At 45.8% G+C, this 72,089-nt stretch overlaps 1 protein-coding gene across 1 annotated transcript; it reads right to left on the bottom strand.

The window, feature by feature from the left end:
• Window positions 1-22,300: 22,300 nt before the first annotated feature.
• On the bottom strand, window positions 22,301-50,510 carry Rnf144a (ring finger protein 144A). The gene is made up of 7 exons (XM_035447183.1): window positions 50,376-50,510; window positions 40,510-40,614; window positions 40,291-40,351; window positions 34,573-34,780; window positions 31,014-31,161; window positions 29,012-29,101; window positions 22,301-22,432 (listed from the first exon to the last, which is right to left on the bottom strand). Exons 1-7 carry the CDS (start codon window positions 50,508-50,510, stop codon window positions 22,301-22,303), a joined length of 879 nt encoding a protein of 292 aa, XP_035303074.1.
• Window positions 50,511-72,089: the final 21,579 nt, after the last annotated feature.

Below are 72,089 nucleotides of genomic sequence, written 5' to 3' on the forward strand. Positions count from 1 at the left end.
CAGCTAAACGGGATGGTGTGATGATGTTTATAAGCAGAACTTTAGACAACAACTGATATGTTGCTCTATAGTGTAAAAGTACCCTTTTTCTTTGTTTCCATCTGTGTGTGTGTGTGTGTGTGTGTGTGTGTGTGTGTGAGCATGCACATGTGAGCATGTATGCATGGATGGACAAATGTACCAGTGTGTGCCTGTATCTACATGTGTGTGCACACACACAGGACCAGAGAAGGACAGGACATAGGGCCTCCCACTCTATAACTCTCCTTCATATCCCCTTGTGACAAGACACCTTACTGAACACAATGGACTCTGGCTGGCCCTACTGGCCAACAAGCCTGAAATATCCACCTGTCTCCACTCCCTATGCCCCACTCCTGGGGTTACAGGCATTTTGTGGATGCCTGTAAAATCTGGACTCGGGTCCTCATGCCTGAACAACAAGCACTCTTATCCCCAACTCATCTCTCCATGTGCCCCAAATACCACTTTTGAAGTAGGCAAACCCAGAGACTTCAAAAACAAATAAGAATTGTGTCCTCATCTGTGGCCACCCCTGACCCATTTCCCATTGTGTGAGACCTTGACTCCCTGGGGTCCCTTCTTGGGTTGTCATCCACTTCATGACCATTACCCAGATGGATTCTTCCCCATGTTCAGGTGTTCTTGCTCTAGGAAAAGCAGCAGAGCCTCTGAGCCATGCAATAGCCTTCTCCTCCTCATTGAGCAGCTTGGGTGGCACAGCTGCCTCCAGCTGAACCAGGCTTCAAGCAGATAATGTTCAGACTCAAAGGTAAGGCAGTCCTTCTGGGGGTTTCAGCCCTTTCCCTACCCTATCCATTTGGCCTCTGGCCTTGGTCCAGACTGATACCATGACCAGCAGCAACTAGCTGGAACTCCTTATAGACCAGGATTTAGTAACACACACATGGGCACTGGCAGAGCCTGTGCCTCCCTCCTGCTCTTTCACTCTGTCAACTTGCTTGTGACTGCAAAGACTCGGAGCAAGCCACCTGGATAGCTATGGTGCTGCACACGTTCCTTGACCAGATATAGTCATAAGATGCAATTTAAGGGATGGAGGTTTTATTTGGGTCCCTGATTTCAGGGTATACAGTTCATTGGCAGAGAAGGTGTGATAGTTTGAATGTATTTGACCCCCATAAGCTCGAAGGGAGTTACACGATTAGGAGGTGTGGCCTCGTTGGAGGAAGTATGATCTTTTTGGAGGAGACTGGATGACACATGTCTTTAATGCAGACCTTGAGGCTGGAGGGCACACCTTTAATCTGGGCCATACTTTCTGTTGGAAGTGTGTCACTGTGGGGGTGGGGCTTTGAGGTCTTTCTCAAACTTCACTCAGCATAACAATTAGTTGACTTCCTGCTGCCTGCAAGATGTAGGACACTCAGCTATTTCTCTAGCACCATGCCTGCCATATGCCACCATGCCACACTCCCTGCTGTGAAAGACTGAACCTCTAAACTGTAAGTGAGCCACCACAATTAAATGTTTCCTTTGTAAGAGTTGCCATGGCCATGGTGTCTCTTCACAGCAATAAAAACCCAAACTGAGACAGAAGGCATGATGGCATATGACTCCAGGAAGGCTGGTGTCTCTGGCACCAGTTAAATTGGGAGAGGAGAGGTCTTATTTGGAAGATGGGCTAGGCTATCAACCTCAAAGCCTGTCCCCCAGTAAACTATTTCCTCTAGCTAGATTCCCACCTCTCTAAGGTTCCACCGTCGCCTAAACAATACAGCTGGGGCCCAAGGGTTCAATCACAGGAACCTGTGTGGGATACCTCATACTCCAACTACAAATATTTCTGTAAAATAAAGCCACTTGTGTCCTTTGACTAGACCCACCATGGCATCTGAGCACATGGCACATGGCCCCAGTCACCCAGGGTAGGACCTTCTGTCTGTCGTAAGACAGCTCTAAACTTGGCCTGAGGATCACATTCAGTATTGTGGGGCATGGCATTCTAGAGCTACATGTGTGTGTTTGCCCATAAATATAAACAGCCCAAACTTCACTTCTAATTACTCCTTCAAGCTCCCACTGAGCTGTTTGATTCACTTCCTACACACATGTGCAATTCTGGACTCCATCCATCATGATGAAGCCCAGACAGGAATGGGCAATATTTCTTAAGCATCCTGATTATGTCAGGGACATGACCTGAACTAATAATAGCATACAACATGGGTGTGGGGAGCAGGTACTGTGCACATTCAATTTTAAACATTTTTGCATGGATGATCATATTTAAAATACACATCAGCAATGAAAATGCATCGAGGGCACAGTTGGACCAAAACTTGTTAGCCAACTGTGGTCACACTTTGGCTCCCACTTGACCTCAGATGGCACAGACTTAGAAGCACCTTGGTCCTGTGACTTGAAAAGTTAAGAAGATTCTCCAAATGTATAATTCCTTGGGAAATAACATCCTGTCAGCTCCTCCCAAAGCCCTAGAGTTAACAGAGACCCTCAAAATTCCTCCCACAGAGAAAGCCTTGTATTGGCCCACAGTCCCATCCCGCTGTGAGCTGATACTGTGCCCTGCCTTAGGTTAGATACAGTGGGTCTTGGAGCCTGAGCTAGATGATGGTCTGTGGATGCAGATCATTAGCTCAGACATAATACTGCAAATGTCACAAGTAGACCATATATATGCAGGTGGCCCCCACTTTCCTCTCTAGGATGTAGGAACTCAGGTGCTAACATCATCTCTCTATGTCCTGCTCCCATCCTGGGACAAAAAGAAACCAGCATTTTATGATGTGAAGATCTGACTTACTTTAAAGGATATACTAACCCTGAAGATAGAAAAAGAATAGTTTCTAGTGCCTTGAGGTATCTGTGGAGGCTCACTACCTTCATGCTACTCAACTCTCCTGGCAACTGGAAGGCAGCTTCAGAACAGCGATGCCCTCACCAGCAGGTCAGGAACCGACTGAAGCCAGGACTGAGGCCTAGCCTGGCAGTCCTGAACATACTGTGCTCACAGGTGATGGAGGTACTGAGGGTGGTCACAATACCAGCATCAACACAGCAACTAAGCAGGAAGTCCACTGGGTGTGTCAGTGGCCAGGAATGATGAGGATTCCCAGGCTGCAGTGGTACCATAGAAAGGGTGATGGAGATTTGGAAACACTGACATTGTGGCAGAAGCTTTCATACACATAACTTCCATAGAGATCAGAAAGCTGTCTTTTTAGATGTGACGTGGTCACTGGTGATGCTGACCATGATGTTTGGGAGCTCAGGAGACTTATAAAAATGGATTCATCATCAACTCAGAAGTTGTACACCATCTTGGTTTCTAATCTGTATCAAGACTCTAAAATTCAGGGACCATCAATTCACTTTCCATGGTAAAACACAGAACAACAGTTCAAATGCACTGGGGGGTGAACTTGGGACAGAGCCAAGCTTGCAGCACAAGCCAACTCATACCTCAGCTTTGGGCCCCTCAATCCCCTACATGTATAAACAAGAAGTAAAAGTCCTATATGGATGAACAGAAACACTCCCGTAGCAGAATATTAATTCACTTCCCATTTTATAGGAAACAAAATACTACTAACACAATATAGGAAACTTCAGGAGCTTAATTAAAAATAGGACCACAGCTAGATGATACAGGCCTGATTCAGTAACACAAAAATGGACACCATATCAAAACACAGCCCTGAAACCTGACTCTCAGTTAAACCACAGGAAAAAACTCTATGAACTACACAGAGTATAATCATGGCACAGAACTGACACCAAACTATAAAGCAGAAGCAACCTTCAAAACCTCTCACTAGAAAATTTAAAAGTTCCACTTAACAATTCTTTGGCCAGAGAGTGAATATCAAAATCTCCATTCTGATGCTGCACAGTATATAGACAAAACTCACAATGAAATTATGAGATGCCATGATGTATAGAATCTAAGTGTAAGAACTGTTGCGGGGGGCGGGGGGGAGGAATCTCCCCTTCCATTTACATCCGAGAGAGTGTAAATGGAAACACCTGGTGTCTTTTCTGTTACTGTGACTGACTTGCCACAGCAGAAGCAACATAAAGAAAATAAGTTTATATATTGACTTACAGTGCCAGCAGGCCTGTGGCTGGAGCAGGAAACTGGTTAATCATACCTTGAAGGCACTCCAAGGAACTGAGGAAGTAGACTGGAAGTGGATGGAGCTCTAAACTCTCCAAACCCACCACTAGTGTCTTACTTCCTCCTGCAAGGCTTCAGGTCCTAAAGTTCCATGGCATTCCCAAACTGTGCCACCAACTAGAGACAGCATGTTCAAACATGAGTCCATGAGTGGATTATTCACGGAAACACTGGCATCCTATTAAACATTTGTATTAGTCAGGGCTCTCCAGAGTAACAGCAGCTACAGAATGAATCTTTTACATATAGAAAGGGTACTCATTAGAAGGACTTACAAGCTGTGATCCATCCGACTAGCCCAGCAATGGCTGCCTTGAATGGGAAGTCCTTTAAGAATGCAGAAGCTGTTCAGGCTGGATGTCACAGCTGGTATTCAGTATATGCCAGAATCCCAAAGAAGTTGGCTCTAATGCCAGAGAAGGAATGGGCTTTCTAATAAGACTGAGAGCAAGCAAGCAAAGAGAGAGCAATTTTCCTTCTTCTACGTTCTTTATATAGGTTTCGAGCAGAAGGCGTGGCCCAGGTTAGTGGTGGTTTTTCTCAGCCCAAAAGATCTGGATTAAAGGTGTGCCTTCCCCGGGCTGGAGAGTTGGCTCAGAGGTTAAGAGCACTGACTGCTCTTCCTCAGGTCCTGAGTTCAATTCCCAACAACCACATGGTGGCTCATAACCATCTATAATGAAATCTGGTGCCCTCTTCTGCTGTGCAGGCACACATGCAGGCAGAACACTGTATACTAAATAAATGAAATCTTAAAAAAAAAAAAAAAAAGTGTGTCTTCCCACCACAAAGATTTGGATCAGAAGTGGATTTTCCCCATTTCAAATGTTCTAACTAAATAAAAATCCCTCACAGTTTTGCCAAAAAAAATGGTGAACTGATCTAGTAGCAGTGCCTGTAGACCTACAGGGATATTGAAGGGTTAAAGATGGGCTGGACTTAAGATCATAAGTGAACTCTAGGATGTGGAAGAAAAGAGCTCACGGACTATCCATGCTGACCCCAGCAATTTGAAAGTATTCAAAATAGATCGGGTAGAAATAAACTCAAGAATTAACCTCAGTTGTTAGTTTCCTCAATGGCAACAACCTGCCTCGTCCTCTGCTCGTCCTCTGAGGCAGTTGCGCCATCACCTGTCTTTCCAGGTGTCTTTCTACCATCAGCTATGTGGCAGGTGAAACCCTTGAAAGAGTCTGCCTGATATAGTTCTCTCTCTTGCCTTTCTTGTCTCTTGTCTCTCTTCTTGCCTGTTCTGTCTGTCTGTCTGCCTCTCTCATGCCCTCACTCCAAGATGGCTCTTTCATTCCCCTCCCCCATAAGCCTCTTGCACTAGCTGTTGCACCTGTTCTCTTAGTGGCATACCTTGGCAGGGCCTTTTTAAAATCATTATACCAACATACCAACATACCAACACTCCTAACTTCTAACATGTGAGTGTGTGTGTGGTGGGGGGGAGGTGGAGTGGACATACCAGTTGAGTAGAGCAAAAGAATTCTAAAAAAGTAGAAATCAGAGGAGAGTGGAGAACTCTCCTACCCACTTGGCAATAGTGCAAGACATCAGAACCAAGTCCGCAAAGAAGAAATGCAGAGGAAGCTGTGTGTTACCTTCACTGAAAAATAATTACATTTCTCAGAGAAAACAAAGGTGATGGCAGCAGCCAGCCTGCCTTAGAGTTTAGAGGAGTCTGAGACACCCCTGGGGCTGCTGGCATGGGTGACCAGGAGATGTGCCGCTCACCGGAGCTCCCACAGAAATAGGTCTTTGCTGGCTGCAATGGAGCTGCCACACCTGCAGCCTGCACTGCTTGCCCTGAGGGAGATGGAGGGGAAGGCGCAGTGAAGGCATGGCCATCTTGCCTCCTACAGGCCGGCACAGAGGACAGGGTGATGTGTGGCAGCCTGGAGCTCCTGCAGAGACATGTTGTTGCTGAGTAGAACATGCCCTGCTCAGCAGCTGGCTGACCACCAACATAGAACTACCATGGCTCCTGTTCTCTTTGCGTTTCACAAGGCAGAGACCCGGGGTGATGGTTCAGCTGCAGTCTATGGGCTTGGCAGTTGTCCTGGTGAGCCCAGATGAGGTGCAGCTGGAACCTACCAAGGACAAAGTGTAAGCATTGGAGTTCGGATGGAAAGGTATCCTGATAGTCTGGAGCCAATGAATAACACAAAATCACTATGTAGGCTTTGTAGCTCTGTTTGCCTGCAAATGTTATAGCTCTGCTGGAGGGCAAGGGTGGGGTTTCCCCAATGCAAGCATAACTACTCTGTTCAGGCAGGGGAGGATCCAGCTGGGCTCCACTCCAGAGAAGCTGTTACAGTTCCACTCTGTTTCAGAGAAGTCGTTATAGCTGAACCCCTCTCTTGCGAAAATCCAGGAGGATGGCTGCCTTTGGGATGAGAAGCAAGATCAAATGGAACAAAATACAGAGCTTATATAGGGTTTCTGGAAGGGGGCGATTTCACCAAGGTAGCTTGGGATTAGTGGGGGTTTGTGGCAAGCTAAGGGATTGGTGTGATTTTAAGCACTGGTCTTAGGATCAAGTTAGGGGCAGGGTGTTCTTTCCTTGGTCCTTTTTACCCTACACATGACAGAGTGCAGTGGCCTGGAGCTCCCTCAGAAACATGTCAAGACCAAATAGGACTGGTCCTAGGCCTGCCAGCGGGCGCCCGCTTATGGAGCTGCTGAAACTGTAGTCCTTGCTGCTTGCTCTGCTGGGAGACAGCGCAAGGAGCAGCAGTGCTGCCCACAGGCTACAAGCACAAAGATTGAGTCTGATGAGCCTTGAAGTGGTAAGACTCTGAGGGCAGGAAGGTGTGCAGCAGACAGGACCTCACACAGAACCTGCCCCCAGATGTCCTCCAATGCTGCAACCTCACCCTGACTCTGAGCAACAGAAGGATATCTGATCCGAGTCTTAGCATTGTCCAGTTTATGTTGCTCCACAAACCAGAAACCTGGAACCAGGACAATGACTCATTGCAACGAATATTGGCATGTAAAGTTGGTGGATGGTGAAACATGTCATTGCCCAGCAGGGCCAAAATGGTGGTGGGCAGCATCCTGGAGCTTGCGTTCCCACTCAACCCTTAAACACACTGCCCTGTTCTGAGCAATGACAGGTGTCCAAGATGAATGGTGCATCTTCAGGATTGGACCTCCTCGAAAGACCTCTATGGGGCTTGCTGTCCCTGGAGGACACTTTGGTAACTGTGGTCTGCTGTCTCAGGTCATGTTGAAATCCGAGGTACATGTAGACGTCTGTGGTCTTATAGCATCCTGGAGCCATGCTGATGTTCCTGGACAGTTACCACTGAAGTTGTTGGGCTGAGGCAGCACTGATGTACATGGGCCATGCTGCCAATGGGGGCTATGGTGATGTCAGTGACCTTTGCTGCCACCTGAAGCAATTGTGATGTAGGGGATGGATACATCACTATAGCTCCTGTGAAAGTCCATTCTGAATCTAAATATCCATGGTGTAATGTGGCTTACAAGAGCACACCCTCTTCTTCCAGTAACATTTAATTCTAGCCTTTCTTACATTGGACCCTGGTTGTCCAACAGAGTAAACACCCATGTTTCACTGGACCATTCAGGGGTCAATGGTTTCCAACCATCTTGCAAGCTCAGGTCCACCTCCCGCATCTTGCTGAGGTTTGCACATGGCCTGGCACTCATTCAAAGTGTCTTACAGATATATCAACCTCACCTGTCTCACGAAGGCATGGGGCCTACAAGGAACAGACACGCTATTGAGAAATTGACTTTCAGAGTAATGAGAGAAGAACATGCAACTTGGATCTGTGAGGAAATTGATGGCATTCTACATGTGGACAGGATAAATCTGTCAAAACTGGGCTTGGTTCCAAAGGACAAAGAGTGGAGAATCCTTAACTGAAAATGCCCAGGTAATGGAGAATGACCCAGGGTCTAACAGGGCAATGGTGGTGGCAACATCCTCATAAAACACAGGGAAAACTGTGTCACTGGGTGCTGGCTGTAAGACCTGCAGAGAGATACTCTGCAAGAAGGTTGACTGGGTAAATTTACTTGATTTGTTTAGAAAGATGAAGCCAGGCTGAGTATATTCTCTCCCCACAGTGTGTGTGTGTGAGTGTGTGTGTGTGTGTGTGTGTGTGTTTATAGTTTGTATGTTCATCCACACTAGGCAAGCACTCAAAGTGGGCTCTAGCCTCGGCCCTCTTAACTTTTGGTTTTGATTCAGGGTCTTGTTCAGCTGCCCAGACTGGCTTCGAACTTTCATTTCCCCTGCCTAGGCCTCAGGAGTGCAAAGGATTCCAAGTCCCATCACCAGCCCCACCCGATACATTCTTTATTTCAGGTGACACCATCTGCCTGGGTAATGAGCTACATCTAGGAAATACAGCCCCCCCCACCATAATATGAGCTTAAGCTTCATCCAGTCACGGTATCTCCAATTGGTGAGTTGAGAAAAAAAAGAGCCTACCCTGCCCATGCCCACCCCGGCTTCTAGCAGGGCCTCTACTTGGATCAGGATAGAGAAAATATCCTGCAAAAAAGTTGGAAATGAACTTGTGAGTGTAAGATGGAATAGATGAGGACAAAGCCAATGTCCATGACTCAAACCATAAAGAAGAAAACAAAAGCAAATGAATAAAAAAAGCAAACACAAGCTAATAAAACAGTCACAAAGCAAACCAGGGCCAGGAAACTGTTGAAACACAGGGCTTGTGCCCCACCTGCTGGCCATCATGAATCATTGCATATTGGCTGTCCTCACTTAATTATTTATTTAATTATTTTAAATAATCTTGCACACCACATATCTTCTTCTTTCCTCTGCTTCCACGAAGTAGATGTCAGGGACTGGAACTCTTTCGCTTTCCTTTAGTACTGTTTCCTACTCCATCAGCCATTGGGTTATCTGCTCTTCAGGTCATGGTGGGAGATGCCCCTCTTCCTAAAACTCCTGCCCCTGGTTATTTAGCACATACACTTAGAGTGTGTTTAGGGCTATTTCATTTTACTGTTCTTGTTGCTGCAAAAAAGCTGATCCTTCTCTGGCATCATCACTTTATTCATTCTTCATTCAACCATTTGAATACATAATGTGTGTCCTTAGACACATAATGTGTCTCCCACCGTTTCTCATAGACCAGTCTCTGACTTCTAGCTTCTTCCATAAAGATGAGTTTGGGAAGATCATCAACAAATTCCTTAACATGAGAGATAAAGGGTGCTTTCCACATGCCCCACAGAGGTATTGTCTGTGACATTAGACGGAGTCCAGAACTTCCTTCTTAGTGTTTACTTTTCCACTCATGATGTCATCTTCCAGAGCTCTGGAATTCTGGGCCCCTCTTCTGCTTGCCCATCAGTGAGTGTTGTTCTGTCTTGAGCCTATTCCTTCTTCATAAAGCCCCCCCCCCACCCCCGCCCATGCACACCTCCTGCTGCTGCCTTCTTAGCTTCTTTAGAATCCCTGTAATAGGAGCTTAAGTTTTGTCCAGTCCCGGGGTATCCAATCGTCGAGTAGAGAAAAGGCCTACCCTGCCCATGCCTACCCTGGCTTCCAGCTGGGTACTTGACTTGGATCAGGATAGAGAAAATATCCCGCAAAAAAGTTGGAAATGAACTCATGGGTGTAAGATGGAATAGATGAGGACAGACCCAACATCCACGACTCAAACCATAAAGAAGAAAACAAAAGCAAATAAGTAAAAAAGCAAACGCAAGCTAATAAAACAGTCACAAAGCAAACCAGGGCCAGGAAACTGTTGAAACACAGGGCTTGTGCCCCACCTGCTGGCCATCATGAATCATTGCATATTGGCTGTCCTCACTTAATTATTTATTTAATTATTTTAAATAATTTTGCACACCACATATCTTCCTCTTTCCTCTGCTTCCACGAAGTAGATGTCAGGGGCTGGAACTCTTTGGCTTTCCTTTAGTACTGTTTCCTGCTCCATCACCATTGGGTTATCTGCTCCTCTGGTCATGGTGGGAGATGCCCCTCTTCCTAAAACTCCTGCCCCTGGTTATTTAGCACATACACTTATAGTGTATTTAGGGCTATTTCATTTTACTATTCTTGTTGCTGCAAAAAAGCTGATCCCTCTCTGGCATCATCTACTTTATTCATTCTTCATTCAACCATTTGAATACATAATGTGTGTCCTTAGCCATCGTCTCCCACCATTTCTCAGTCTCTGACTTCTAGCCTCTTCCATGAAGATGAGTTTAACAAAATCATCAACAAATTCCTTAACATGAGAGATAAAGGGTGCTTTCCACATGCCCCACAGAGGCAGCCTCTGTGACATTAGACGAGAGTCCAGAACTTCCTTCCCAGTGTTTAATTTTCCACTCATGATGTCATCTTCCAGCACTCTGGAATTCTGGGAATTCTGGGCCCCTCTTCTGCTTGCCCATCAGTGAGTGTTGTTCTGTCTTGAGCCTATTCCTTGTTCATAAAAGCCCCCCCCCCGCCCATGCACACCTCCTCCTGCTCTCTCCCATACACACCTCTTTCTGCTTGCCCATGCACACCTCCCGTTCCCTCTCATGCACACCTCCTCCTGCTGCTGCCTTCTTAGCTCTTCTATCTCTGCCTGACACTCAGCTCACTCCTCCTGCACTCTTCCTTCAGAGTGCAATGCTAGGAACATGATCCATGGCGCTCACTGATGGGGCGCATAGGCAACTGGTAGGTCTCTAACAGCCCTCAGTCTGTGGCAGGATGAGAAGAGCTGGGGAGGTGACTGAACATAGCACAGTTTCTTGTTCCCATGGAACAGAGATGCTGAGGCACAGATGCCTGGCCCTTCCTCTTCTGTCTGAGTCCTTCCCATCCCATGCTGCATCCTCTTAAAGACAGCATGTGAACAAGCCTAACACAACTCAGTCTTCTGTCTGTATTCTTGGGCTACTACAGACTTCTATGCCCTTCCTCTCACAGACACAGTGGCTTTGTTGAGACTGAAAACAGCCTTTCTGTTTCTTTTTTTTTTTTTCTCAGGTATCCCGAAGACATCGGTGTGACTGATTTCTGATACATCTGGAATTGATTTATGGCCCTCTTCTTTCCCTTCCCAGTCTTTGCAGCAGGACTTCATAGCAGCTTCTATGAGGATACAAAGTATAGACACCCTACGACTACTACCATGCTGCTCCTTAACTCTTGACTAGTACTGAGATTTATTTTGACAAAAAGACAAAAATAAGACACAATAAGAACAACAGAAAGCAGAAGAATTGAAGTATGAAGTACAAGCCCAAGACTAGAATTACTTGCCAATCTCTGCCCTTTTTAGAACCTCTGCCCTGGTTGCCCTGTGGTAGGAGACATAAACAGCTCAGGTCACAAAGAGGCTCAGGTCCAGGTTCCCCACTCGCTCAATCCGATCACCTGCATGTCAGTCATCTATTTCACGGGGAGAACTCCCCCGGTTACTGTCAGGTTAAAGTGGGGCCCACAAATGGCAAAGCCACTGACAATGTTGTAAGTGACAGCCTGAGCTGAGTCGAGGCTGGACTCTAACTTGGTCAACAGGACTGCTAGCTGATAAACAAAAGCCGAAATCAGCTTTCCTCAGAAACCTGTGACATGGGTTTTTGTTTGTCAGGAGGAGTCATTTCCCTTATCTGTCCCATAGACAACTACAACTACCTATGGCAAAGGGGTATCTAATTCTCCGTTAACATTTATTTAAGTCCCCATGCTGTTCTGGCTTGCATGGCTTCCCCCCTCCTCCCAACACACACACAACCTGCTTCCTTAAAACTGGCAAGCCCTTCCCTGCCATTTGCTATTCTTGCTGTTCCCTGAGTTAGCCATGGCAGCATTGAATTTCCACAAATGACCTCTTTTGTTTTTCTCCTATACATGGAATGGTCCAGTTCAGAGGCTCACTTCCCCTTCTCTTACAGGCACCACTAGACCAGCAGTTACAATAGTCGGGAAACATGTATCTCCAATGGTCTTAGGAACTGAGGCACCACTCAGAAGCAAAACTACAGTTATGAGGTGGCAAGACAAATAAATTTACAGTTGGGGGTTCCTAAGACTACGGGGAGGATGTGTTTTCTAATCATCGCCACCCGCAGGGTGAGAATCGATGCACTCACTAAACGGAGGGTAACAAAAGATGCTTATCAACTGAAGCCACTGAATTTTGGAGTGATGCCTTACTTCTTAGTAGCTACCTGGCACATTTCTTCTACCTCTTTATATACCTCAGAGTAAGATGGGAAACAATGACTGTCATATGCTCTATTAAATATGGGGGACATTTGATGGGCTTGGAGAGATGGCTCACTGGTTAATAGCACTTGTTGCTCTTGTAGAAGACCCAGGTTCAGTTCCCAGTACCTACATGGTAGCTTACAACCATCTGTAACCCCAGTTCCGGGGGATCTAATGCCTATTTCTTGCTTCCGGGGTTAGCAGGCATGCACATGGTGCATATACATTCGGGAAAATACTCACATGTGTAAAACACATACATTTTTAAGATACAAGTGATACTAAGCACTTCCTTGCAGGTAGGTCAGACACACGCAGTAGACACTGCATTAAGAGTCAAGCACTCCTTCTTACCAACCACCCAAATTCTAGCACTGTTCCTTATTCTTGGGGGAACAATGATACCTTTAGCAAAGGAAATGCAGGAGGAAGCTGTAGACCGCAGTATTGGACCCAATGAGATCCACGGAGCAGATGTGCCTAGCTGTGCCAAGCATCCACGGATCCTGGCAGCAGGGGTGCCGACCTTCAGCTGCGTTCGTAAGCTTGCTGTTTGGTAATGGAATTCTACCTTGGCAGGGAAATGTTGCCCATCAATGCGGGAGATAAGCCCGTCTTCAGGAAAACCTTGGCTGGGGTTTTTATTTTGTTCATCTTGGAAGAAAAAAAGCCATCATCAACCACACCGTGTGCTAGGCTCCCTCAGGCTTCCTCAGAAAATGATTAATTGCTCTCTCCACAATACAAGCCTTCCAGGAACAATAGAAGCAGTTACTATGGGCTATTCATACACATTCAACTGAAGCCTGGTGGGAAGCTAAGCTCCCATCAGGGTTTCGTGCTGACACTGGCAACCATAAACCAACTTAGAGGCATAAACTAGGCAAAATAATATTGACATGAACAAGCTCGAGGAGCGTGGTGGAAGCACCATGCACCACATTTGCTTGGATGGTGAGGTCTGAAAAGATGGCAATCTCTTTCAACCTGTGACCATGGGTGGGAGTAGGGGTGGTCAAAGGTAACTAGAGTAGAATTACTGATGTCATCGAAACAGATTTGTGTTCCAGTTGATCCCACAAGTTTCATCTAACTTTTCAGAAACCATCTGTGTCTCAATCGCTGAGATGCTATGGAAACCAAAGGGGACCCGTCTGCTCACAAGGGAACCAAGTTCTAGAAGGAAAATGGACACACCTGGAAGTCACTGCAGTTCCATGCAAGTTCCAACACAGTGCTGCAGTGGCAAGAGGAAAGAAGGAAGGAGGAGGAGGAGGAGGAGGAGGAGGAGGAGGAGGAGGAGGAGGAGGAGGAGATAGAGGAAGAGGAGGAGGGATCAGCAGATGCTGGTGAGGGGTGAGCAGGTGTGATGGACAAGCAGATAGGGGAAATATTATATAGCAGAGAGCATCTCCTCTATATGATTAATTGCTCTCTCCACAATACAAGCCTTCCAGGAACAATAGAAGCAGTTACTATGGGCTATTCATACACATTCAACTGAAGTGTATGAATTTTCTCTAAGTCTCTTAGAGAAAGCCAAAGGTTCCTCCAGGTAAAAAGAGAATGTGAGAAAGTCTTCATCTCTCTGTGTGTCTGGACAACAGTGGAGGATGCTGCTGTGGGCAGGGAAGGAAAGAGGGAAACTCTGGAGCCAAATGGGAAACAGTAATTTAGGCTCCAGAAAAATTCACTAGCCCTCCTCCTCATTATGGGTTTATTCTGGATGAAGAGTGAGGAATGCAGAGGACACTGGGAAATTAGTCTGTCTCAGTCTAGCTTTGGGTGACAAAGCAAACATCCAGCCTGTGGGCCAGCCGTGGTAACAGCTTTGGAGGTTTTTATCCACTAGAGACAGCTGTCTCTGGAGTACTTAATACTAGACATCTTTCTGGGAAAACAGAGCCAATGTCATCCAACTACAGTCCTTAAGGTTAGGTCATGTTTTATCTAGACTTTCAAAAGCTACGGGGAAAGAGAGGTAGAAAACAGAAGAGAAACAAAAGATGAATCAGGAAAGAGAGGGGATATATTTCAGGGGTCAGGTCATGATATTCTAATTGGCTGAAATTTCCAGGTGATGGATAATTCTTCAAAAACTTGTGTCAGCAAGTTTTTGACAGCAACTGAAGGCCTTAAACATAGCCATAGCAGTATTTCTTGCATGGGATGTTCAGAGCACTAAACAATGACTTTAAAAAACTTCAAAAGCAGGAAGTAGGGGTCAGAGAGATAGCTTGATGGTTAAGAGCACTGGATGCTCTTCCAGGGGACCGGGGTTCTATTCTTAGAACCCATGTGGCAGCTCACGCCTGTCTGTAATTCTACTTCCAGAGGATTAGATACCCACACAGGCATACACACAGGCCAAATACCAATGTATATAAAATAAAAATATAAATCATTTAAAAATGTAAAGCAGGAAATGGGCTTTAAGCACTTTCAGTTACACAATCAATCCAAAGTTTCTTTTCTTCCTCACTTCCATCTTTCCAGTTCTTTTCTCTTTGGGGAGAAGGTTTTACTCTGGAGCTCCCGCCAGCTCAGAGCTCACTGCATAGCCCAGGTTGTCCTCAAACTCATGGCAAACCTCCTGCTTCAGCCTCTCCTGTTCTCTCATTTCCCCTCCATCATTTAACTCCTCCCAATGTCCACTCTCTGCTCTGGGTCTGTTCTCTGAAGGCATCATGTCTACCCATAGATCCCTGCTTAATCCTTGGCCTGGGCAGATGTCTATGAGAAAATATTGTGATTATCTTCAGATTTCATCCTTCCATCCAACCCAAGTGACTGTTGAAGTGCTGGCAGAGAGGTCTCAGGGTCAGTCAATGGATGGTCAGCAGACAGAATTTGAGTTCTCCACAAGTATGAGGAATCAAGGTTTCACTCAAGTCCCCATGGTGCAGATGTGACTTCATCTTCACACATCCACAGCTGGAGCCCTCAGCCTTTACCCTAATGGCTGAACGTTCATTATCCCTTGTGGTTTGAATGTAAAATGAACCCCACTGGTGTGCTTGAACACTTGGTCCCAGGTACTGGTGTTGTTCTGGGAGGGCCTAGAACCTTTAGGGGATGGAAGGTGGGTCACTGTGAGAGTGGGTGATAGCTGGTTCTGGTTTTTGGTGTACCCAAGATAAACTTTTAGATGCAAGCTCCCACTACTGTAAGTGTGGCCACTCCAGTCACCCCTCCTTGTCATAACCAAACCTAAAGCAGGAACCCTATTTTTTTTATGCATTTCATGAGCTTTTCTTTCTTATACCTGTGAGGATAGACATGAGGCAAGAGGACTTGGGGGGGGGAGATGGGGGAGCTCTGCAAGGCTTTGCCAGACCCCAAGTTGAATTCCTATGAAGAGAAAATAGAAAGCTATTGTATATTTGGGGGACAATAGCACAGAGGCCAGACAAAGTATTAGGGTGAGCCAAAGATGTAGCCCCCACCCTGCCCTCCTGTTCCTCCTATGGGTCAGACACTGCTTCCCACTTCATTTGTCCTTCCCCCATGGGCTGCAGGTCACACTGAACAGTAAGTGGGTGAGTGGGCCTATTTGGAAGGGAAGAACGGGATTCAATTACACAAGTTCATAAGGGGTCTTCAAGGGCTTTCAGCAGCAGCAGAAGAGCATTTGGGAAGATCCAAGACACAGAGGCGGGGAGATGCAAGGCAATCCAGGAAGCCTATGGTGCACCCACAAGAAACAGGAGAGGACCTGAACAGTAAGAAAGTTGGGCATAGCTTCCAAAGTGCGCCCCAATGAGGTGGCTTCAGTGTATTGATTCTTCAAATGAGGAACACGGGGGTGACACCCCGCTTTTGACTTTATCAGTCACACTGTTGACTAGTGCCTATCTTAGAAATGCTGTGTCTGGGACTGTCTGGGCTTTCCCCACAGAATGCATCCTCTGCAGGTGCATTTGTGGTTATTTTGCAAAACGGAAACTTGCTTTGTTGTAACTTTCTCTCTGGGGCGGGGGTGGGGGGTGGGGATCGGGTCTCTTTTCATTGTCTCTGTCTCCTAATTGGTATTTGTTACAACTCCCAGTTTAGTCTCATCTGCAAGTTTCACTACGGCTCTGATTGCTCCTTTGTCGTTAATAAAAACATTCGGTGATTATTTACCATCCATTGTGCACTGACAATGGCTTAGGAGTTCTGCAGAGGAGTGCATTCTGCTCTGGGCAACAGCGTTCTCTCAGCCCTGAAAGGTTCTCCTCAAATAGCAAAGCACAATTGGGCTTTTGTCCTTTTGTGGATCTCAGATGGGTTACGACTGAGGATCTGTATGCTGGGTGGACTCTGCAAGCCAAATCCCCAGAGTCTCTCTCTGGAGGGAGTCCACCAGCCTAACCTGGAGTTCCCCATCTGCTGTAAACAGAAGGGGGGCTGGAGATATGGTTCAGTATGTTAAGTGCCCATTGTACAATTGTGAAGACTGGAGTTCAGATCCTCTGCACCTAAGTTAAGGCTAGACACAGGGGCTAGAGACATGTGTCTCTAGCCTAGTGTTATGGGACAAAGATAAGTGGTCCCAGAAGCTCATTAGTCCACCAGCCTTGTTCAATGAACTCCTGATGCAACTTGCTGGTGCAGTATTCTGTGTGCCATGCTGCCAGTTACAGGAAGAATTACATTCCCCTAAGACACGTCAAAAGATGGACTCCAGGAACCCCATGAGTGTGTGACCTTATCAGCAAACAGGGTCTCTCTGATGATAAAGTTGAGATTTTCAGTGTGGCCATAAATGTTGGTCACAGGCTGGGGTGGGGGGCGGGAGACAGCACATGAAAGATGGAGGCAGAATATGGTGATATATGTCCACGCTGGAGATGACCAAGGGCTGCCAGATACTAGCACCAAGAGGAAGCAAAGAGATTACGCATGATTCTTCAGTACCACCCTCGGAAGGTTCCAAGACACTTGCATCTGGACTTCCCATCCACTACAGAGTCTGTAATTGTTTATCTCTGTTGTCAACTTGTGAATCAAGAAACACCGCCGTCATTAGGATCAAAAGCACACCTTTGAGTGAGTCTATGAAGACATTTCCACAGACTAAGGGAAAAGGCTCTATGTGGGAGACGTGATCTCCTAGGCTGGTGTTGATGGTCAATATTCATTGAATTACCATGGAAACAGACCTCTGGGTGTATCTATGAGGGTGTTTCTATCAGGATTTAACTGAAAAGGGAGGATTCACCTGGAACGTGGGCAATGCCATCTCACAGATGGGGCATGAGCCAAAATTTTGGACAAAACAAGATGAGCATCAGCATTTGCCCCCCCCCTCTTTTCCCACCCCAACCCCACTTGCTGACTGTGGGTGGATGTCATGTGACCAGCTGCCCCATGTCCTGTTGCCATGCCCCCAAATGAGTTAAAAGAAATCCTTCCCCACCCCATTTCTTTTGTTGGGAATTTTGTTACAGCACTGAGAAATCCTGACACAGCTGAGACCCAAGAATGAAGGCAAGGGGGCAGAAAATCAAGAATGCCGGCAGCTCCCTCTGGTGCCTCCTACTTGGTTGAGATGTAAAGAGTCTCAGCCACATACTCACATTGTCACAGACTGTGCCCTCCATTCTCCACTGTAATGGACTGGATTGGCATCCTCTCCAACCATGAGCCAAAATAAGTCCTTAAGTGGTTTCTGTCAGGGTATGTTGTCATGGTGATGAACACAGTCCCAGAATACAGATGCTGTGTTCCAAGTGGCAAGAACCCCTCTCTCCCGTTCTTGCCTCTCCCTCTACCCCTCCCACCTCCAGCCATACTCATCATCCAGTCTTCCAGCCAGTCAATGAAGCAGCTACAAAAGATGGAGCCAGGCAGGATTTACAAAAATTCACCTGTATTCCAGCCAAAATATCTTTAAAAAGGAATCCCTTTGAAAGGGGAGACAGACTACATAAGACACAGTACATTTAAAATATGTATTGAAATTATAAACCGAGTGTTTCCATAGGACACTAAAGTACAAATCACAACATGAAAAGGCATTCACACAGCTCTTAAACATCACAGTGTTAGTGGTACAAAGTGTACTCACATTTCAAAACCACAAATGCAATTCTCTCTCTCTCTCTCTCTCTCTCTCTCTCTCTCTCTCTCTCTCTCTCTCTCTCTCTCTCTCTTTTTGTTTGGTCTTACCACCAGTCGTCAAATACAGAATGTATACATGTGCACGTGCACATCACTGACACATGCATGTTGTTTTTTTTTAAAATACAAGATTAAAATACACCAGAGGCAAAGTCAGCAAAGTATTAAAAAAAAAAAAAAAGTCAGGCACATGGCACACAGCTACACCTAATTGGAGGGCCCTGGGATCTTGGAAGACAGGATTATACAAGTCAGGAGGACTGGAGACCATGGAGTTTTCCTAGTCACAGGGCATCAGCAAATATCTGAACATAAGCCCTTCCCTCCTAATTGAGTTTTTGGCAACAGCCAGTCACAATCTCTTTACCTCATTGAACTTCATAAGGGTTTTGGGTTCATTGTGAGGGAGCAACAAGCTTTGGTATTTTTTTTTTTTTTTAAGGAAACCTTCTCGAAATTGTACACATGCAAAATGGTTTCCCTTGGTGATTTCATTGTGATCTACATATACATATTCACAGGCATGTTTATTAATCTGTGGGAATCTGGGAAGTATATAAAATAAGCCCTCCCTTGTTCTCTCCAATCCTCTAATTTTTAAAGGTGACCAAGGGAAACACTTATAATTCATAAGATAATCTTTCCCTTTTCTAACTCCAGTGGAAAAGATAAGTTCATCTGGAAGTCAGATGTTCAAGGTTGAGATCCTTCCTCCCCGGGGGTTGTGTTTAATGGGGAACCTGGCCAGGATCTCACACCTAACGTTTAAAGGAACAATACGCTGTAGAGAAAGAAGATTCATTCTCCTCAAGATAGGTACCAATGTGAGAAAGGCGTTGGTTCTGCAGTCTGAGCTAATCACAGGTGGTGAGGCGGGCCACAACTCATGGGATCCAAATCTCTGACCCCACAAGGAGATGACTCCCTGTCCTCCATGTACACCTATGGTGACTTCACCTCTGAAGGTATTACCCTGGTGAGTATATGAAGCCATAGGCTGCAGCACTGAGCTTGTCAAGGATAAGCACACCCAGTAAGAGTGTGGCATGGTCAGCCACACAATAGCCTCAGATAACCTACAGGATATCAGGCCTTCAGTGGACCCTACTAGACAGCCCCACAGCCTGTCACCAAGAGTCTCTTCCACAAGCCAAGGACTGAACAATCACAAGTCAGGAACACGGCCTGTCTCGGGGAACTTCATTTTCAGTTCTGACAAACCACACTGAGCAACAGAAATAGTGCTACTATTGACCACAGAGCACTTTAGTCTACTCGGGACTGGTGACAGCAAGACCAGTTGCATTCTGGGGACCATCTACACTGTTCTATGTGCATTTCACACCATACACAGTTCAAGCTGGATGCCCATAATAAAGGGGTGTGGTGGTCTCTACTAAAAGGGCTCCCACAGGGAACAATGCAAGTTTATATATTTTGGTGTGATCTTGCTGGTGTTTCTAGAGGGAAGGGATAAGTTAGTTTTTTATTACCAAATCCAACTGAGTAAAGTGTGCTTGACACAAAGGCTCTGGGTGGACATGGATACTCTGTTCACACCTGGTTGGCTCCAGCATCTCTGTGGTTCCTGCCTGTGTCCAGTCGTGTGCGTGCTTGGGAAGATTGCTGTAGGTTGAGGTGTGAATAGGTAAGGCTTACAGAGGGGTGTGGACCTTCAAAAGTCTCCATCTTCAATAAGGGAGCCTGAGCTGCAGTCTGGGAACACAGCCTCCCAGAAGGCTGTCACTCCCACTGTAAAGACAAGGACGAATGCCACTGAGCAGTGAAATAGACAGCAGCAATCAAGGCAAAGTGGGAAAGATGGTGGTGGCATAAAGTCTGCCTGTTATGCATCCCTGGAACCAGGGCTCAGGCTGGCTGTCACCTCTGATGGGCATTTTAAAGGGTAGTGGTCAAATGGTTTCACATACAAATTGTGGGCTTGGAGTTCCTTTCCAGAAAAGCTGTGTTTTCCCCATGTTTCCAACCACAGAGGCTCAAGGCCAGGCTTCACCCCAAATGAAGGTCTCAGAGGTCACACTGACAAGTGAACTTTTAAATTTCAATCCCTGCCCCCGCCCCCTGAGGACTTTGTGAGTATGGTTTTGATATGGACTGAGCTTCTAAATGGCTTTAGCTTAATAAAGAAAATCAATACCAGACAGTGAGAAGTCAGTGGTTGTCTTACCTCCTTCACTGTCAATTGAAAATGAAGAAAATGGAGTCATTTCTGGGCAGGCAGTGTCTGCTAGGATTTGACATTGACCCATAAATGCAGAGTCACACAAAGACAATGGCTGAGATGACAGAACTCTGGGTTTGCTTTACTCCTTCCTTTGTAGGATGCTTAAGTAAGCCTTCAGACCACCTCCCTCCTGCAAACCTGTACACCTCCACCCTGCTCCTGGGAAGATTGGGCTCTGAAAGTCAATTCTAAAGGAAATCACTCTCTCCCATTTTCAGAGTCGATTGATGGAGTACGCGTGTCTTATTATCTTGAGCTTTGTTGACATGGAAACACACAGCCCCCAGAAAAGACCAATTCACAAACTCCCCCACGGCAGCATAGTTAAGTGACACAGAGGGTCCTTCCCTCCCTCCTTCCTTCCTTTCATCCTTTCTCTCCTACTCCCCCCACCCCCAGCAAGAACAAACCGGTTAACTACAGAGTTAGGGCTGTGTCCCGTGAGTCACATGATTTTTCAAATTACCCAAAGCATTTGAACAATGCAAAGACTTCAGAGAGTTCCCACCCAACTTCCAAGAGTTCCCCAGGGATGATGACTGAACTCTCCTCTCCGCCTACCTGAAAGGTAGGGCAAGGAGTCAAAGCAGAGTCTTTGGGAGTAAAACTAGCTCAGAGTATAAAGCATGTGGTTTGAAGATATTCAAAGTCATTTGCTGCCACCTGGGAGAAGGGGGACAGAAGGAATGGGCTCTGTAAGCTGAACTGGAGAAGGGGGAAGAGGGACAGAGGGGAGTGATGTAAAGCCAGAGATAACCCCTTAAATATGTCAGAATTTTCAAAGAAATGCAACAACAGGGGCCCATGTGAGTAACAGTACACAGCTCACGGCATTCAAAAAGTAATTACAGCAGGTTCCAAGAAGAACACAAAGTGTACATAAGGCTTTCTGTAGCTTCTGGAAAAACAAAACGATCAGGCCAGAAAAGTCATTTGTCTATAACTTCATAAAATACACATTTCGAAAAAGGCATAGGATGGTTTATACGCACCTTGTTGATTTTCACTATTTTCAGTTGACAGAAAGAAAAAAAAAAGCCTTCTAAAAAGGATTTTACTAAATGCCTTTAGGAGTAAAAACAGTTGTCACAGAGAGATTTTCTCAAGTCAGATAATCAGGTGCTGGCTGAAGAAGAGTCCTAATTCTCGAAGACTTCTCCTGACAACGCAGTGCCATCTTGAAGCCAAGGTATCCCTTTGTCTGAGTGGGTCTCGTAAGCTCCCATGGCACATTTCCAGTCTATGGCCAGGGGGATAAAACTGCCTCAGGTGCAGCTGATGCCACCTCAGGCCAGCTCTGCAGACACAGAAGGACTCTGTGGGATGTGCCCCGCCCACTTGTGCCACTCCTCCCCCACACCCCAGAGGCCACACCCCGAGGCCTCTGCCCACGCGCCGGGGTCGTCCCTGAAATCTCTGCAGCTCAATGGGGCACATAAGGCAAGAAACATGCTTAGAGAGAGAAAGAGGTTGGTGAGGGGTAGGGGAGCCACACGTCCCGAGGCAGGGGTCTGTTCCAGCATCACGCCGTCCTCTAGGTGGGTAGTGGGTCATCGTCCCCTTTACTGCACTTACATTTGCAGCAAAGGACAAAGGGTGTGGCCAGGAGCAAGAAAGGGGACGCCACTAAGAGCAGGAGCCCAAATCCAGCAAAAATTCCCACCACCTTGAAGGGAAACAGAGAGCAAAGGTGAGGAGGACTGTTTTGTAGGTTCCACAGCCGAAGTTTAAACCACACCACCACCCACCATCCCATCCATACTTCCAATCATGCATCTATCTATCCACCCATAGGCCCACCATACAGTTCACCCACCCACATAACTATCCATCGTATGCATTCATCTATTCAGCTTCCCATGATCTATGCCTTCATTCACCCACTTACCCATCCAACCATCCACGGAGCCATGCATGTATCCATCCACCACCAACGCTCATTCGACTATCTAATTCTTTAACAATCACCCATGTACCCCCTCTCTATCCAACCAACCATTGGTTCATCTACTTATATTCCTTTTTCATTGCTCTCCCTCCCTTCCTTTCTCTTCTCCCTTCACGAACCCACCCCAGTCCATTTTTCTATGCATTCAGCCAATTACTGATTTCTCCTGAGCAACCATTATTAGTTAGACCATGGCTAGCTAATACAAATACAAACACACCTGAGATCTGGACACCCCAGGAGAACACTGTCTAATGGAAAGACTAAGATTTCATCAAAGGCTAATACACCTCACAGGAAGTGGGTTAAATTCCAGGTAAAGGTCACCGAAGAAACAGAGGCCTGCCTTTGCTAGAGGACAGAAAATGGCTGAGATGACAAAGATGCCCAGATGTTTTAGTGTGTAAGAGGGCTAGGACAAGATCCCTCAAATGAAGGAACAAGAATGACAGAGACATTAGACATTCATTCTACTGAGCTACCCTTGCCTTTCTGGAGTTTAAAGACTAACATGGACTGTTATATGTTATTATTATTATTATTTTGCTTTTTGAGACAGGGTTTTTGTGTAGCCCTAGCTGTCCTGGAACTCTCTCTGTAGACCAGGCTGTCCTTGAACTCACAGAGATCTACCTGCTTCTGCCTCCCCAACTCTGGGATTAAAAGTGTGTGCCACCCCCTCTCTAGGTATAACTGGCAACTGAAGACCTGCTGATATTTATACCAGGCAGTGGGGCTGTTTCAAATGAACACAGTTCTTTTTCCCTAGCCTTACTTAGATCAACCCCAGGCTTCCTTCTGAAAGCTGAATGTGGAGTTAGACTGCCACCTAGTGCTAAAGATGATAAATATAAGATTTCCCCAAGTCTGTTTTCTCAACTTTGCAATTAATAAATGATCTCTAAGGTCCACTATAGAGTGGACCTTAGAGAACATTCGTAAAGGAAAGATTTCCTTCACTGGGACTTTTCCTGGAAATAAACCATACACATATAGTACACCACAGTGCATGCAAGCATGTACACACCCACATTTATAAATAAGATCACATTTGATAGAAGACATCACACTGCAGTGATAAATGAGGTGGTGAGGACGCTGAGCCTCAGCCAGGATGGATGCTCATTTGATAAGCATAATATTGGTGATAGGATGGCACCGAGCAGGTCAGGTGATTTGTTAAAATCATGTGAAGACTGTAGGGCTGGGGAGAAGGTTCAGCACTTAGGACTGCACACTGCCTTTATAGAAGCCCTGAGTTGGGTTCCCAGCAAGGGTGTTGAGCGGGCCACAAACAAATGCCTGTAATTCCAGCTCTAGGGGATCTGACGCTTTCTTTTTATCTCTGCACTCAGCTGCATACACACACATACGGACACACACATGCAAATGTTTAAAAATATATTTTTAAAAAGTCGCATGCATATTGATATTTGAGGCCACGAAAGCATAGTGAGGTCACCTGGAGTCATCTGGAACTCCTGGTAATCCCAGTGGAGCAGCAGTAGGTGACTGCCAGCCTTAAAGGAGCCCCATCCTCCACAATCAAACCCATGAGTGCATGCTCACATTCTTGCCAATAAGGCTCCATCTCATCTCTGCTCCTTGCCTGCCTTGTCTGTATTTGCATGCTGTTTAGTAAGCTGACCTACCAAGCCACTGCCCATTGGGTATGGAGGGGATGCTGACATCACCAGAAGGAGAAAAGAAACACAAAAGTGAGTGACACAAAAACAAAAACATTTCACTCAGTGATCATTGATCTGCGATATTTTGATTGCATTCTGTTGCACCTGAGACTGACAATAAAGTTTGTTTTGAATCAGAGGGTGGGGCTAGAACTAGCTGACCAAAATTAACCATAGAGGTCTTGGAGGACTGAGGGACTGAGGACAGATAGACACAGGAAGTAGCATGGTGGGGCTTAGAGAGGTCTTCATCCTTTTGGATGGAGGAACAACAGAGATAGGAGGTCACCAGGCACTTCTCTGCCACTCCTCTGATCGTTCAGGTTCTGATCCCAATATCATCATCAATGGGGACTCAACTTATAGCTCATAAGATGTCTTTCTGTGCAGTTAGCACCAGAACCAACACAGATACCACCACCTTCTACTCCTGTTTATCTCTGCAGAAGACCTTGTCAACCAGAATAGATGTGTGCATTATGTGTGAGTGTGAGTGTGTGTGTGTGTGTGTGTGTGTGTATGTGTGTGTGTGTGTGTGCACGAGTATAATCTTAAGACAAGGTAAATTGTGTAAAGCCTTGACAAAATAAGGGATTTTTATTTTCATTCATAGCATGCAGTTGTGTTAGAATGGAGCATTTGATAAGGGGGGGTGCTAAGTAAAATATAGTACTTTATGCTATACTTTATGCTTAGAAAACTGATAAAAAAGCTAGCTGTAATGTTTCCAAGGAGCAGAGTCCCCCAAATCTGCAAGAACAATGCTACCAAACTTTATAACAAAGAAGTGTAAGGAAGCAGGAACCCACAATATCAACATATTTTACACCAAGGACAACACCCTCAAACACTGTGGTCACATTATGCTAGACTGGAGGTCAATCATGGCTGCCATGGAGGTCTGAGTTGAACAAGACCCTGAGCCACAGACAGACACATTCCTGGAATCCCAACTCTCACGAAGTTATCAGCAGTGGCCCCATCTGTGGCAATGGTAAGGTCCACCTGGCCTGTTTGCAGGGTTGGTGGGCCACTGTCAGGACTTCAGTTGATATAGAAACAGACAGTGTGTGTCCAGATGCCTGTCAGCATAGCAGGGTGTCTGTCACATGTGTCTACCTATGGGTGCTGTCAAATCAAAGTCAAAAGCCTGGCTTAAGATGTGTTATGGGCTGGGTGCTTTGGAGATACTGAGTGCAAGAGACAGGACTCGGGCAGACAGATGGAAGGGATGTGAGTGGGAGAGGGGCAGGAGAGGGCATCAGGCTGTTGCCAGGCTTCCAGCCTGGTGCTTCCTGCTTTGTAGAGGTGGGGGTTGATGCTAAATGAGATATGGAGGATCTTTAAGTTAGACTCCCCTGCAGCATTTTATTCTGGGGCTCTAAAACTTGTGGGTTCCCAGTGTCAGCCTTAGCCCATCCCATAGCACCCACTGTCTCCTTTCCCAGTTCATATCTGATCCAATTACTGTTAGATCCACCCAAATGCATAGTGGTGTTGATCCATCACATTGAGTCTCTGCCCATGCTTTCTCCTTCTTTAAAGTGGGTTTTGTTGTTGTTGTTGTTACAAGTTGAAGCCTTCAGGATACATGGTCTTATATAGCAACCCCCACCCTGTCTCATTATGCTTCATTGTGGCCTTCTAGTCTAGATTATCAACAGGTTGTGTCCCTGCTTCCAGTTCTCACACTGCCTTGCAATATTATGAGAACCCCCGATTCTAGCCTGTGAACAGGCAACATTAGAATTTTCAGGGTTGCTGGATTTCATTCAAAGTTTTGCAAATGGGAAGGTGTGACCAGCAATGCAGCAGCCAGTGGGCACCAAGGCAGCAGCAAGTAGCCAGTAATGCAGCAGCAACTGACCAGCAATGTAGCAGCCAGTGGCCAGCAATGCAGCAGCAAGTGGCCAGCAATGCAGCAGCCAGTGGCCAGAAATACACCAGCAAGCTAGAAGGACAGTAGCAGGCAGGACTTGAAGAGCAGTGAAATCAGGCAGAGGAAATAGAAGCTATCTCTTTCGTAGACATATTTCTGAAAGGTGGGCATAGGAGTGTGGGGGCCTCTTGACGTCCCCTCCAGCCACTGTGTACATGTCATATTTCACACCACACCTGTCACTAGGCGCTACTCTCCCCATCCCAACTGCTTCCATCACTGGAGCTTGTCTGTCTCTTCATCAGAAGCTCAAGAAATGTCACCACTGTGGCCACACCCAGGTGTTCAGTCATCCTCTGGGTGGGAACCCACAAGCTCATTATTTCTACCTCCTGTCAGACCCTGAAGGGCCAGGACAAAGATTGTGACTACCCTATCTCAAATAAGCTACACATCCGGAAAGCAGCTGAAGGAAGAAGAATGGGGACAAGGCCATGATGCAACACTAAGGTCCACCCTTCACTTCATCTGAGGACCACTTCTGAAGCATTGAGGTTACATGGATGAACAAACTCTTGCATTGCGGATAGGGTGATGTATGAAGAGAGGCAAGACAGAGGCAACATCCAGAGGGGATGTGAGAGCAACCGACATAATGGGAGTTAAAGCCTATTCCTGAGCAATGGGAGGTGACATCACATATTCAGACATAAGGATCTAAATGGGCTGTACAGAGTGCAAGTGGAATCGCAGAGCCGAGCATGGGCAGGAAGCAGACATTCAGTGCTAATGAAGAGCAAGGCTATGCAGGTGCAGGAGAGCATAGGAGGTTTTATGCCAAGCCCATAAACACAAGGAAAGATGTGGCTCCAGGCCCTTACTTAGTCTAGCCTAGATTCCTGGGTTTCCTTCGTACACTACTGGGTGCTCTGTAAACACCCAATAAAAGTGTCATGAGGATAAGCCTTGGTCTCTCAATGTCATTAACAAATCTGTGGAGGAAGAGCTAAGACAGGAAGCCTGTCCTAAGAGGAAACAGGGGAGGTGTGGCTGGATCCAGAATCAGAAGTCTGGCAGGGAAACAAGGCCTCTCTTGGCAAGCCTCCAAGCCAGACAGACCACAAGAATAAAGGGATCTTTGGGGGTCATGCGTAAAAGGAGGTCTTAATTGGTCTAGATAATAAAAGGCCGGAGTCAGATATGGAGGGAAATGCCAAGAGATCAGAGAAAAGGAGCAAGCCACAGCACACCTTACCTCCTAAGCATCTCAGCAGAGAAGAGAGTGATTTCCTGTTTTCTCCCTGCTTATATCCTGTTTCTGTCCAATTATGTGACTTCCTGTCTGTCTCTACAGACCTCCAGACCTCTATGGTTAGCTCCATTCTCTGACCCCCAGACAGGCTTTATTTGTGCAAGAAAGATAACACCACAGTCATGGGCACTCTGTGGTATTTTTGGTTTGGATAAAACTGAAAGCTACAGGGACCTAACACAGGGTTCAGCCTTGCTGGAAATGCACAAGGTATGAGGCACAGGCCTTCCGTGGACACAGTCTCCCTCATGGACAGCCACATGTCTGCCCTTTGCTTTTGCTCCGTCATACACTCAGGTCACTGTTGAGGCGACCTTCCCTATACTTGAGCCCTGGCTTGCACACTACTCTTGGTCTATTTCAATCTAGGTCTAATTTCTGATATCCTGTGCTCCCTTTCTCATGGCCTGTATGAGAAAGGGAGCACAGGAAGCCCATCATACAGAAGCTAGATAAGAGTGCCAGAAAGCATAGTTACAGTTAGACCCACTCTCAACTCTAGGCTAGTGTCTAGAGAGTGGATCTCTGTCTTTTGATGGACTGGCACAGTGACCTCAGAGGACTCCTGGGAAAGAAGCTCCTTCCATGGCAACTAGGGAGTATTGCAAACTCCACTCTCCTGACCACTTTGTAGTTCCCAATTTCAGTGTAAATAAAATCCATGTCTGCTAGGTCCCACAAAGCCTGTGGAAATGTGGCCTTGCTAAAATCCCAGACTAACCCCATACCCCTGTCTCACTATCCACATGGATCCATCCTTCCACAATCCAAGCACCTCACCTGAGCTGTCCTCTCTCCTTTGTCCCTCATGGGTCTACTCCTTGACACTCAAAATAGCGCTAACACACAAGGAACCTTCCCACCCATGTCATCTAAGACCCCTTCCCTACCCCTCATTCACAGCTGCTGTATGTCATGGTGAGTCTGCCAGTTCATCTCTACCCTTTGCACCTAACAGAAGGTAAGTTCCATAGAAGAATGCCTTACAGAGGTGGCTGGTACACAGGTGACAAATACCACTTAATATTTAATTCAACATTGCTGAATCAGCTGACCCAAGAGCCATTTAGAGGCTCTGCAGGCAGCAGAGATGTTCCATTACTTCCCCCTCATCCTTTTCTGTTAGCAACTTGCTTGCCTCTCTCAGGACAGCTTGAGGCAGCTCATCATCAAGGACCAAAAGTAACACTATGGTCACCAGGCAGGTCTGTCTGGTCATGACCAAAGTCACGATTAAAATGCAAGTAACAAGTCTGATGCTAGACACCAAATGTGCACATGTTCGAACACTGGGCCAGGGCCATCAACATTACTAGAAAGTCTTCTAGAACACACACACACACACCCACACACACACACACACACACACACACCACACCTTTTCTTGAGATCAAAATTCGAGGTGAGCAGCCTCTTACCTGTGTCCGATGCCAGATCACTGATGCCCGGGAGTGGCCCAACTTGTTGCGACAAGGCCCCTTGTCATAATGTATCAGGAGGAAGTCATCCTGTGAAGGGCAGATAAAGGTCTACGGTGAATGTCGCACTCCCGCTCTCAGTATTTTTTAAATTCCAGATACACAGTATGTGGACACAGGGAAGAATGACAGCAGGGGAAACGTGCTGAAACCTGGGTACTATTCCTCTGGGCCACCATCCCTTTCAACAGAGCAGACAGAGGAAACTGTCAGCCTCATTTCATAGAATGAGTCTTGGTGCCAGATTTCAGTGTTGAGCCAGAGAAGGGTCTCCTGGGCATAGTGGCACCTCTGGAGTTTGTACTAACACCAGAGACTGAAGAGGAATATTGGACTTGCCTGCCTGTGTCAGTTCTCACGAGACCAGATGAGCCCCTACCAGGCCAGTGTGCCCTCGGTTCAAATTTTCAGAAACATTTTGCAAGGTTTCCCTTTACTCAATAACCAGTCCGGCAACCAACCCCTACCCACAAGTTCTCCCCATTTATAGCAAACAGGCATCCTTTCTTCGTGCAGAGAACTGTCTGCTCCATGTCTCCCTCCTCGTGGCCTCTCCTCACATTCTCAGGACAGTCTGTTACTTCCAGACTGCCAGGTTGCTGAGCTGAGAGCTCACTGTGTTGGTCACCTCTTAGGATTCTGACCACTCAGTACCTCAATGTGTATCAGAACCACTGAGTATCAGGGGACAGGTGCTCTCTGCCATAGTGCAGCTCTCTAGCACCTGAAACTATGAGAAACGGATGTTTACTCTTCCTTACCCAGTCTGTGGTACCCTATCATAACATCCAGGCTCATCAGGATTGGCCCTAAAGAGCCAGACTCTAAGACACCCAAAGCACCTCTTCTTTTGTTGAGAACAGAGGATGTGAGCTACCTGCATGACCGAGACCATTCCAGCTTCTCCCCAGGCCCTTAAGATAACACATGTAGCCTGAAGGGACCAGCCCCCCATTTCAGCAGCCATGACAGTAACACGTGCTCACTATGACCTTGTCTTGGTCACTAAAAGGTCAGATGCCTGCCTCGTGGCAATAGCCAATCAGAAGTTAGCTGGTGGAGCTATGATTTACGGCTCTGGGTGTACTTTACGGACAAGCACACAGCAATGACACGCAGAGCATAGCAACCACCCTGGGAGGGCCTATGGGCCATAACAACCAGTTGGCCAATCAACACAGGAAAAGCCCTCCAAGCCTGGAGGCACACCAATCCTGAGCCTGTGCGTACCCCTAGACACTCCCCTTACGCTGCCCTACAAGATTGCTCGGCAGCTGATTCAAGGTGTCTTTGCTAGCCATCTGCCATGGTGGGTGGGTGAAAGACCCGAGCTAACATGGGGTTATCTCGTTAAAAAACAATAAAGCCTCATGCAGTTTGCATCAAGCTACCAAATCTGCTTGGTGATTGGGGTGACCGCGGTCTTGGCCTGGGACCCTGGATACCTGAGTTTTCCGGGTGTCTAACCAGATCATCTCTATATCCCATCTCCATGGAAGAAGTGACATGTACACATTTGCTTAGAGAAGAGCTTCAGTGTAATTGTGTCTCCTTGTGCACACAGGCTTGTGTTTCACCAGGAAGTGTTTTCCCAAATTGTACTGTGCTTAAATACGACTAAAATATATGCAGTCACGTTGAACCAGACTTTCTTCTTGCCACATGTGGAGCATGACTGTCAGCTCTGGTGTTTTTTTCAGAGACCCCGAAGATACTCTGAACCTAAAACCTGCCCTAAACTTCTATACCCAGTACTAGTGTCCAAGCTTCACCCCAGGGAACCAAGATTCCCATAAACACAGAAGAATCATCCTCTGGTGCTACTTCTCTGTCACCAGTGTGGCCTCCAGCTTCCCTGGGGCAAACAAGCATCCCCAGCTTCCTCTCCCACATATCTGGACTCAGGGTTCATGGCTGCCATGCGAGGTGATGCAGTACTCACATCCAGAGATTCCAGGCAGTACCAGCAGAAGGCGTGCTTGCAGTTTTTACACATCATCTGTGCACAGCCCTCATCCCGCTCAATGTACACCCTGCACTTGGGGCAGCGCTTGATGGGTGCGTCGCCCTCCTCCATCTTGAAAGCAGAGCTGTGGGAGACACACTATGAGAGTCATGCAGTGGAGATCAAGAGAGACCCAGAAGAAGGGCTGCGCTGGGAGCACCTCGGAGCACCTCTCTACTGCAGGGACCCCAGACCTCTTGTTATTAAAGACAAAGAAACAAACACCGTGGAAAACAAACAGCCAAAGTAGAGTGAACCTGCCAGATTAGGGTAAAAACAAAACACAAACAAAAGGCAACTCCAGCACATACCTAACTATATATTTCTATAGAAAAACTAATACATAGCTTGAAGCTTATACTGGGGAAAACCTGAGGAATGGTGTGGGGCTTCAGAAATGTGTGCATTTTCCAAAGAGTGGATAATAAATTTTATGCACTTTGGTTTTGTCAGGAAGAAAAAAGTCATAAGCATACACACATGAAAATACACAATTGCTTCTGAAGATCTAGCTGACCTGTTTGTTACTACAGGTTCCCTGTGGACCTAGGATGGAGATGCAATGGTTATTATAGCTTTAAGTCTGGTGGCAGATGCTGGCTCCTCCAAACCAGCTAGAGGACACCTCTACAAGCCTTACTCTTCAGTGTGAGTCTAAGAAAGTATCCTGCTTATGCAAAGTAGCTGCTGTGGTTTGAATGAGGATGACTGCCATAGGCTCATACATTTGAGTGCTTAGTCACCAGGGGAGTGTTGGAGTAGGATTAGAAGGATTAGGATATGTATCCTTTTTGGAGTAGGTGTGGCCTTCTTGTGGTACATGTGTCCCTGGGCATGGGCTTTCAGGTTTTAAAAGCTCACCCCGTGCCCAGTGTCTCCCACCCCAACCTCCCCACCTGCATATTAAGATGTAAAGCTCTCAGCTACCCCTCCAGCACCATGTAGGTCTGCTTTCCACCATGATGATCATGGACTAACCCACTGAAGCTATAAGCCAGTCCCCGGTTAGATGGTTTCCTTTATAAGAGTTGCCTTGGTCATGCTGTCTTTTCACAGTCATAGAACAGTAACTGGTAAAAAGGAGTAAGAAGTCAATACTGTTAGCTAATGTTACAAAAGTAAAATAGGTGTTTAGGCATGACTAAGGAGGATATCCATATCAAGTTTATTTTTGTTTGTTCTTTATGATGGCTATTCTCTTAAATATACATTCATGACAACATCTGGAAGAATAAAAGCCAAGAGAAGATATCACAGATTCTGGGGGTGCATACAGTATTGTGTCAGAATCCTCAGCATCAATCCAGTATGACCTGGAAAGAGACTCCAGTGGCTCCCCTTGGTGTCAAGCAGTGTTTGCAGAGTGCAACCTGTCTGAATGCACAGTTGCTGAAGTCAAGCCATGCTGCAATTAGCAGGCATCTTGGCAGAGGATTGTTCTGAAGGGCCACAGTATGTACAGGGGTTAAATGGGACCACAGTGTGTACAAGGACTAAATGACACCTCAGCACAGCCCGTCTGATGATTAGCAGGGAACACACTCCTCATGATCGTGCCCTCTCGTTTCCTAATTGTCATGAGGTGCATGCTCCTGAGTGAATTCAGTTCTGTTCTATACACCGATAGAAGGTGATAGGTTAAGAAACTCTGGGAAAGGCCGGGAAGATGGCTCAGTGGGAAGGGTGTTTGCTATGCAAGCACCAGGACTGGAGTTTGGATCCCAAGAACCCATGTAAAAGCTGGATTGGTGTGGCATCTGTCTACAATCCAGCACTAGAGACAGGTAAGGACAGGGTATCCCCGAAGCAAGCTGGCTTGCTAGTCTAGCTGGTTGATGAGCCCTGGGTTCAACTAAGAGAGCCTGCCTCAAAATAGAAAATGGAGAGTAATCCAGGAAGATACTCAGCGTCAACTTCCACCTGAATGCCAGGATTACAGCATGTGCCATGTCTGGAGTATGCAGGGGTGGTTATTGAACCCGGAGCTTCCTGTATGCTAGGCAAGCAGTCTACTGACTGGGCTCATCTCCAGCCCCTGAGGAAGTTTTGTGGTAAGGACAATGCTTGGGCTAGGAACCTCCTTTATTCCACTAGAAAGAGTCCTCCATTCCTGTTAATTCGGGCTAAGAGGCAGGAGTCACTCATTCATTTACTAGGGATTACTCTTAGGGACAAAAGCTGGACTGTTTCCCTAAGTAGATGCCTCATCTGCTTCTAGCTCTTCCATCCCAGGAAGTCAACTTCTGCTGATTACTTTTAATCAAGCTACAGAGCAAGGACATTTCTTCCTAGGGTCTGGAAGCTTCTATAACCTGGCATCTAAATTCAGTGATCTTTGCTAGTATCAATTGCCTGATGCATGAAGGGTCAATCAGCAAGTATGTATAGCCTCTGATGGCAGAAGCATCAGCCATGAATGGGAACAGGGACCTACAACATAGCAAGTCCTGGATGGTGGTTCATACATCCAAACTGCAGCAGGAAAGCAAAGGATGCTGTCACCAAGCCTACCCTGGTGACAGAGCTGACAGAAGGGATGAGAGCCCTGTGCAAAGGTCAGCAAGGAGGCTCTGGAAAAGGAACATGGTAGAAGGGCCTGGGGACAGTGTACAAAGTGAGAGATGACAGTGCTGTCCTGGGAGATCAACAGAGGATCTGTGGCTGGAGCATGGCTGGGGTGCCTTCCTGAAGACAGGGATACAAAGGTAACCAGGGACCAGTGGCGGTGTGGGCAAAGGAAATCAGGGACCAGTGTGTGTGTGTGGGGGGGGGGCAAAGGAAATCAGGGATGAGAGGGCAGTCATGCTAGTCTCTTCAGCATCAGTACGGCCACTTTGCCTAGCTGAACTACATGACAGTATACATTTTGTTGGGGAGGGATGTTCCTGCTATAACCAATTTCTTATGGTTTACTCTGTTAAATTCTAAGGTTCATGGGATTAATTTACAAAGTCTACCTAGGCAAACAGCTGGGCTATCTGACTGGGAGGAGCAAGAGGGAAGAAATGCAGTAGTTTTTTGCCATATTGTAATAGACTAAATTTTAGAGAGATGCGGGGCTGTTAGCTTCAGGTACCCATGGGCCTATTAGTGATCATGCTTTTCACCAGCACTCACTATGACCATTGTTCTTATTGCGACACTCCCATTTCAGATCACCCCCAACAGAGGAAAAATTGCAGGTACCAAAGGACTTACTCTGGGTGTGTAGCCCACAGTGCATCTTTCATCCATTTAAGGAGTAGAAAGGGGATCTTACACATCTTTACATTACCAGAGACTTTCATTGTACCTGGCAAATATTCTCACATGTAAACAAACCACAGGTGTGAAAGAGACTCAGGAGGTAGACCGTGTACTGAGCATGTAATAGTCACATGCTCTCAGGTGGCACTTTCTGGAAGGAAGCCAGTCATAGCTCCCAGCCCATGGCTCTCAGCACCCAGCCCATGGCTCTCAGCCCATTCATTCTTCCACAGCTCCTGCATTACCATACCTGGTCTCCCCAGGAAGGAAGGTGATTGGCATGGTCTCCGGGCAGCCTTGGTTAGGGTGCCAGCGAGCTTTGCATGCGGAGCAGAATTCCATGTCGCAGGCTTTGCATTGCACCAGCTGGGGGGTCTGCATCCCTATGTCCTGGAGTTGGCACACGGCTTGGCAGGTGGTTGCTGGGCACCATGTCCGGCAAGGGTCAAAAAGCACCTCTAGCACAAGGAGACAGAAGATGAAAATCAGATTCAGGACACCACAGACACTGGAGAGGGTGAACATGGAGAAGGCCCTCTGGGCACCGACTAAGGCAGTCAGAATACACTCCAGATAAACTGTTCCTTTACTGTTCCCATGTTCATCCAATTCCACTCAAGCCTCTCCCAGCTTTTCAGCCTTGGACCTGGTATGCCAAGGGCTCCCACACCTGCCATCTCACCCTCCAATTGCTTTTCGTTCTGGCTGCTCACCCAGCCCAGTCTCTCTGAGTGCCAACATCACTAGATCCTTGTCTGACCTGCCCTCCATGTTCCCACCACAACCAGGACACATTTCCTGAATTCACATAACAGCCTTGTCTTGAACCCTCACTACTTAGCGCCAGGTTCACACATACCCACTTGCAAATCTCTGTTGGAAGGTAAAAAGGAAGGAGGCCTTCTTCCATTTTATGCCTGTCTACAGTGGCATACAGAACCATGGCTTTTGCTATGGCATTTCTAGAACTAGGTGTCATATTTTGTTCATAATTAGTCTTCTAGTAGGGTGATTCACATGCCCAAGACAGATTCGCTTGCCAAGTCTAAACCTGGGTAAAACTAGCAGCTTGCATTCCCTGCAGGTTAAGTCTAAGCTACTGCAAAACTTTTCTTAATGGGATTGGTCAGGAAGTTTAGTTTAAAAACAGAATATGGTGGCATTCCTTCCTTCACATCACGATCTAAGCCCTGCATTTATAGCTGCTCTCTGCGGTGAGCCAGCCCAGCATCTCGCTTTCCCTCCTCTTTAGTGGACTTCAAACTTACACCAGCTGTGGTAGGCAACACCAGCAGGAGGCTAACATTCTGACAGGGACCACACAGGCCAACGGATTACCAGACCATCTCCACAAGGCTGTATAGGCCACTGACCCTCAGCTTTGTAGTCGGGCTGTTCTTGAGAAGCAATCTGGGGAGCACTGAATTTTGATGGGGAAATGTGCAAAAAGAACTTGCTAATGTGCAAGGAAAAGGGTGTTTGTTTGTAAACATCCTGGCCCAACCCCCAGGTAGCCAGATACATTTGTGGCTCACCTGATTCAAAGACAGGAACTCTACTCAATGGGACACCCAGCTGACTGAGACTGCAGAGGGCTGTGATAAGCATTGACCTAGCACATAAGCCTCTGCCCATGTTTCTGAGGCAGCTTCTAAATTAGGACAATGTGGGAGGACTCATTCGAACTGTAGGGAGCACCATTCCGATGCATGGGGGTCCTGGGCTGAATAAGAAGAAGCAATCAAGCAAAGAACAAGCATTCGTTCCTTTCTGCTTCCTGACTGCAGATGCAATGTGACCAGTCACCTCACATTCCTGCCACCATGGCTTCCCCACTGTGGTGGGCTTACAGAACTTCCAATGGTGAGCCAAATAAATCCTCAGTTACAAGGTCTGAAGCTGTAGAGTGTGTGACCTCATACAGCTTGAGTGTGCCTTTCCATGGGGTCCATGTTCCTCAAGAATAGGGGACAATCTGGCCAGTGCTAAAGGAGCAAGCCTGTCAGGTATAAGCTCAATAATGACCTTACCCACTGTAGTAGAGGACGGCCAACCTCTGTAAAGGGCAGGGTAGGTATTATTTACATTCCTAGGGACCATGTGATTTGGGGGTTTCTGTAACATCTACTTGAGGTTAAGAGTAGACTATCACCCATTAATGAAGGTTCTGAGAAAACCTAAATTATAGTAGCTGGGGGTGGGAGACGGGTTGGTCTACTAGGCATGGCAGCTGACCCTTAATCTAGTGTAACTCCTTGCCTTATTTATTAAGGTAAGTTCATCAGAAGCATAAAAGCATATATCTTATTGATATGAAAGCAACAGCCAGAGATGGTGCCTGTGAAAACAGGGGGACTCCAGGTCTGAGAACCTGCATCGCACACTGACTGGACTCCATGACAGTACTGTAAAAACCTCTGAGATGCCCCTGACACTGAGATAATGAAGAGCAGCTACTGTCTGACTTGGTGTCAATGTGTGCTGTCTGAAGAAGGTTCCTGACCTCTGCACATGTGGATAAGTGTGGAGACAGAACTGGGGCACATGGAGAAGAGTTGACTTTCAGTCTTGAGATGCGGAGAGCTCCCTAAAACCTCCCAGCCCTCAGGTGTATGCTGGGAGGAAATCCCCAGGAAGCTCCCATAGCCCAAGAACCCTGAGGATTCTCTCTGCTAGCAGCTCTTCCCCTGTCAACACACAACTTCAAATTCACCTACCAGGTCTCTGACTCTCTCTGTGTATGTGATGGGGGAGCCAGCCTGACCTCAGGTCAATATGATACACTCTATCTGCATAGCTACTGAATGAAGTTCTGGGGAGAGGGAGACATGGGGACTCAACATGCTGAATGTGTGACAGGGACCCAGGCCTCTGGCTTTCTGTTTAATATCATGCTGTAGTTGGACCTTGTTAGGACTAAGCTTCCTGTCTCAGACCCTGGGAAACCCTATGTCCTGCCTGGTGACACTCCTGTGCTCTAGACATCAGTGGGGGTTAGGACAGGCTTCTCTTCACACACTTCTGACAACAGTGAGAGAGGCCACCTTGTACCTTTATCACAGAAGGCCCATTCAGCTGTGGCATGGAAGGGAGACCTAAGGAAGGTTTCCATGGTAACAACTCTAAGTCTATGACTGGTTTACTCAGGGCCATAATATGGCCTTGCTTATTACCACACAGAGAGATTCCCTACAGGCAAAGGGGAAGTGATCTGCCTCTGAGCAGACTACAGCATCCTCCTTGAGCTGTGAGGCCGACAGTGCAGACCCAACGCCTAGCAGAAATCTATTAATACGCTCATTGTTCTTCCCACTGCTCAATTCTTCCAGCTGTGCGTACAAGCAGGGATCAGGCAATAACAAAGCTCAGAGCAGACAGCATTCATGTGCTTGTCTTAGAATGGATAAATGTGTCTCCTGGTTTCCCTGTCACCAGCATCTATTAATAACCCATTGTCTATGCTGTGCTGCATCCTATATAGTGTGTCATATACACACGTGTATTATATACACAAGTGTATGTACATGAACTATGTTAACATGAAGCAAGCTCTGTCTTCTGGGGGAGCAAGAGAATCCAGACATAACTCCACTCTGTCAAAGACCTACTAGTCCCACAGACCTTCTCTTCAGGAGACAGGGTTAATGTGTGTTTCTTAGGGATTGTAGGTGAAGCAGAGACCCAAGAGATCTCTTAGAAAAACATCAAGGTACTTTTCACAAGGTTTACTCTTTAAAGTCAAATGGTATGCTAAACTATTCTGAGGGACCAGCAACCAACATACCCTCATGTGCTCCCAGCTGCTGTATTGACTGACTCACTTAGTAACCTAGTCCTCATTTGCGGTGGTGGGTTAGACCCTGTTGGGAAGACACTGCAAACTGAGGACTCTGGTTATTGTTAGGGGTGGAAATGTACCCAGTCATGTTATTAATCACTCAGAGATTTTCTTTTCTTTTAATAAACAAAAGGATCAAGTTGGGATACTATGAACTTCCAGACAGCCTGGAAAAAAACACATGTAGCTTTCCGTGGCATACACTAAAAATCTGCAGGGCAGGCACGCCCAAGAGCATGCTCCGTGGACCTTTCTCTAGACCTTTTTCTCACCCAGGTGCTATAGTGAGCCCAATGGAACAGAAGGTTCCAGAAAGCAAAAGCAGTACCCAAGAACCTTCCCTGGCCTCCAGATGGACAAAGACTTCAGGGGGGAGAGGTCAAGAATCTGAAATGAAAATGCAGGCTGCTGGGTCAGTGGAGACACACCAGGGCTAAATAAAGAGGTGTTTGAAGCTTAAACTCACTGTAAGTTTTCTCTGTAACTAAAAATGTTAGAAAATCATCTAAATGAATTTCCTCCCAAGACGTCCTTCATGGACTAAACTTTGAAGAAATGAAGCAAGTCAAAGTTAGCTTTCTGATCACATCTCTAGGTTCATTCAAGGTGCTGGCTAGAATATGAAGCTGTGTTTTAGGTCCCACTTCTAACATTCCATCTGGCCAGCACTTCTGTGGTATTAAGTCCAAATCCTTTTAAAACATCACTCAGCATTAGACTGCTAAGATATTTTCTAGTGACGGTTTTCCATATTTTTCTAACCTAAGTTAAGGTGATTCATTTCTGATGCAAGAGCCAGAATCTTTTAGACGAAGCCAGAGGAAAAACAAAGCTCAAAATTATTTGGTTGAAAAATCTACCCAGCTTCACATTTGAATTAAATTTGATGTCAAAGAACGTTCATGTTCCTGTGATCGAAACAACTCCCAGTCTCTGTTAAGAACCCATGAAAACAGGTTTAAACAAGTCTGAGGTTCTTAGATGCAACTTAACTGACTCTATAACCTCCCATTCTGTCTATAATGCTGCACGGCATTAAGTTTAAGGTGAGATGCCCCAATGTGAATGATGTCTTCCATCTAAAGAAACAGACTCTGGAAAACAAATTTTGAAGCCATTAAAAATCCCTATTGATGTTGTAAAAGATTTATTTAATCTAATTTTATGTGTATGTATGCAATTTTTATGTGTGTGCCTGCATGGATGTGTGTGAACCATGCACATGCCATGCTCATGGAGGCTAGAAAAGGGCATCAAACCCCGTGCAACTGGAGTTACAGATGGTTGGGAGCCACCACCTGTGTGATGGGAACCAAAGCAAGGTCCTGTGCAAGAACCATTAAGCGTTCTCAACTGCTGAGATATCTCTCTAACTCCAATAGATGTTTTTAAAATTTATCCACACATATACATACACAGGTACATACATTCCATACACCTATCTCTCATGTCTGCACCAGGACTGGATCTGGTAAGGAAAGGTCTCTGAAGGGCCCAACAGGATGGGAGAAGTTGGCTCTCAGGGCTGGGGATGTGGCTACATCCCCATTAGGGTTAGAAAGCACAGAAGTCACCCAATTGCCATGGGTTGAGCACATTGAGTATGTCAGGCCTGGGGTACTCATTGAAGCCCAAGGCTCAGTTACTCAAGAGCACTGCCACCTAAGCCTTCAAGGGGTAGTGAGTCAGAGTAGGATGAATCTAGATTCAATGCTTGACAGTGGTACCTGCAGGAGTACCAAATCTTTGAACTTCCTTGCACACCATTGGGTCTTTTAAATGAGTTTGCATAGCCATTAGACCTAAACATGGCTGAAGAAAAATATGGACAAGAGATCTTCTTAAGCCAGCAAGAAGCCCTGGTCTCTGTATAGAAAGAGTGTCTCCTGAGACTCTTCTGCTGCCAAATAGGTCACAAGCCCAGGCTGCCAGGCTATGAACAGCTCAGAGGGTTCTACGCCAACATTATTTCAGAGGTGCAATTTACACGGATACTTTCCATCCTTGTTGCATCTTTTTTCACTCCCAGCAAATGATGTATACTCATGTCTCCCAAAAGAAAGCTCCATCAATGTTATCCACCTTCTGTTGCCAAATTCAAAGCTGGCTAGCACAGCAGAGGCCACTTACCTCTTTCAAATTGCAGCTTTTTATATCTTTGCATAATTTCAGCTGCAACCATACACTCAATCTGCAAAGAAAGAAAAGACATAAGGATTATGCTATGCAAAGGGCTAGAATGCCATACAACATGAGGCCAAGCAGAACACAACAGGATCCTGCTAAACCAGCCAGGCCCACCATGCACAGGCAGCAAAACCACATGTTGCCTCCCCCCACTCAACGTGCCTCATTCTCCTGAAGGTGGCCCTTTTTGGGGCATGCAGCATCCGGGCAGCTAATCGCAGTTTCTAGGCCTTCTTTGATTAAGAGTTCAACATACTGTTTCAGGCACTGGAAGAAAGAAAAGTGTATAAACACGTGCACATCCAAAATACCAAAGACCAAGTGATGTGTTAAGCAAACAGATAGCCATTAACCCTGAGAGCTTACCTTAACTACTGGCCTGGCGAGATATGCCTATTGGGGCAATAGTGGTATGGATGTTATAGGAATAACCAACTAGTTCCTGGTTGGATTTACAGCATGGTCATTAAGATGGAACTCATACTTGGTACTGTCAACTGCATATGGCACATGGTTGTCTAGGTCATGGGTCCTAAGGATGAATCCATGACTACTCTTCTGTTGAATAGAAATCATATTAAACTTCTCCCTAGGTTCTTATTATCATACCCTAAGAGGAGTGCATCTTTCCATCTTCATCAGAAAGGTTTCTTCAGTAGAGTAATTAATACAAGTCCCACAACTAGCCAATGTGCACAGAGGAAGAGACTTTTAAAATGTTCAGCTCTAAATGGGACAGCAATATCATATCCCTACTCACAAGGCTCGGGGACCATTGGAGAAGAAGAGGCAGAAAGACTGTAAGGGTCAGAGGGAGAAAAACAGCCTTTGCAAGATAAGACAGGGCAAGGGAGGGGAAGGCAAGGGAAGGAAGAAGGGAAAATGGTAAGATAAAGGGAGGGAAGGAGCAGAGAGGGAGGCCAAGGCCAACTTCCCAAAGCTACTTTCCTGAGACTTGACATCATGTGCAAAGTATTGCCCTGGGCTCTAAGCCAGTGTTTATCAACCTGAGGATCATGACCCCCTTGGGGCTCAAACAACCCTTTTACAGGGGCCACAAATCAGATATTCTCCATATCAGATATTTACATGATGATTCATAATAGTAGAAGTTATGAAGTAGCAATGAAAAGAATTTTATGGTTGGGATCACAACAACATGAGGAACTATATTAAAGCATTAGGAAGGTTGGCAACCACGGCTATAAACAGAAGCCTTTAGCTTGAGGCATCTGCCATGGCTCTGATGAGGACTCTGGCTCAGAATATGGCCCACCTACATGAGAGACGCTTTGGAGTTCTGTTTGAGGAACAGGATGGTGGAGTTATCAGAAGCAAACTCACTGCCATCCATGGAGGCCTTCCCAAAACAAGAGAGGGCAGGTAATCAGGAAAAGATAGGAATATCACCAAGTCCTGCCAGGGCTACAGTGCCACCCCACCCGGAACCTAGACAGCATTGCTGACCTGCTGACTCTTGACTTGGTGGTGAAGGTCTATTCTATGCCCTGTCCATGGTGGCAATGTGAAAAGGGAGCATGACCCTGCAGTCTATTGAGTCAGACAGACTCAGGCAATCTTGTATTCTCTACCAAGGCCATGGGGACACATCCTTGATGCATTTGGCTCCTAGCTCTCTAGATGATAAAATCCGAATGCCTGAGTTACTAGGCTTTCTTGACAGAAATAAAGAATATCTCAACACCTGGCACAAATCTTGGTATAGCAGCTAAATAAGCAGGGGCTGTTGTCTCATTTGTCCGCCTATGTGATTTGCCTTTTACAGTCACAGGCATAAAAAAGCCCAAATCCTTAGCAACGAGATCATTGCTTTACTGTCTATAATTAAATCTGTCTAATTTAGTCTCTTTAGGGTCCTGGAATGTCTTAAACCAAACAACCGAACTCAGAAAACTTGGACAGCTCTGGCCAGAGACCAATATAATGACCCAGCCTCATTCTCCCTCAATGGGATAAAGAACAATTAAACCAGGTGTGAAATGTATGCCCTCAGAGCTTCTCATAACCACACTGTTCAAAGGCTTGCTTGTGACCATAAGCAGTGAGTCACACTGGGTGACTGCAACCCCAAGAGCAAGCTCAGCAGACCAGTGAATTGCATCTCGGAGCAGCACACACTGTGCTTGTGTAGTGGGAATATTGATTTGTTTACTACAGAGTGTCTGCTCCTGCATCCATCAAAACCAGCCACGGCCCTCTTCCAGATGTAAAGTGGGTCATGACTCACAAGCCTTGTCTCCCAATCTAATGGCAAAAAGATGTCTTAAAATGAGTTCTCGAATACACACAAATTAGACAACCAGAGAAACTTCTGTTACAATAAATAAACATCCCGCAGACAGGAACTGACGCACTTTCTGATATATCTATCATCTTTCTTTAATCAAATGCCTTCCAAATACCAGACTGTTGTTAGTCACTTTGTCTCTGTTAGCCCAATAAGGAGTCCTAAATCCAAAACTGTGGGAGGTGTTATCACTCCCATTCACCACAGGGAAAGTGAGGCCCCGGGGAGTTAAACACAACCCAAGGCCACTTTCTACGAACAGAAGTACTAAGTCCCAGAGTAAAAGTGCTGAACTCAAAGGCTGACTCTTTTTTGTTGTTGTTGTTTGTTTGTTTTTGTTGTTTGTTTGTTTTTTGTCTTATTTCCCATTCTTTTTCTTCCTCAATTAACTCATTAAGTTGGGTCTGATGACTCAGGCCTGTAATTCCTGTACTTTGGTGGATGAGGCAATAAAATAATGAGTTCAATGTCACCCTGGCTATGCAGTGACTTCCTGTTATTATATATTATATTATATATTATATATTAATATATATAATATGATATTATATATTTTATATATTCTGAACCAGAGAGTTAAACACTAAAGAAAACCAAAACACATACACACAAACCACATACCATATACAAACATAACCACACACATACATACACACCACATACCACACACACACACACACACACACACACACACGACTGTTATAGCATAAGCAATCATTTTTGAAGCATCTCTGTTACATCAAAAACTGCTCACAGAACAAAGACTACACCTACTAACCCGACATCTGAATCAACACAGAAGCATGCCATATTTTCTACTGTCAACCTAACACAAACCTAGAATCACTTGGGAAGAGCCAACTTCAACTGGAAAATTGCTTCAATCGGATTGCCCAGTGGCCATGTCTATGAGGTACGGTCTTGATTGCCAAGTGATGTAGGAAGGCCTAGCCTACTGTGGGTATTGCCCTCCCTAAACAGGTGAGCCTGAGCTGTGTGAGAAAGGTAGCTAGATCCAGGGAGCAAGCCCATAAGCAGCCTTCCTCCAAAGTGTCTGCTTCAAGTTCTTGCCCTATCAGAGCTTCCTCAAAGATGGAGCGTAACCTGCAAGACGAAACAAATCCCTTCCTCTTCTGGTCATGGTGCTTATCACAGAAAACAAACCAAGACAGCAGAGTATAGTGTCACCTGGTATCACCAAAGGCTTGGGAGATGGAAGGTTGAGTCTGGGGACAAAGGAACTTCAAAAAAGAAGCGTCGACTGTGGAAAACAGGCATGGAGAGCATCAGTGCAGCTACAGAATGTTCTAGTCACTACACTTTCCACTGTGGCTTCCAACTCTTCGAAAGAATTGAAAAGACAGCTCTGCCGGTTGGCCAGGACACTCCCACTGCACTCGAAGCTTCCTTCCAAGGAACAGTGGGCCACAGAAACTGGCCTAGAACTCCAGCTAGTCAATTGTGAATGCTTGACTCTGACGGCCTGCTTGGCTGCTAGCATCCCAATGATAAGATCCCGGACACAGTGGCTCACTTGTACCCCCGTGGCCTAGGTTAATCACAAACCATGGTTTACAAAGACCACTCAGGGGTAGATGTAAACAAAAGCAGTGGATCCCAAGAATAGCATTTTGGGAGCAAGGACCCTGGAATCACAGTTGGGTTTGGCTCAACCATGAACCAGTCTTGTGACAATGGCTAGAACCTTCATCTGGGAGCCTTCTGCCCCAGGGTGTGGGGTAAGCTTGGCAGACATGGGAAATGTCACTCTCCAGCTTGTGAGCTACAGAGATACTCTGCTGGAAGTCAGCCTTCTCCCAGAATTTCCAGAGCTAATAGCAAAGGAACTCTATTTTCTCCTCCATCAGATGGTAAGTTCTCTGAAGGTCAGAAAGGCTTAGCATTCATCTTTCTGGCCAACAGTGCCAGTCAGTGGGGAATCGGTGCTTGGCAGACCAACATACAGTTGAGCCAGAGCCTAACCACCAACGTGCTTCGTATCAGCTGACCTGAGATATCAGCCAGCTGCCCACACAGGCCTGCAGAGAGCTGAGCTGTAGAGCATGAGACTGGCACTCTGCCCTTCAGGAGATGGTTGAACAGCATATCCTTCTTCAGACAGTTTCATAAGAACCTTGAATGGCCCTGGAAACCTAGTACAAACTGCCCATACACCTCTTCCAGCAAAGAGCACAGACCCCAAGAACATAGACCCTGATGTCACTCAGTCTTCCAAAATAAAAAAGTCTCTGAAAATTAATGAAATAAAAATAACCCCCAGACTTTACCTGTTTAAAAATAAGAAGGGAACTACTCCTCTTTATTAGTCCATGCTTCTGCCAAAATAGGGACTCTGTGTCTCCAGCATAAATCCAGTGTGTGCTGTCTGGAACTGAGCTCTACCCCTGGCCAAGCACACATCACCATCAGCAGCACCTGGTTCTTGTTGAATGATTTGATCTGAGATTGCTGGAAAAAACCTGTTTCTAGATGTGGTGTGGCTTAGCCCTAGCACACTTCCTTAATCCAAGAGCTTTCTGCTTATTTATTGCAAAAAGGATTGAATAAAGTCAGCCATAGGTCTGGTGGCAGAGCAAGCAACCAGATGACAGGAAGAAAAAAAAAACCATAGAGAGTAAAAGGGAGTCAGGAAGATGAATAGAGAGACACACAGGAAATAGTAGAGAGGGACATCTAGTTGGAGTTTTTGTTTCAGATGGGATAGGAAAAAAGTCTCCTTCTGAGATGACAGCGGAAGAAGAAGGTCAGCTGGCTGTTTTCTCAGGCTCTCTGAGCTAGCAGGTTTTCATCCCAGCATCTGACTCCTGAGTTTTTATTGGTAAAATCGAACCATTAAGATTTAGTTAAAAACATTTAGATTTTGTTAAAAACAAGAAATACTAACCCACCTTCTAAGATGAGTTCTCTCAGCTTCACAAGGGTATGCATATTTCATTCATCATTTCATCTGTGCTGATAACCGTCGTGTTGGAAGAGCTGGTATTGCCTCTCACTATGGAGACACTTCATAGTGACCTATTTACCTCCTATAATTCCTTACCTCCAACTTTACTTTTTAAAATATTTTAATTACTAAAGCAAAAACTCCTTCCTTCCAGCCTCATTCAGCCCATTAGTTCAAAATAGAGAGACCATCCTGGTCATGATATGACCAGCCTGGTGTCTGAGGAGCATCCAGTGCCCAGCATCAGAGGACATCTCACTCTCACACAAGGTAGTGTGAGGATGAGGGTAACTAGCCATCAGGCTCTTGGACCCTAACTCCATTTGGCAAGACAGCCTGGTTCTGGCTGTTTGCACTCATCGGTTTTTCCTGTGATGTACATCTATTCAAAGGTATCTGTCTTAGGGTTTCCATTGCCATGACTACATCAATTCTTATAAAGGCAAACATTTCATTGGTGTGGCTTACATTTTCCGAGGTTTAGTCCATTATCATCATGGTGTGCCATGGTGGTGTGTGTGGTGTGCAGGCAGACATGGTGCTGGAGAAGGAGCCGAGTGCCCTACATCTTGGCTTGCAGGCAACAGGAAGTGGTCTGTCTCACTGGGCATGGCTTGAGCATATATGAGACCTCAAAACCTGCCTCCACAGTGGCCCATGTCCTCCAACAAGCCCACACCTACCCTAATATGGCCACATCTAATGGTGCCACTTCCTTTGGGAGGGCATTTTCTTTCAAACCACCACAGTACCCATGCTCAATAACATTTTGGACACTATTTGCTAGAATCTTCTCTGACCAGGGCAGGCTGACCTCACATGGTAAGACAGATTTTGTTCCTCCAAACTCCAATAAACCTACAAGTAAATGGGTGAACCATCCAGCTCTGCCAACAGACTGCCTCACGGCAGTAGAGCTAGATCAGTGAACAGAACCACAGTGCCTGGCAATGGCAAGAATAAGTTTAAACCCCAGATGATGGAGGAGTCAAGAAGCTTCAAAGAGGTCTAAGAAGGAAATCAGGGCAGTGGGAGGAGCATAGTAATGAAGGTACTTTATGACTGAGGAGAGAGGAGGCAGCTGCTAAGGCTGAGCTTTTTAGTCTCTAACATGGAGGGTATTTATTTTCCACATTCAAAGGAAATTCCCACCGTCCCCCTGTGCAGCATCCTGCCTTCTGCCTGCCTGCTTGGTTTTGAGGTTTAATGCGACTAGCCCAGAGAATGGAGACAGGTTCCAGGCCCCAGGCTGGACCCATCTTAGCTAACCCAGGGGCCAGATCCTAAGGCTAGGTCTTTTCCAGGGAAAGAATAGTTCTTTTGTTTCAATTCCTGGTGATATGCCTCTTCTTCTTCTTCATTTAGGGACATGTAGTTAGGAAATGACCAGTCAAGCCACCCCATCTGTTCAGAGACCCTCTAAGATGAAGGTAAAAGGGCCCGGTCCTGGTATAAGCTATGAACATGAGCAGTCAACATACACCACAAAGAGACCCAGGTTGGGACAGGAAGGAACTGTCAGTGACAGAAAAGAGACAAAGCTCATGAATCTTGATGATCAGAGATGACCCACAAACCAGGATATGGAAACCAGAGAAGATTGAGAGTCTGAAACCTTGCCAAGTCCCTGATCACCAACAAAGAGCCAATTGGTGGCAGAGTGCAAACTCCTGACTCCACAGCTGGGCACCCCTTCTGTAGTGATTCACAGTCCCCATACAATGTCCAGCCACAGATGTCAGCCTGTCCCATGCAATCCAGAGGGTCTTGTGGGAAAACATCTTCCTTCTCTGGACCCAACATTACTATTCCCTGTGCAGCTCTGTCTTGAAGCAGGACACCTTCTTTCAGTGTTACACAATGGTATTGCTTTCCTGTCTGTCTCATTAGGGGTCCCATGGCTTATCGACACTGCTGTGACCCCAATGACCCCAGCAGAGGAGATGATGTTTAACTGACAGGGCATGTTGACACAGCCTCTCCTTCTCGGCAAACACACAGGTGCCCCTATTGCTTCACACCCCAGAGCTACAGACAAGATACCTACCTTCAACATTCTCAGTTTTAGAAAACAGATATGGAGGAGAAAAAAATCACAACTGCCACAAAATGACACTGCTCCTTGTTACCTGTGGCCTGGCTTCTTTGAGAAAACAGCGGCTGTTTCTTACATTCCTTGACTTCAAATGAAGCCCTTGGCACGAGTTAGAGTTGTTTGTTTATTTTTACAAGAATTCTCTAGGCATGGAAACAAAAACAACAATGAAACAGAAGACTTGGCACGAAGGCAGGAAGACCAGTATTTCAAGAGGAAAGAGCAGGCTGTGACTCTGACAGCTCCAGGTGGCTGGAGAGAAGCAGGAGGGTCCAAAAGCACTCCTCACTGTGGAGGGGAGTTGGGGACTGGTGGGAACTGTAGGAATGTCCCTTTGGGCAATAGAAAAGCACTCTGTAGAAAGAAGCTAACTTTTCAGCACAACCCAACAAGCTCCAGTTCTAGATCATCCACTGGCTGAGACCTGAGCCCCACATTAATCAGATGGGGAGAGCCACTCCATCATTTTCTAGTCTCCAGGTGCCCCCACTGTTCTCCCCACCTCTTGAAAATATCAAAAGCAATTTCCTTTCCAGCAGGTTGATGCTAGTTTTTCCTGGGGCTTTAATGAGGCACGTGTTTCTGAATGTGAGCTCGGAGAGATCAAATCACTTTGGTGCATGTCCTGAGCCTTTATCGATTAGCTAATATGAGTACTGCACTAAGCTAGGTATTGAAGAGGATACATAATGAACCACAAAGTCTCCTTGCTTCCAAGAGGCAGCCTAGATCCACTGGGAATGAGACATGGGTTTAATTAAGGCTCAGGCTCCTAGATCTGAAGGCAGAAATGAAACAGAGGGTGCAGGCCCTGGGCAGGAGAGTAAAGACACCCAGGCAGGGAGGTAGGAAAGATTTCCAGCCATGTTCTCATCTCAACTCCACAGGCAGCTGCCCACACTCTGCAGCCGGAATGGCAGTCAAATTCAGAAGCAATGGGGGCTTTTCAAAGAACAGTCTAAAGAAAGTTCTCTCTCCCCTTCCAAAAGTAACTATAATGTTTTATTTTGCCATCCAGCTGTACTGATATGTAACCAACAAACACAAACAGCATATTTAAGGTTCTGACCTTATTTTGTGTGTGTGTGTGCAGCGGGTACATTCATGTGCATTTGTGTGTGTGTGTGTGTGTGTGTGTGTGTGTGTGTGTGTGTGTGTGTGTGTGTGTGTGTGCAGAGGACACCCTTAGATGTAGATCCTCACCTTCCACCTTGCTTCAGACAGGGTGTCTTCATTGCTTTTCCTCTGTGTAAGCCAGGCTAGATGACCCACGAGTTTCCAGGGACCCTCCTGTCTCCACCTCCCATCTCTAGGTAGGAACACTTAGATTATAGACACTCATATTATGCTTTTTTTTTATATGAGCTCTGAGGATTTGAACTCAGGTTTTCACACTTGCAAGGCAAGCACCTGTCCACACTGAACCATCTCATTACAGTGATCAATTAAGCAGGCATTATGTCCTTTTGACTTTGGGTTTATTCTTGCAGTTGCCATTGCTTTGCCTACTCTGAAACAGCACACCTTCACACTCAGTATGGCATTTAACCCATTCAACACATTATACATCAACGTCAAGTCACAGTTGCACCCTGCACCTTCTGAGCAACACTGCCTCGTTCTACCTGCTCTATTAATGTTTCCTTCACTCCTAATCTTTGAGCACCAAAAAAGAAAAAAATCAGAAAAACCAAGTAAATAATGTTCTCTTAGTTTTTAAACTACTCTTTTTTTCTGCTGTTTTTTGTTTGGTGCTGTGGAGAGATGGCTCAGCAGTTAAGAGCACTTGCTACTCTTCCAGAGGACTCTGGGGATCTGATGATCCCTTCTGGCCTATGCAGCATACTCTCTCTCTCTCTCTCTCTCTCTCTCTCTCTCTCTCTCTCTCTCTCTCTCTCACACACACACACACACACACACACTCTCTCTCTCTCTCTCTCTCTATCTATCTCTCTTACACAACACTCTTTCTCTTCCCCTCCCTTTCTCTCTTACACACACACACACACACACACACACACACACACACACACACACACACACGCACACACACGCACACATGCACACACACACAGTTTACAGAAACAAAATAGAAAAGAAATTCATGTCTGAGTTAGACCCAAATCCAAACCTCTTAAGTTAGGAGTATCTATATTCATGTTGAGAACAGATCATTTGACCCCAAGAAGTTCTAGCTACAATGTGAGAAAATCTGTCTTAGCATTCAGTATTCAGCTTTCAGCATTCAGCATTCCCAGCATTCAGCAGGGAAAGATGGCACTAGTGTCTGCATATTGTAGCTGCACACAGTCCTCAGGTTAGTCCTCCACTGCCATAATGTCAAGTGTGTACTTATCACTAAACTGAAAATAAAAAGTATGGAAAAGCCCTTTGTCCAGCAAGAAGAAGCTGTGCTGTGTTGAGGGTTTTAATTGTGCCACCAGTTTCTGCAATTCTGGTTAAGTGATGGCTTGTGCACCACAAGCAATTGTCACACAAAGATTCTACTCTGGCCACCTGCCTGAAGGATTCCTCGTATATTTGTCTGAGTCTTAGTAGACACTTAGGTTCCCACAAAGTTTAGCCCCAAGTGTGGCTTGGTGTGTCTAGAAGTGAGAGCAACAACATCCTTGAGCATGCACTTGAGACGAGAGACCAACCAGGGTACAGAAGATACACTGGCACTGGGCGATGGTTGTCATCTGCTCTGCTGGGTACTCCCCGAGGCACAACTTGCAGGACACCAGTGGGTCAAGGGCCAGGTCCCAGGTGGGCCGGTACCTCGCTGTGGTCATCGCAGAACAGTCTGAAATGAGAGAAACGTACACACTCAAGACTTCCTTTCTCCTGAGGCTTCCACAGAAACACAGCGAGAATCACACCTCCTGGTTATAATGGGGCCGGGTTGGGGAGGGGACAGCAAGTGACTGTGGAAGGAGACAATGTCCTCTAAGGAGGTTTATCCAGAGGTTCCCCTCTAGGTCTCTGGGTGGTAATTTTACATTCTGGTGTTAATCCTCAAAATTGGAAAGGATCACAGAGCCCCGTCCTTCCTTCAGCCTTCTGAGGTACATTTGATAAGGGTTCCCACTAGAAGGAACCACAGAAGCAAGGCTTTGGTTAAGGTAGTCAGCTGCTTGGATTTGACTTTTTCCCATTTGTAGTGGAGAAACCTCTGAGGAAAGGGACCTGATGAAGCCCATCTCTAAGGTCCTTCTTGTCCTCCACAAGGCATGCAGCTTCCCCAGTCAGTTAGCAGCAACCCCTTCAGTCCTGTGTGCTTCTTAAGCAAGCCCATTTTCTAGAATGTTCAGTTCTGGACGGGGAGTGGGGGGTGTTTGGGAGACAGGCTCACTTGAGCGAGTCCCATGTGTACAGTAGACCTTCAGGGATTCTCTCCCTATACCACAGCACTTTGGCACATCCCAAGCAACCTTTGGCTGGTGTGCCCTGCCTATTGGTGTTTGCCTGTTGCATAGAGGCTATGCTGCAATACCCATGCTGGCTGTTTGATCATCCATGCTGAGTCAGGCAGCCAAGAGGACTGCGGGGAGAGGGAAAAGGCAGACCTTCAAGTTCTCAGGTTAACACTGGTCTAAAGATTAACCCCCAGAGACTCCCTGTTGTTTACATAAATAAATCCTTGCATCTGGAGATCTTAATTCTCACTTCAAGCCCTTGCCACTCGATTTTAAGCATCACGTACTCACCTGGTACCTTCGATACTTAAATAAATATGTGCCTTGTGATCCTACTAGTCCGTTTTCCGAACTCATGCTTGCTAGGCTCAGAACTGAATAGCATGCCATTAAAATTACTTCTAGCCATCTGAACACTTGCCAGGTCTCACCTTAAGATCAACACTGATAAAGAGGTGTGGCACCTGTCTTTCCTCATCTAAATCCCATTCTGAATGAGGCAGCCAGGCAGGAATCCCTGCATACCCCAAGTGAGAGCAGACAGAAAGGGCTGTGTCCACTAACCTCTTCCTTACAACAGAGGGCTGTACACATAATGACAAAGACATATACAGGAAGGAAAAGGGAAAGAAATATGACACCACTCTCATAAACAGCATCCCAGAAAGACTCTGCACTAAGTCTATTTCCCATTGTTACAAAGGACTCATGGACACAGATAAAATGACTGTCAGATGGATGAAGCAGAGCCTTTAAGAGCACTTAAACATGTGTTCTAATGCAGCCAAAACTGATGGCACAAGTGGGTCTCAGGGTTTCTTAGCCTTTGGGGGTACAAGAGGGCACTATGACTATGGACATCTCCTAACCTGATGATGTGTTCATGTAGAGCATACCCATGTACCCTGAGTTTATTGTTATTATTTAAATGCCAACATGATTTAGGTTTTTTTGAGGTCTAGAGATCATAGACTATAGTCTGCTGACTGTTGCTTGTATTATAGCTCTCTGCATCTCCTGTTTAAATCTCTAATTTTTATTTCTAAGTTTATACTTGACACTGTACAAAGTGACTATGCTTTGATCAGAAGGGTCACTAGTCCTAAAGGGATCACAAACTTTAACAAGACTTCCTCTAGCTGAGGGACAGTATGCTTCATACTCTAGATTGGAAATGTCCCCAGGGGGCAGCCTCTGCTAACTGATTTCTTGGTCCTGGAGGGTGGAGGTAGGGGGATGGTTGTTGCTGACCTTGTCATATAGGCACAGGGTCTAGATTTTGCAGCACACGGTGGCAGGGCACTTACAGGGGAGGAATTAAATGTGCCTGGATTCAATACTCTGCCACATACTAGGCCATTTGGGAAGGTCAAGGAACCTCCTATATTTTCTCTTTGTAAAACCCACTTACAGTCACTGCACATATTGAATTGCAGAGGGAGAAGACAGATAATGCCAGTTTGGTAAGCAAGAGTCACTAACATGTGTCAGGTAAAAGAACTTGAAAATTAACCCATTAAGACTGCAAGGGAGAAGAAAAGATAACAGCAGAGAAGGGAGGAGACAAGTAGTCCTTGCAGGACATTCTAACAGCTTTACCTTTGCAATATGCAAACACCAAAACCTTGATTGGTCAATTAGCTGTGTTCCATGGCCCAAGATGGAACATCAGCCAATGCGGGTTACAGAATGCAGACAATTAAAGCTCAACTGAATCCACAGAGACCTGAGTTCCCAAACCCATACCCTCTATAGGCTCTGGCCTGGGAAAAAGCAGTTTCCTGCTTCCTCCATGGCCTCTGTCTCAGGCCACTGACCTATCCCATCTTGGTTGTTTCCCAAGACTTGTCTCCTCTCCCCAGCCTCAGCACCCCACTCCTCTTCCTGTTTACAGACTCCCTTAGAGCAGCTAGGAGGGTTTGAACTGTCTGGCTTCCTCTCTTGCCTGTCCATGCTTTCCACTTGACCCCTAGACAATTAGTCTTTCCCACTGTACTGGGCTTGAGACAGGTCGGCCTCTGCCCTTACCTCTGCCCCTGCCACTGCCCCTGGCCCTGGACCTGCCCCATAAGCAACTTCAAAAGCAAATCAGATTCCCATTTGAGGTGCCATTTCTGTATTGTTTCCTGGTAAATATAAATACTTTGAACTCTGCACAAAACCGTGTGTCCAATAGTGGCAACAACAGGACATGAGAAGAAAAATGCCTACATTGTGTGAGTCCATCGGGGCTTTCGCACACACACGGGATGGCCTGAATATTATTTTGTAAGCACTACACAGCTGCAGACTTACAATAGGAATTTTCTAAGGGAATCACAATGCACTATAAAAGAGAGGAAAAAAAAAAGGAAGTCTTTGTTTCCCTAATGTGAATGTCAAGTCCTCAGGAAACAACAAACTACTCTAAGGGTGTCTGGTCAATTACAAGCATGGTTCAAGAAATTCAAAATGTTTGTAGGACAAGATATTTATTAGGCACAACTTAAGTTATGCAAAGATCTGTGCACTGTGGTGGGAGAGGAATGGACTCATGGGCATGAAAGAGGCAAACTGTCTACGGTGGAAGACAGCATGCTAACAGAGGGCTGATAGGGATATTTGTGAGAACCAACTCATCTCCAGGCCCTACCCCCCAAACATCTTCACGGCAAAGTTAGGGAAGGGAAGGATAAAGAGTGTCATTATCTTCCCCTTATCTCATGACCTTCTCAAACAAGTCACGGCTACCTAGGCAGAGTCCTGTCTGACACTGTTTCTTCTCAATCAAGCCCCTTTGCCATCCTCTCTCTCTGTTTCTCCAAACTCTAGCTGCCTCAGGGCTTGGTTTCTGTGTCCGGTGCTCTAAGAAGTCACCATGACATCTTTGAGTCCTCGGCTATCTCCTCTTTTCCTTCTCCAATGTGTGGCCCATGGTGCTCTCCCACTCTCTGGAACAGTAACAGTGGGAGCAGCAGCAGCCCCTGAGAGCCTGGGATATCAATTTGACAGGACCTAGCATTCCTAGTAGCCAAACTCCTGGGCAGCCTGTGAGTGATCAGGTTAATGGAAACAGGGAGATCCTAACTGTGGGCGGTACCACTCCATGACCTAGGGATTTGGACTGGATAAAAAGGAGAAAGTGAGATTAGCACCAGCATTCACTCTGTTTCCTGACTGTGGATGAGATGTGATCAGTCACCTCAGGCTTCTACTGCCATACCCTCAACACCATCACGGGCTGCACCCTTGAACTGTGAGCCAAAATATATTCTTTCTTCCTTGAGTTGCTTGTGTCGGTATTTTGTTAAATAAAAAACAAACAAAACAAAACAAAACAAAAACAGGTAACTAACACAACCTGTTAATTTGCAATTACCAACCCAGACCACTAAGTCAGACAGTCGAGAGTGCGGCCCCAGTAGGCTGTGCTATCAGGGGCTTTGAGGAGACAAGGATTTACCATATAGCCTGTATATCACCAGTCAGCATCATTTCATGTGAGAGGCCCCACTCACATTCATGTGGCCCAAGTTTCCAGGCCCTGAGCTGAGTTACACAGAGTAATTTCCAACACTACAGACCTTTCTAGTTAGGTGTGGCATTTGAAGTCAATGGACACTTGTGAGTTTCTCTCCTTACCTTCAAGTAAGATTACACAATGGTCAGCATTGTGGTCCATCCTTCTAGACGGGGCTCTCCATAGGCAGGTAGTCCATAATTATAATAATGAAAGATATAAGAGACAATGGGAGCTGGGGAGATGGCTCAGTTGGTCAGAACACTGGATGCACAAGGACAAGGACCTGAGCCTGGAATCCCCAACACCTACTTAAAAGCCTGTGCCCACCCACTGGTTACTGCAGCACTGGATCCCTGGGGCTTGCTGTCCAGCCAGCCTGGGATAGGACTTCCAGGGGCATCATCTGGTGAATAAAGAACGCACAGCACAAAGCCTGTGACCTATGGAGGGTGGGAGGCTATAAAAGACAACACACTGCCACATGGCTGGATACTTTGGGGGTTCTTTTCTCAGTTTAGCAGGAAAACCAACTCTTGGTGGTGCCCTTTTCTTTCTTAATAGGCTGTTTCTTTTCCATGCCTAACATAAATAGCATGACTTTCTCCCAGTCTTTCCCCAGAAGCTTCTCTTCAACTCTAATAAAACTGTTTTTCACTTCTTGAGTCCATTTCTAAATCATCTTATTAATGAGATTAACAGCTCCAAAAGGAAACCTCAGCTTCCCTGGTAACAAGCCTAGTCATAAAATGAGGAACTCTAGGTTTGGTGAAAGACCCCATCTCAAGGGAATGGGGTGGGAAATGATGGGTCAGGGTTCCCAATGGTCCCCCGTGGCCTCTGCGTGTGTGCATATGAGCATGTGGCCACTTAAGAAACCATGCTAATCTTTCTCACTTATCACTTGTTCATCTGCATCCCTGTTAGTAGGAGGCTAAAGATAAGCAAGGCATGGAGGCTACAAATCCCAGGATAATAGAACAGAACTGGAACATTAAATAGGAACCCATCTTCAGCTCACTATAGAAGTAGATAGGAAACATTTCTAGGCAGCATGCCGGTATACACACACTGGTTGGCATGTGCGCGTCTGCCTTCCTGTAGGCCAGCTGAGAGGACACAGAAGGAATGGGACTCTACACAAAATACATGCCACACCCAGATCCTCAGTCCAACAAAGTCCAGTGTAAGAATCAGGCATGCATAGGATAAATGGCTAATTCCAGCAGAAACAAAAAGGGGTCATGAGAAGCATGGAAAACCCCACAGTGCCACAGAGCAAGGATATGCTCAACACAATCCACTTGCATTGAAGATATACAAAGCTACCCAAAAGCTGAGAGAATGCGCCAACTTCTGAGTGCTCTGAACAGCTGTATGAACTGTGACCCCAAATATGAAACTAACACCCTTGCAACTACCCCCCTCCCCCGCAAATGACTAAGCAGATAAGTAACTAAAGGAAACCTGACAAAAAGCTCAAGCTAGGCATGACAGCCCATGCTGGCAATGCCACCACTCAGGAGACAGTCAGGAGGGCAGTAACTTTCAGATCAGGCTAGGCTACACAGGGAGACCCTGTCTCAAAATAATAAAAAGAGAAAAGACACATATCTTGCGTGAGAAAGTTCTGCTGGCCTCTGTAGTTACTTCCCCCTGATAGATGGAGCACAATTCAGGCTCTGGGGCGGGCTGCACACAGAGACTGCCTGCCCGGGTGCACAGGGAGCAAGGATGGCAGAGTGATGTCACACTGTGTCTGCTGGAGATACACTGTGGGTGTCACAGTGGTCAAGTAAGGTGACAGTGTGCACCCCTGACTGGGTTGGATGAGAGTAACACTTTGCATCATGGCCCTCTCCTTAAACTGACAACCCCAGTCTTGTAGTAGGAAGAACACCGTGCAATAGTGGTTCAGAAATATTCTGGCAAATCCTCACCAGTCTTGCCAACCGTCCGCAAAACTACCAGGCCTTCCTGGAAGGTAAGATAGGATTCTGGGTCAAAATAAAGGAAGTTTGAGTAAAGTGAAGGTTGCAGTGAGGGTTAATATATTCAAAATATAGAAACAGACTAATTGGAGACAGATGTGCATAACTGGAGGGAGGGGATCATTATAGATTGTCCCCAGCCAAGGAGAATTATCTAGTTAAACCCCAGGATACAGAATTTAAAAGAACAAGAATAAATTTCATGAAAATAATTCAAGGAATTTAAAGAAAATACAGAGAAACAACTCAAATTAAGGAGAAAGAACTTAAGGAGAGTTAATGCCTGAGTGATACCTCCCCTACCCCCTGCAAAAACAAAACAAAAACCCATAAGGTTGACAAAAATGGCAATCAGAAGACTGAAACACTGAAGAAGATTGAAGCTGAAGAAGAAATGAAGATGGAATTGAAAACCCCAATAACCCAGACAGGAATCTCAAAGGGAAGCCTTCAAAGTCAAATGAGAATAGAATAGAAAGTAGGATATATATTCAAAATAGAGAATCTAGACCAAATAAGCAAGGGGTATGAATTAAAACAACAACAAAATAAGACACAGGAAAGGAACATACAGGAAATATGGAAAGCCATGAAAAACCACGCTGCCAAATTATAGGCATAGATGAGGGAGAAGAATCCCCAGTCAATGACATGGATGAGATCTTCAACAGAATCATAGATGAAAACTTCCCCAAACTAAGGGAAGACACACCCATCCAGATATAAGAAGGACACGAAACATTAAGCAGACAAGACCAGAAAAGAAAATCTCCATGATACATCACAGTTAAAACAGTTCATATACATCACAAAGAAAGTATATTTGCCCTAGTTTGGGTTGCTATTGCTGTGATGTAACACTATGACCAAAAGCAAGTGTATTTGGCTTACACTTCCACAGCATTGTTCATCATTAAAAAAAAGCAGGACAGGAACTCAAGTAGGGCAGGAACCTGGAGGCAGGGGTGCTGCTTACTGGCTTGCTCCCCATAGCTTGCTCAACCCACTTTTTCACAGAACTCGGGACCACCAGTCAAGGGATGATACCACCCATCATGGGCTGGGTCTTCCCCTCCACCAATCAACAGTTAAGAAAATGCCCAGCAGGTTTGCCTACAACTTGATCTTATGGAGGCATGTTCTCAATTGAGGCTCCCTCTTCTCTGATGACTCAAGCTATGTCAACTTGACATAAAACTAGCCAGCACATTATTGAAAGTAATTTTTTCCTCTTGAAAGCTGCATGAGGAAAAAAATGCAAGTAACATATGAAAGAAAACCATCAGGGTAACAGATGATTTCTCAATGAAAAGTTTGAAAGCCAAAAGATGCCTTTGAAGTTCTAAAATATTATGACAGCCAGCCTAGAACCATAGCAAAACTATACCCTAGACCCTAGACCCAGAAAAACTATCTGCTAACAATGGCCAACCTAGGCCAATATACCCAGAAAAACAATTTGTTAAGTAATTGAAGGCAAAAGAAAAACTTACTATGATATAAACAACCTAAAAAATTATACCCAATAAACCAAGCCTAAAGAAAATATATGAAGCAATAGAGAAGAGGGAGAAAAATACAGAAGAAGAAGATGAAAGTCACCAGTAAGGATGACTGAAAAGTCATAAAGAATTGTTAAGTGTTAACTATTTACCGAAAAATCCCCCTATAATATATTTAAATATGTATATAAATATACATGCATGGTTTAAATGAATTTTTCTGATCTTGAATAACAATGCTACCTCCAAGAGCCCAAACCATAATAAAAATCCTAATGCCAGGCATCAGAAGCCCTCTTGAGTGAGACTCCCAAAACATTAGACTATTGCTATTGCCCTTGGTTGTCTCCCAAGGTGGAGGATAAATTTCTATTGTTGAAGCCACTGAGTACTTCAGAAACAGGGTCCAGAGGTTCTCCCTTCCTTAAGCACTAGCTTCCAAGGTTCCAGAAGGCACGATGCAAGCTTGCAAAGGAGGTAAACAACCAACTATCCTCCTCAGCTATGACATCTATGAACCTCAACAACTACTGGCATGTATGACACAAAAACCTTAAGGGTTCAGTCATGGCACAGATACCTTGGCAGTAACCAACAACTCTCTAATTGGATTTAAGATCCACTCAAGAGGGAAATCTTGCCTGATATAGGAATCCTAGCCAACTACCCAGGGCTAGTGAAGTCATGAATCTCAGGGGAGAACCTACAACCACTACTTTACTAAATCAACGTAACTCCCAACATATATACTCTAAATAGTTGTTCCTATATTGGCGGGTAAGTATACTCCTCATGCCTCATCAAGGAAACTTTTCTTTTTAACAGATGGATACCATTAAAACAAAACAAAACAAAAAACCCAAAAAACAAACAAACAAAAAAACCCACAGCCAATCAAAATTCAGAGCTGTGGAGTCTGGTCTCAACAGATACATCTATAAATCAACTCTTGAACCTAAGGCTCAAAAGACATTGCAGAAGAGGAGGAAGAAAGATTGTAAAAAGCCAGAGATCAGAGGTCAGGAAGTTTGCTGTGAAACTGTGTCTCCCAGTGATGTTAGAACCTATACTCATAATTTCTCACCAACATGACCACCTAAATAAGAGCTCAAAAGGATGACAACAACAACAGACATGTCAAAGTAGAGAGGAGAAAGCCAACAAGGCCTTAACCCTACATGAAGAACTATGGGCAACCAAAGAATTCTGAGAGCATGAGAAATCATCTTCCTCTAGGAAGAACACACAAATTGGCTCCCCAACATCAATGGTCTACTCTGAAGGGATACATACAAATAACATTATATAAACTGAACAGGTTATATTTATGAAAATGTATATACACATAACATATAAGCATCTAACAAAAATTAATGAAAAAAGAGGCCATGGATTTGAAGAGAACAAGGAAGAGCATGTGGGAGGGTTTGGAGGGAGAAAGGGGAAGAGAGAAATGACATAATTATATTATAATCTCAAAAATAAAACAAAAAATTAATGGTTGTTATCATTATCATCATGGCTTATTTCCCACAAAAGGCCAAAGACAGCTCAGCTCTCTTACCCATGTCCAGGAACAAAATGCAGAGGAAGACATAAAGGGCCTATTATTTCGACAGCAGTTGGTGGTACTCAGATAAAAAATTACACTTGGCTACCAGAGAGCAGCACATTAAACATCACGCATCGAGTCATTACATTTTTAATGTTGGAGGGGTTCCCTGAACCACCTTTGTTTCCAGAGGGACTCTCCCAACTTCAAATGCTTGCAGTCTCCCTAAACAGCCACACTAAGACCCCATCACCAATTCCACGTGTTTGGAAATAATTTGTCCTGAATGTGTTATCTCAGACCTGGTGAGGGGCACTGTCACCTTCACCTTTGTTGTGCTCTATTTTCAGATAAGGACATATGCAGAAGTAGGCAGGAGAATGTAGGCACAGCTATGCAGAGCCTGGGGTAATAGGATTTGAAGCACCCTTGGCTGCACTAAGAGCGGTTTGTGGGGTGCAGGAGGACGTTTTTTTTCTTGTCATCTGCAGCTTTTGCGGTTCCTTTAACTCGGTGTTGTGAGTGTTCTCTAGAGCAGGCCTGTGGCCAGCTAAGCAAGGAGCACAATAGTTGTTTCCTTCAGGATACAAACAGAAGCTCCGCTGCCGGGGCAACAAGCCTGGGAAACTTCTGGATTTGGAGCTCCTCAGTTCTGTGAGTGAAGAGAACTGAACGAGGCAGCCCAGTGGGGAAGAGGTAATCAGGGTGAGAGACGACTCCAAGAAGACTTAGAAACACTCAGGTTTAACCTCAGCTTTTGGGAGCAGGGGACCATGAGATCCTGGAGCTATGCCTCATGTGTAACCAGGAAGGCTGGCTGGGGAGGGTTCAATTTCTCAAAGCCAAAATTTTCTCAGAGCTGTTTGAAATACTCAGCCTCCAGCCTCCCTGGGATCATGTGACCGTGCTGCTCATAGAAAGGGGGATGACTCTCAAAGGGAGAGGAGATGAAGACAAACTCAGCTAACAGGCCAGGATCAAGCGAAGAGATTCTTATGGTCTGAGCTGTGTTCTTTCTATCCAGTCAACCCCTTTTCCACACTGTGTGCCTTCAAAGTCTTCTGAATGTGCAACCTCCCAATTCAGAGAGAGAGAGAGAGAGAGAGAGAGAGAGGAGGGGAGGGAGGGAAGGGGAGGGGGAGAGGGGGGAAGGAGATAGAGGGGGAGGGAGAGAGGGAAGAAGAAAGACAGAGAGAGGGAGAGAGGGGGGAGAGGGAGAGGAAGAGAGAGGGATAGGGAGAGGGAGAGGGAGAGAGAGTTTGACACAGGGTTTCATGCAGCCCCTGTTGGCTTGGGACTCACTGAAACCCCCCTGGTCGTCTTGTCTTCATCTCTCCTCTCTCCAGGACAACAGGTATGCACCAATATGCCCAGCAGCCCTCTCTTTTTTATTCCTATGTTCACATGCAGTTCTTCCAGTTACCCGTCAACAGGTGTTAAGCAAAGAGCATTAAGATCTAGGAAGCTCAGAGAGTATTGTGGATGAGGAATTACAAAAGCCAACAAGGCCAGGAGGCATCCACAGAGCTCAGTGGAAGGGAACTCTTGGCTTTCTCTAGTCAGAGCACCTGTCCTGGCAAATATCATTATAAAGCCAAGGGCAGGGAGATAAAATGCCAAGGGAAGGCCCTGAGAGCTGCTAAGATTACTGTTATTTTGTTACAGAGCAGCATCTGCTACTTGACACAACTCTGCCAGAAAATTTAGAATTTATTCTGAGAACCCCCCATCCCTGCTGCAATAAATTACCCCACTACGATGGGATATACCAGTGCTTCTCAACTTTCCTAATCCTGCAACCCTTGAATACAGTTCCTCAGATTACCGTAGCTCCCAAATGTAAAATTATTTCTATTGCTACTTCATAACCATAATTTTGCTAGATGGCCTTAGGCAACTTCTGTGAAAGGGTCATTTGAACCCCCGAAAAGGGCCATGACTCAGGTTGAGAACCACTTGACTATCTCATCCCACTGTGAAGCAAAATAAACTCCTCATTCCCTAAGTTACTTCTAGTAAGTATTTTGTCACAGCAGCACTGAGAAACTACTTAATGTAGGATGCAGAGGTGAGGGGATGTTTCTGACCCCCAGAGTTGACTGTTCTAGTTCAGGAGGAACAGTCTCACTAGGGTGATGTTTACAAAGGTCTGCTGTTCTTGGAAGATGCAGACAATGACTAAAGCCTTCTAGGCACTGCTCCAGGAGTGTGGAAGACAACAATAATAAAAATTTGAAAATCATGCAAGCTCATCTACCGATAAAGCACAGAGGAATGGAATTCTGGGTAGAGACTACACACAGGCTGTGGGTCTACACCAGGGAGAAAGACAAGGTGTCACCAGGGAAGGTTGTTTTTGATGGGAGATGAAGGTGTAGCCAGAGGCAGTGGGGCAAGAGAGAAGGAGGTCTTCTCTACAGCTATGTCCTCTGCAACAAAGGAAGCATGGCGATTTTATTCAAGGGTTTTCATATGCATAAAGGGGTGAGCCCATTCCTGAGCATGTGTAGTTCATTCCTGGGCGTGATCAATTGAGATCACAGACTTATTTCAAAGACACAAGTGATAGACAGGAATGCCTCTGGGCATGCTCAGTTTGCACTTGAAAGCTTTATCTTAAGATAAAAGAACGGATGCACTGACAGTATCTTAATACAGGAGTCCATCCCTGAAGATGTCTGCCTTGTCTAGTGGCTGACTGGGGACAGTCCAGGTAAGGGAAGTGGGCAGAATATCCCCACAGGTACACTGACAACCAGAGCCCATGGCAAGTAGAACTGTTCTACATAAACTCTGAAAGAAAAGCTGGCAGTGGGGGATGGTGTGTAAGAAAGCCTGAGTCCCAGAGCAACACAGAAGCCTGGGGAAGAACTCTGCTTCTATCCCCAGCAGGCTGGGATGGGATCAGGGGCATCACTGCTATTTACAGGGGTTTGGGAACATCTGTGTCCTCTTCTGGAGGTTGTTCTTCTCTTACTAAAGACTCAGGGTTATGCACCCCAGATGGGGCACTAGGCTGGCAACACTATGGCTCAGCAGCAAAGATCAGGCTGCTCTTCCAGAGGAACCAGGCTCCACCCCAGCACCCAAATGGCATCTCTATTCCCAGAGGCTCTAACACCCTCTTCCGGCCTTTGAAGGCACTGCACACACATGGTACACAGACATACTTGCAGACAAAACACCAACAGACACAAAGGAATAAAATAATACAGTAGCCTGGGAAGGCAAGAGGACTCAGCAGCTACAGGCACTTGCTGTGCAAGCCTCACAACCTGAGTTTGATCTTAGAACCCGTGATGGAAGGGGAGAACTGACTTCTAAATGTTGTTCTCTGACTTCCACGGGTATACAATACAATCACATATGTGCATTTGCACATGCATGGACACACAAAATGATGATGGTGATGACAATAAAAAAGATGGAGAGCAATATAGGAAGACACCCACTGTCAAATACCACCTCCCCTCCCTCTCTCACACACAAACACACACACACACACACACACACACACACAACAACAACAACAACAACAACAACAACAAGCACACACAATAGTTTTAAAGATTACAAAGTAAACAAACCATAGGCAAACAAAGGAACCAAGTCTGCGAAAACTCAAAATAGCTAACCCCCTGGCCCTGTATGAAACAATCTGCTAACCCCTGCTTCTGGGACCTGCCCTCCCTGGTTTTGGTGCAGGGCTGCTGGGGAGGAACAGGGAAGGTTTCCTGAATGTGACTTGCACATGTTGGGAAATTCCAGCCTCAAATCCTCCAGGACTGTGGGTGAGAGGTCAGAGCCAAGGAAAGGAAGTGAGACACCAGGACCAGGCTAGTTGGCTCCCCAGCTCCCATGAATTCTGTGCATAGGGGTTGCAGAAACACTTCCAGGTCTGGCTGTACTTGGTTCTAGGAATCCAAATTCAAGTCCTCACACATGAACATAGAAAAGCCATCTGAGCCTTGCTTTGGAATTCTTTTCCATGGGGCCTCAACTCTTAAGTCTTTGTCTCTACACACACACACCAATTGGAAGAACCCCAGTCTGCAAAGTCAGAAATCCTCACATTTCCAAACTGCCATTTCTTTAAACACCCGATTCTTTGCTCCTTGCTGCAAACAGTCAGTACCCCATCACCCTCTGCTCCCCTCCCTGTGTATCTCACCCAGAGACACACTGACCCAAGATACCTGTTTAGTGGCTGATGTTGACCCCCACCCCAAGAAGAAAGGCCCCTTAGGGAGCTGATGTTGACATTACCTATTTAAGAAAAAAAAAAAAAGAAACTTCTCAAAGGGCAAAGAGACACCCTGCTGCATTCTGCTCTCTCCTTTGTTAATGAGAGATGCAGATGTACAACGGGACTGGGCTCCCTTGGGCAACACCTGCTGCTTAGGTGAGGAGGGCAGATCCTCTAAGCAGATGGCCCCTGCCATTGATAAAGCAGAGAGCCACCACATCCTACATAGAACAGAGGCTTTTCCTATCCATTCTATATGGAACAGCTTGCTGGGAGTTACTCCATTTGCAGAATAACTGTCAAGGTGGATGTGCGGCCATTTATCTATGCAAATATCTTAAGCCAGCAGACTCCACACACCTAACTCTAACTCTGCAGACTGTCAAACCAGATCAGTGAGGCAGACACACTAAAGGAGGATGCAGTAGGGCACGCCTGCCTGGTGCTCTGTCAGTGAATACTTCCATGTGTTTCTCACAGCCTCTGCTAAAAAGATTGACTGGAAGGCCTCATCTAGGGGCAATCCTCCCTGCTATCAGTGCCACCCACTTTGGCACTGTCTGTACACCCTTTTCCCCACGTCTCTATGGTCACTTTTATTTCTTTAGGACATTAACTACCTGCATTGACTCTTTCTTTCCATTGCTCTTTACTCGTTTGTCAATCAATACACCACACGTAACCTGTGAGCTACGATTTGGCTGACATGTATATTGGTAATAAGATTAGCAAGGAACAAAGAACTTACTGTTGCCTGTGGTTACGACTCCAAGTGAGACCTCAAGGGCTCAGTGAAGTGAAGCTGAGGAGCCTGGTGTAGCTTGTAAATAAACTCGGTGATACTCAATAAATGAGTGTAACGGTCCGTATTATTGACACTGCTTGCTTGCAACACCCATGCACCCAGTTTATAACCAAGAATGCTGCCTGTCCTCTCATGACACACTTAGAATTATCCTTAGTATTTTCTCACACCTACTCCATCTTGTATTTTGTTGTTCATAGTGAACATGGTAAATCACAGAGAGATAAATTTACATCAGTTGTCTTCACTCAACAGATAAAATGTTGAGTTTCAAGAATGATATAAATGCAGTTTCCCCAACAACTCACTAATCCAGACCTCGAGGCCAATTTCCTACACTGATTGTCCACCAGGTGAAGACAAGCATATCCATTGCTATAGGTTCCCTGGGTTCTTTTCCAGGACGCTGACTGGGTGCTTGCTATTTGTCTGTTTCACCTGAAGCAGTTTCTCACTCTGAGAAAGCAATATGCTTCTCATCATAAAGTCCTCCAGCTGGTAACAGAGGCCATGGTATCCTGGTGTCAACTTACACAGGGCCAGGCTTATAAATCCAGGGCTCAACATCTTCAACCACACTCTCAGAAGTCCCCTGCCTTCCCTCATAGGCAATCCCAGAGAACATCTGTCCTAATACACAGGTTCAGGGGGACCTGCTATCTTATTTGAAACCCTTGCCTCTCCATGAGGAAGGCTGGGAGGTCAATAAATGCCTAGACAGGATTGACCAAGGATGGAGTTGAGTGCCTCTTCTCCTAGTGCAAGAGTTCAGCAGAGGTCTCTTTCCAACACTCCTCAACTCCTTCCCTGTTGGATCCTGTCAGCTAGTCTACACTCATGGAACACCATGGCTTCTTGGGCCCTGGCTGAGGAGACTTCAAGTCCAGGCAAGCTCACAAGGTGGAAAGGTCACAATAGAAAGTCATAGTGCAGCAACACCCCAGATCCCTTGTGTGGCCTCTTCCTAGAAGACAATGCTCCATCTTGGGGAAAACACTGTAATGTACTACCAGACGGAAAATCAAACAACAAAACTTACTCAGAATGAGTTCTGTCATGGTCACAGTCCTCACAGGTACAGAAATGGAGCTTGAATTGAGTGAGAACAGCCTCAGAGAAGCAAAACCCAGACCAAGGGTCAGGACTCAGCCTGCAGAACCAGCTGTGCACACGAAAGCATGTATCTCTGTGTGCAGCCCAACCTTAGGGGAACTGAACACAACCAGATGAACTGATGCAACTCTTCCTTAAGGGAAGCAGAGACATGGATTTCCAATTACTCCTAAGAAAATCCGAAGACAACCTGGGCACGGTCCCCAAGGCCAGAAGCATGCCTTCTGGGAATTCTCACTTAACAAGAGTCTAGAAAATGTGCTTATTTATTATTTACAGCCTCTCTTCAACCTGGGGTTAATATTCCTACAACAATGGCAAGATGTCCCCATGCTTGGAGGCCCCATCTGGGGAGAGGACACAGTTGCAGAAACGGTAATGGATCTAGTGGGACCAGGTATTCCTGAGGACCCATGGTTATTTGGCCACCTGAGAACCATTAATGCAGAATGACGCCTCTAAAACAGCAAGGTCACTCTGTCCAGCCAATGCCTGCCTTCCTGGCAGCTGCCATGGGCCTCTGCCACATGAAGGCCACTTATAAGGTTCTTGACATTGTCCCCAGGACTACAATGGATGACAGGTTTCCTTTCCCCACTAGTCTGCTGATCCAAAGGTGAAGATGAGGAGGGGTGGGAGGCTAGGATGCAGTCCCCAGGGGTGTCCAAACAGCCACAGGGGTGCAGCGATACCATTTCATCAGTATTTTTGTCCCAGCCATTCCTCAGTGACAGTGACAATCGGACTCCCTCCCTCCCACTCTCGATGTCCAGTAGTTACAGATCCTCTGTTGATTTTGTTTCTCATTCCAGAATTGGACCCTCCAAGAACTTAGTGAGTCAAACAGGCCTAGTTCACTATCGTTACTGCAGCCCAGCAATGTGCCCCAACAGTAGCGCCAAGTGTGAACTGGTCTGAAGATTTATTTGACACCACAGAACTCTCTACCTAGGAAGAAGCCCTGGCTGCTGTGTCCTCACCTCTCCCAGGGGCAGAACACACCTGTGGTGCCAGCTAGTTAGCATAACGCATGTGGCTTAAGCATACATGCAGAGTATATAGCATGGGGTAGTGTGATCTTCTCTGAGAAACAAAAATACTCGAGGGTCGGTGTGAGTAGGCTCCATACACACTGAGATGCTTATAAGAAACATGTTAAGTCATCTGAGCTTTGGTGGATGACCATGTATGAGGAAGGGTAGGCCCCCACTTCCTGAGAACAAGCCTGGCTCTGGCCTCTGGACTTGTCTTTGGCAGGCTCTGTGCACTTGATGCAAGACCCGAGCTCTCAGCCCCTCCTAAACTCAGGGTCCTCCTGTAAATCAACCAATACCTTACACAGTTGCAGTTACCTGGTTCATCTTGAAGAAATTAATAAACAAATGTGGGTGACAATAACCCCCCCAAAAAAACTGACACTTTGTCAGGCAATGGGCAGCGCTGCACAGCTTAGAAATGTGTCTATGTTGTCATTAAGTAGCCCCTGTTCTGGGAATTCATCTACAGAACAAATCACGGTGTGAGGATGTTCCTTACGGTATTTCCTATAATGTTAGGAAGCTCTAAGTGTGATGTTCCTGTCAAAGGGATCGATAAAAGCAGAAAAAGAAGAGTGTACCATACCAAGGAAAAAGAAAGTGAGCCAGTGCTTGAAGTGAGAGCTTTCAGAGTCTGCCTTCACTGTGGGGTCACCACAAGGGATAGAGAGATACTCACAAAAGGAAACCACTGTCTGATTAAAAGGAGGAGAGACTGTTTTTCTTTCTGCAACATTCCTTTGTGGAAATAAGTTTCAATAGTGTGAAAGCCAATGAAATTTTTAAAATGTAAAAACAACGAAAAACTGATCACAGGCAAAAAGTTCATCTTTAAACCAGGAGGTGGTCAGCCACCTTTAATCCCAGCACTCAGAAGGCAGAGGCAAGAGGATCTCTGAGTTCAAGGACAGCCTGGTCTACAAAGCAAGTTCCAGAACTTCCAGGGATACACAGAGAAACCCTGTCTCAAAAAACAAACAAAAAATGTACATCTCTAATCCATACAAGGCTTGAAAAATCAGCAGCTGAAAGGCTAGAAACAGAACACATCAATTATGCCAATCTCCAGGGGGCAGAGGCAGGAGGACTGCCTGAAGCTTGAAGGCAACCTGGTTTACATACAAAGTTCCAGAATAGGCAAAGCTACAAAGCAAGACTGTCTCATAAAAACAAATAAATAACAATGATTTAATAAATAGCTATTCATTACAGAACAATGTAATGTGTACAGAAAAAAAAATGGCCAGAGGATGCTATTTCCAGTGGGCCAATGAGAACCAATCCAAATGCCTGGGAAAGCATTCGCTGGTGAGGACATGAGTTCCTGAAACACAAAATAACACAAGCTATGGACCCAGGAGTGTGCCCATCTCTACCCCAAGCTTACCTATTGGCTCACTGACCCAGTAATCTCATTTCTCAGCACTGGGCCAAAGTTAGTTACTGTGTCCCTGCTTGCAATACCAAGCAAGAGACTGCAATCAATTCAAGGAGAAGGCTCATGACATGGACCGCAACTACTCAAGGTGGGATCGTGAGGAAAGAACAGGAAAGCTACATGCATTTGAGTGACAGGAGCTGCAGAACACATCATGTAAAAAATGTGAGGCATGCCGTGATGCGCAGTATATGCTGAGTGTACAGGTGTAAGCACCAGACAGATGCTAACCGAAGCTGTTACCTAAGTGGGGTGGGCTAGACAAGGAACAGAGTGTCAGCAAGATTCCCAACAGAGGCCTTTTATTTATTCAGTTCTGTATTCATGTGTGCTGATGTGTGTTTACATGGGTACACTTGTGCTCATATCTGTATGTGTGTGTGTGCACATGTGTATGTGTCCATGTGTGTTTGTATGTGTGTGCGTTTGTGTGTGTGCTTGTGTGTATGTGTGTGTCATGTGTGTATGTGTGTGCATGTGTGTATGTGTGTGCACATGCGTGTGTGTGTGTGTGTGTGTGTGTGTGTGTGTGTGTGTGTGTGTGTGTGTATGTGTACATGTGTATATGTATGTATATATATGTATATATATGCCTTTAAGGAAGTTTACCTGGGAACTTCACAGATTCTATAAATTACAAAGATTTTTAATAAAATAAGCATTATGGCCATTGTGGTAATTTAGAATAGATGGTCTATAACTTGTCTTCTTAACTCAACTAAAGGGTAGTGACCAGTTATTCTATGTCTGCCTCCTCTGGAAATGTAGGGGACATCATTTGGTATTATATAAATCACAAGTTCCATCTGACACACAGTCTTACTCGTTTTCTGAGCTAACTCCGAGTTCCAAAAGTGTCCGTGTAGATCTGCTCTCCTGTGTGTCTCTTCCTAATTTAAAATCCAAGATTTACTCTATTGTCAAAAGGAACAATGACTTTGACTCATCCCCTTCAGAGCTAAGCAGTGACTCAAACATCTCGTTTCTGAGTCGAGCCTCCGGCCTGTCAGTCTTTGGAAAGAGGCTTAATTCTTCCAGAGAAGAAGGGGTTGGAGGAGAAGCAACATAAATTCTAATAAGAATTAAGAAGTAAGACTAGGGCTGGGGAGATGACTCGGTGAGTAAAGTATCTGTTGCTCAAGCATGAGGACCTGAGTTCAGATGTAACCCAACACTGGGGTCTGGAGATAGGTAGATCATCGGGGCTCGCTGGCTACAGGTCAATGGGTGACATCAGGTAGCATCCTCAATTATTTTACAACTGGTCTTTAAATAATTTATTCATACAATATATTTTGATCATATCATTCCCTTCCACCAACTCTCGTCATATGCCCCCATCTCCCAATCTGCCAAGTTTCATGTTCTCTCTGCTTTTAAAAATAACAAAACCAAGCCGGGTGTTGGTGGAGCATGCCTTTAATCCCAGCACTTGGGAGGCAGAGACAGGTGGATCTCTTTGAGTTCAAGGCCAGCCTGATCTATAGAGCGAGTTCCAGGACAGGCTCCAAAGCTACAAAGAAACTCCATCTCAAAAAACAAATGCATTAAATAAAATAACAAAGCCAAACAACAACAAAACACATGGAGTCTAGTTTATGCTAGCTGACTACTGGATATGAGGCCTGCCCTGGAGTGTGGTCAATACACCCAGTGTCACTCCACTAACGAGGATTTTCCTTCACCTCATAGCAATAAAATGCCAGTTGCTTCTTGGGTGGGAGTAGGACTTCATGCCCACGTCCTCTCTTCTCCATATTTGGACTTGTCTTGCTTGAGCTTGTACAGACCCTGTGTATGTTGCCACAGTCTCATGAGTTCATATGTGCATCGGCCTTTTTGTGTCCCGAGGACACTGTTTTCTTAGAGTCACCCACCGCCTCAGGCTCTTACAGTCTTTCTGCTTCTTCAGCATTGATCCCTGAGCCTTGAGGGGAGCGGTGTGATACAGACATCCCATTTATGGCTGGGCATTCCAAAATGCCTCATTCTCTACATGTTGACCACTTGTGGGTTTCTTTGTTAATTATCATCAGAAGAACCTTTCTGATGAGGGATGAGCGATGGACCAACCTGAAGTTCTGGTTAATACTACATGTTTTGTAAGTATGAGTTTTCTGTCCCAGCAGGTCCCTCAGCCCTTGAGGCCCAAATGAACACATGAATGCTATATTAGTTATAAAACTGTTGGCCAATGGCTTGGGCTTCTTATTGGCTATCTCTGTCTTAATTATTAACCATTAACTACTAATCTATTTATTTCTACATGGTCTTGGCTTACCAGAAAACACCTCATGCGTCTCTTCCCAAGCTCACATTGAGACTCCTCTCTGCCTACACTCCCAGAATTCTCCTCCCCTGGTAGTCCCACCTATCCTTCCTGCCTGACCACTAGCCACACAGTGCTTTATTCATTAACCAGTAAGAGAAACATATGTACAGTAGGACTTCCCCCATCAATGTTCAGATACCAAGCAGTACCAGATCAAAGTAGTGGGTGGGTCTCCACCTTATTTCTTAGAACAAGGACTCTAACTGAGTTGGAACTAACAAACTCATCTAGAATGGCTGTCCAGGAAGCCTCAAAGGCCCTCTGGTGTCCACCTTCCCAGTACTCATATTCCAGGCATGTGATGCTGTGTGTGTGGTACTGCCCATTAAACCTAAGGCCTCTTGTATTCCAGGCTCTGCCTTTCAGCTATACTCCTGATCCTAATTTTCATCTTTAGAATTTGAGAGATCCCATGAAGTTGCCTGGGTTGGCCTTGAGCTCATTCTGCAACTCAAGCAGGCCTAGAAGTAGAAACCCTCCTGCTTCAAACTCCCCAGTAGCTGGAATTACAGGCCTGAGCCACACACCTATTTTGTGAACTTACCTGATGGCAAAAAAGTAAAACTGGAAGAGGATGAATTGATGAGGATCCCTTTGACAGTGACAGCATCCTAAACCATTGATTCTGCCTCTCTTTCTCTTGATAACTGAACTCTGGACAGTTCTATTGGGAAATACCACTAGTACATATGTTACTCCCACTGTTATGACTCAGCCACTCTCATCCTCTCAGTATAAGGACCCTGTTCAGATGCTATTCTTTCTCTAGAATTCTATTCTTTTCAATATTCAAGAGGCATAAGTCTGAATCTGGATTGAGTTGGACCTCAGTCTGTACTGAAATCCACATCTTCAGCTGGTGAGTACCGGCTACAGTGAGGTCCATAGTCAGCAGATTATATCCGTAATGGACCACAGAGTCAATACTTCCAGCTCTGTGAACTACAGCACTCTGTGGACCACCAAGCCCTGAGGCACAGGCATAGAGCAGGCAGAGATAATGTGTAACCCATGGCCTGGCTGGGATCCAAGTGCCCTTACTTATAAAGGCAGGTGAGTGGTCAGACATGACCCACATACCAGATACCAACCCATGGGGTGAAGACGGTGACTCTCGAAATACCACCTCTATCCCAAGCCTTTCCCTTCTGTGCAAGTCTTTGTGTGTCATGACCCTGAGTTTCTGAAATTAGGTTTTGATTCCAAATCCATGAGCCCAGAATAAAGACATATCACAGCCTAATTCTGACCCATCTGTCCACCTGTGGCCACTGGACTCTGCACTGCCACCTGGCCTGACATAGAAACTCCCCACTGTGTGGCTGTCAGAGGAAGGGATAAGCCTGCTTAGGTCAAACCACCTCAGGGAAGTACTTCCTGTGTAGGTTTAATGATAACAGTGAGCAGAGGAGAAAGAAAGGCTGGGGAAACAAATCCAAG

Source organism: Cricetulus griseus, chromosome 7, assembly GCF_003668045.3.
Source record: "Cricetulus griseus strain 17A/GY chromosome 7, alternate assembly CriGri-PICRH-1.0, whole genome shotgun sequence".
Classification (NCBI taxonomy): Eukaryota; Metazoa; Chordata; class Mammalia; order Rodentia; family Cricetidae; genus Cricetulus; species Cricetulus griseus.

What these genes read in the sequence shown, in the direction of transcription:
- Rnf144a (XM_035447183.1), bottom strand. Translation starts at nt 50,510, where the DNA reads ATGACCACAGCGAGGTACCGGCCCACCTGGGACCTGGCCCTTGACCCA. An exon ending in GCCACCTTCAGGAGAATGAG is followed by an intron (nt 40,352 to 40,509) that starts GCACGTTGAGTG and finishes CTTTCTTTGCAG; the next exon opens with ATTGAGTGTATGGTTGCAGC. An exon ending in AAAGCTGCAATTTGAAAGAG is followed by an intron (nt 34,781 to 40,290) that starts GTAAGTGGCCTC and finishes TCCTTGTGCTAG; the next exon opens with AGGTGCTTTTTGACCCTTGC.